Source organism: Quercus robur, chromosome 7 (assembly GCF_932294415.1).
Source record: "Quercus robur chromosome 7, dhQueRobu3.1, whole genome shotgun sequence".
Taxonomy (NCBI): domain Eukaryota; kingdom Viridiplantae; phylum Streptophyta; class Magnoliopsida; order Fagales; family Fagaceae; genus Quercus; species Quercus robur.
Genome location: NC_065540.1, coordinates 18,620,437 through 18,671,454, shown reverse-complemented (window position 1 = coordinate 18,671,454; position 51,018 = coordinate 18,620,437). Strand labels below are relative to the sequence as shown.

General features: G+C 36.4%; 2 protein-coding genes across 2 annotated transcripts; one reads left to right on the top strand and one right to left on the bottom strand.

Annotated features, from left to right (window-relative positions):
- Positions 1–30,224: 30,224 nt before the first annotated feature.
- LOC126692626 (ethanolamine-phosphate cytidylyltransferase) lies at positions 30,225–42,261 on the top strand. The gene is made up of 9 exons (XM_050388295.1): positions 30,225–30,870; positions 30,956–31,191; positions 31,782–31,963; positions 35,049–35,120; positions 36,086–36,153; positions 38,043–38,163; positions 41,251–41,316; positions 41,461–41,583; positions 41,876–42,261. Exons 1-9 carry the CDS (start codon positions 30,539–30,541, stop codon positions 41,945–41,947), a joined length of 1,272 nt encoding a protein of 423 aa, XP_050244252.1. The 5' UTR covers positions 30,225–30,538; the 3' UTR covers positions 41,948–42,261.
- Positions 42,262–43,021: 760 nt separating this feature from the next.
- Positions 43,022–44,648, bottom strand: LOC126692627 (protein LURP-one-related 5-like). The gene is made up of 2 exons (XM_050388296.1): positions 44,083–44,648; positions 43,022–43,869 (listed from the first exon to the last, which is right to left on the bottom strand). Exons 1-2 carry the CDS (start codon positions 44,389–44,391, stop codon positions 43,411–43,413), a joined length of 768 nt encoding a protein of 255 aa, XP_050244253.1. The 5' UTR covers positions 44,392–44,648; the 3' UTR covers positions 43,022–43,410.
- Positions 44,649–51,018: the final 6,370 nt, after the last annotated feature.

The window sequence follows — 51,018 nt, the reverse complement described above, 5'->3', positions numbered from 1 at the left end:
CAGCTGGGCTGCAAACCATCAGAGATAAGTGACTTTGCTTCCACATCTTTAAATTTACATCATTAAGTACATAATTACTTTACTTCTAAACAAATACTATATTTCAACTACTATTACAATTACTAATCAAAGCTATCATATCAAACGCATATTACATATTTATTCGACCATTATCGCGATTCTTGGACTTTGATTTTAATGATTTTATAGGCTTAAAAAATACACCGGTAACCGTTGGACCATGTGGCCTAATGTTGAGTTCTGGACGCAACTCCCCAAATAGAACCCAGGCCTAGTAAGGTCATTCCTCCAACGGACCACACGTGGCTGGGCATCTGAAAAAGGCCCCCAAATAATAGGTATTCTTTAAGTTGCTAAAATGCCAAAGCACACTCCTCAATCCACTCAAATCTCTTCCATTTATTCATCAATAGGAAGAAAGGTTTGCATCTATTTGCGAACCAAGAAATAAACTAATTTAGAGCAGTAGTCATTCTGGTTAGTTTCTAAACTTCTTTGGGATTCCAAGGTGGTTGTAAATTGTTTATCGCCTTAACCTAATCGGGATTAACTTTAATTCTTCGGTGGGTCACCATATAACCTAGGAATTTTCCTAATCCCACACCAAAAGAACATTTGGAGGCATTAAGGCACAGCTTGTATTCTTTCAGTATTTCAAAAATATTTCTGAGGTCTCCCACATGCTCGGACACCACCTTACTCTTCACTACCATGTCATCTATATAGAATTCAATATTCTTGCCCAATTGAGGTTAAAACTTCTTAGTCATCATCCTTTGATAGGTGGATCCTGCATTTTTCAAGCTGAAGGACATTACTTGTAATGGTAGTTTCCAGTGGGAGTAATAAAAGTTGTCTTTTTCTGGTCATCTAGTGCTAGCGGTATTTTATGGTATCCTTAAAAGGCATCTAAAAAACTCATCCGAGGATGGCCTACGGTAGCATCTACCAGTTGGTCTATCCAAAGCATAGGAAAGGGATATTTTGGATAAGCCCTATTTAAAATTGTGAAATCCACACACACTCGCCATTTTCCGTTCTTTTTCCTTACTACCACAGTATTGGCCAGCCATTCAAAATAGAAAACCTCTTTGATAGCCCCCGCCTGCTTAAGTTTTGTCACCTCATCTTTGACAGCATCAGAATGTTCTCTAGATGAGTGCCAAAGAGGTTGTTTTTTTTAGGGTAATAGATGGATTGACATTCAAATGGTGACAAATGAAACTTCGGTCCACCCCCGAGGCTTCATAAGCATTCCAAGCGAATACATCTACGTTTTTTCTCAAGAATTCGATTAGCTTTTTTCTCTCTTGGGGAGGTAGCTGGGAGTTGACCTGAAAGAATTTCTCCAGATCATCACCAACAGCAACCTTTTCTAGATCCTCGCATTTTACTTCCTCAGTTGATCCATTATCGGGTAATACCGGAGTTCTTGATTGCTATAAGTTCCTTTCAGCAAAGGCCAGGGACTCCGCATTAGGCCTATGTAAGATGGCAGCCACCATGCATTGCCTAGCCATGGACTGATTCCCTACAATCTCTTTAACCTGGCCGTTGGACAAATACTTCACCTTTTGATGCAGAGTAGAAAAAACAGCTTCTAAGGCATGAAGCCAAGGTCTAGTCACGATAGCCGTATAAAGTGATTAGGCATCTACCACAATGAAGTCCATTTCCACAACATCTGAATCTATCTGTATAGGCAGTCTAATTTGACCTTTTGGAGTAACTGTTTTCCCTTCGAAATTTAGTAGTAGGGAATCGTACGCCGTTAGGTACTCGGGTTTCAAATTCAACCCCTTGTACAAGTCGGGGTACATTATTTAAACAACACTTCCTTGATCTACCAATGTAAGGTTGAATTTATTCAACCATCTAATTGGCTTTATTCCGTGCCAAATTTGCTTGTAATTCAGCATTTAGTAACCCTGTATTTAGGTGGGATTGTTGTAAGGGTAGTGAGTGAGATAGTGTGAAGATTGCTCAAGAGTGTGCAAGAAAACAGAGTGTCGCGGCTGGGACTCGCGACTGGACTCGCGGCTTCAACCCGCCAGAATCTGCACACGTGCCAAGCATGCTGGAAGATGAACAGTCATGCTAGCTGGAGCACTACAGGACAAAACAGGACAACTGGCCATACGGTTAACTCGCGACTGGAACTCGCGACTTAGTCAAGCCGCGAGGTCAAGCCGCGAGCCACCCCTGTTTTGGAAAAACCTGACGTTTCGCATTCCACTCCTCTTCAGTATAAATACCCTTTTAACCCACGATTGAAAGAGAGCTTCCAGAGAGAATTTTGAGAGAGAAACCCTAAAGAAAAACCAGATTGTTTTACCCACAATCTCTACCTTAGAGTCTCATCAAAATCCCTCACTCTCTTCCTCTCCATTGTCAAATCCTTGAGAGGCCATTATACCAAACCTGGTTCTCACCATTATCATCTCTGTGAGACAGACGTTTGGAGTTCTGGGAAGCAGTTAGGAAGGAGCCAATCTTTATTGGTTGATGCTACGGTGGAGTAGCGGAATCCGGAAAGCTAGAAAAGAAAAAGATTCGGCGCAACCTCGTTGGAGCAAGAAGCTTGGAGGGCTTAGGTGCATTGGGTAGATTAGGCTTGGAGGGTCTATTGCTGTCCTTGTATCCCAACTGTATTTTCTAGTGGATTGATTACCGCTTGGAGGGCGGCGGAGAGGTTTTTCGCCGAGGTCTTCGGTTTCCTCTTCGATAACATATCTGGTGTTATCGCTGTGTTTGCATCTTCCTTCCTCTCTATCTCTGCCTTTACATTAATCTGCTGTGGTTTATTTTTGATGTGGCTTAGATAGTTGTTTAATCAATTCCATGTTATAGCATATGTTAAGTTTCTGCACACTAGTTGTTTAACATATTGCATGTGTTGATTAAATTGGTTTTTGGGGGTCTAAACGTTCAAAAGTGTTTTTGTACACGTTTTTGAACTTTCAATTGGTATCAGAGCGGGTACACATCTGTTTGGTTTCATTACCATTGTGTGATCCTTGACTCCCTTTCTTTTTGAGATGGATAGGTCTCAATCCCTTAATGCACCTCCATATTTTGATGGAAGTAATTATGCATTTTGGAAGGTTCGTATGAGAGCTTTTTTATGCTCTATTGATGAATCCGTGTGGGATGCTGTTGAGATGGGTTGGACCAAACCTGAAGCAGCCAAATCCACATGGGATAAGGCAGCACTTACTGCATCTAATGCTAACAGTAAAGCACTAAATGCTATTTTCTGTGGTGTGTCTCCAGATGAATTTCACAGGATTTCTCACATTATTATTGCCAAAGATGCATGGGAGATTCTGGAAACAACTTATGAAGGCACGAAGAAGGTGAAAGATACCAAGTTACAAATGCTGACCACTCGGTTTGAGGAGCTCAAGATGAGTGAGGATGAGTCTTTCGACTCGTTCTATGGGAAGTTAAATGAAGTGGTTGTCAGCAAGTTTAACTTGGGGGAGAAGATGGAGGATTCTAAGATTGTAAGGAAGATCCTTCGATCATTGCCGGAAAGCTTCCGTGCCAAAGTAACAGCCATTGAAGAGAGCAAGGATCTTGACGACATCAAGGTTCAGGAGCTGGTTGGTTCTCTACAAACCTATGAAATGTCGCTGCCAAATCAACGGAAGGGTAAATCCATTGCTCTAAAGACTGCTAATGAGAAGGTGGAAGATCAAGGCTCTTCGGGAGAAGATATGGTGGACAAGGATGTAGCCTATCTTGTTAAAAATTTCAAGAAGTTTTTGAAATTTAAAAACAATGGAAAATTTGATGATAAGAGAAAATTCCAAAATTCTGGAAGGGAGAAGAGGGATTTCCAAAGGAAAGATGGAAAAGAATCCCAATCCACACAAGGTGTTACTTGTTTTGAATGCAACGGGCATGGACACTTCAAGAGGGAATGTCCTAACTATTTGAAATCAAAAGGCAAGGTGTATGCCACGACCTTGAGTGATTCAGACTCGTCCGACTCAGAATCTGAAGAGAGCTGTGATGGAGAAGGGAACTACTCAGCTTTCATGACTATTGCTCATGTTGAGTCTTCGGATGAATTGAATTTGCTTGTTCAAGACCTTGGAGAACATAGTGAGGATGACTCACTAGGAATTGTTGAAGAATCGGAAGCTGAAGAAGAAGAATGCACTGCAACTCTTCAAGAAAATTACAACTCACTTTTGGAGAAATCTGGTGAATACACAAGGGTAGCCAAGGCTGCTGTGAGAAAGATGAAGAAGGCTGAGGAGGACTACAAAAGTCTCCTAATCCGGTATAGGGAGGCCAAATGCGAGATTGAAACTCTTAATGGTGAGCTGTCCGAAGCCTACACTAAAGTGAGATTCCTTGAGAATGAGGTTGTTCAAGCAAATGCAAAAATAGAGAGGGTCACCACCAAGAAGCTTGATGATGTTATATCATCTCAAAAGAGCTTCTCAGACAAATCCGGACTGGGATATACCGGAGGAAGTAGCTCAACTGGAAATGTCACTAAAGAAGTGAAGTTTGTGAAGTCCAAAGATCCAGTTGTAGCTGACTCTACTAGTGTGAACCTCGAGGTGGAGGAGAAGAAGAATGTGGTGGACCAACGGATGCTGAATCATCATAATCAGTATGTGGGCAGGTCTGAGTCTCGTGCCAAGTCACGTCCTCGACCACAAAGAGGTCCTAGAGGAATGTATGTGTGCCATTACTGTGGACTTCAAGGGCACACTCGACCAAATTGCCAAAAGCTGAGAGCAAAGAACAGTGCTACTCCTCAAAGGTCAGGAGGACCAAGAGTTGATAGGAGAACGTGGGCAGGGGATCAACCTAGAGAGCAAAACGGAGATCCCGGAATGATGAACGTGATGAAGATGATTGGTGCATTCACCAACTGCTTGGAAAGCTTCTCACGAAGGTTTGAAAGCCCTAACTCCCGTACCCAATCCTCTAAGGAAATCACCCCAAACGCAAGTGTCGTGTGGGTGAAAAGGGGTACTCATGCATAAGCATTACAACATGTCCATGCATTAATACTTCCTATGCTTTGTGACTATGTTTGTTTGGTATGCTTGTTGGTTTTGATTTCGTTTGTTTGTCTGTCTTCTTGTGAATATCTCTTAATTGTGTTTTTTCAATCTTTTTGTTTCTTGAGTCAAAATCCAAAAATTACATAAACATTTGAAAATCAAAAAGCTTGATTGACTTTGTTGAGTTTTGTCTTAAAACTCGTTTTGCCGTGTACCTTTGTGCTAATGGCTTTGTGCATTCTCGAGCATTGCTTGTTTTCATGCACTCATATCACTTTGGGAAAAATCTTGAAATCTATGTGATTGTTGTAAATAGATCTTCAAACTTGTCATGAATGATTAGTGAATGGTTATGTTGATCTTGAAACTTGCATAGACTTGTGTCTATATCTCTTCCCATTTTTTATTTTTTTTCTAAAAAGAGCTCACTAAATGTAAATCTCCAAATGAAAAGAGATATTGAGCTGCAAAAGCCTGTCGCACATTCTAGTATTTGACTAGGAAAAAGGGTAAGCGACTTTATATTAAAAGAGAAATTTCTTTCAAAAAGGGCCAAAGGCCTATTCTTCAAAGAAAAATGTTATATATCCCTCTCACAATGAGAGATGATTGCCTCAAAAGATCAAATGTTATGGCTGAAAGTGGAGTCAAATGAAAGGCTCCAAGTTATGTTATCAAGTTGTGTGGGAAGTCATATATTCATATTTCTATAATTGAGATTGGTCACATGATCTAGTGCTAATTGTGTATGCCTTGGTTGAATTGATCATTGAAGCTTCACATTAGTCAAAGGACTATTTCATTGTTGTTACCCACACACAACACACAAGTTTGTGTTCGATAAATGCCATATTCATTTGTGTGATTGTACTTGATAAAATGTGTTTTCACATGCTCAATCTTTGTTAATTCGAGCACAAAAAGATTTTTGAGTGTTTTAGGTGTTTTTGGAAAGTATTTTGCTGGAAAAATCTGAAAATTTCAAAAAATACAGTTTTGCCCTGTTTTGGCGGCTCAGTCGCGGGTATGTCAAGTCGCGAGCCTCAGTCGCATCTTCGCTGGTCAGTTTTGGCCACTTGTTCGCGAGTGGAAGGTCCAGTCGCGAGATTCACTCAGAGATTTTCGCGGCTCAGCTCGCGACTCACTCGCGGGTAGACCTTCCAGTCGCGAAAAACACTTAGAAAAATTTTTCAAAATTTTCCTCTTGAGTGCTTTGGCGGCTTGAGCTGGCGACTGTGTGGCGACTTGAACCAGTCGCGAAAATCGCGTGTTTTGCAGAAACAGGAGCAGTTTTTAAACTTTTTCAGTTTTTCCCTCGAATTTTTGTGACTGTTCATCTTCTCTCTAAACACTCTCCCTCCCAAACACTCCGTGCTCCCTTTTCCAATTTCTTGTGTTGCATCCTTACAGCCCAAAATCGTCGAGTTCCAGGTATGGGTTTTCTGATTTTCACTCTTTTCTACTTGATTTTGTGCTTTTACCCTTGATTTTTCGCATTTGATTGTGTTTTTGAAATGGGTTTGTGGTTCGGTCTCTGCTCTTTGTTCTTGCTTAGCTTGTGGATTCTGTTGTTATAGGTTGTGTTAATGATAGTCATTGTCCTATTGCTCTTGTGCTTAGCTAAGTATTCCTTTCATTTCAATCTGAACTTTGAGCTGTTGAGATGTTACTATTGGTTCTGTTTGAGGTTGTGAGTTTTCCTTTGCAAGATGTGCATGTCTTAGATTGATAATCTGTGGGAAGACTCTGTTAGGTTCAATATATTGTTTGTTTGTCATATCATTTTTTAAATCTGCCTCAATGTTCTTCATCTGCCTTCAGGATAGCTTCACCATGTTGTTCATGTGTTTCCTATCCTAGGCTTGGTTTATCCATATGTTTGAACTAAATTGCTTGCTGTTTAAGTGTTTGAAGTTCACTTGTTTGATTGATATCTCTCTCTGTTAACTACATGGTACTGACTGGTTATGCGCATATATTGTTACATGTTGTTGTGGCCTTTTCTGATTGTTCACAGATGGCTCCTTCACCTCAGAAGAAGAAATCTACTGCGAAGAAGGCTGACAAAAGACTTAAGATGGATCCTAGATTGTTTAGGTCAGTTCATCATTTTGAGAGATACAAGGATAACTTCTTGAATGCAGGAATCATTCAAGAGAGATTTGTGGATTTGGATGATTTAAGGCAAACTTTTATTCCCAGTTGTTTTGAAGGAAGAGGATGGGACAAACTTTTAAGTGATTTCCCTTTGGTATGTGAACCTCTGATTAGAGAATTTTATTCAAATGCTGTGATAAAGGAGAATGAGTTAAATTGCTGGGTTAGAGGGAAAGAATTCATCTTGGATGCACATGTCATAGATGATGTACTAGGGCTTGAGGGTTTGGATGATGAGGAGTTTGTCAATTTCAAGGATAGGAGTGTCTCTATTGAAACAGTTCAACAGAGAATAGGTGGGCAGAGAGAAGGGAAGTGTTTGAATACCACTGCCTTTCCAGTGGACATGAGGGTTCTAACCATAATCATGATGTTTAACCTTTATCCTATTAGGAAGTTGACCACAATCAATTGTGCTAGAGCAATTTTTCTGATGGATCTCAAAGAGAAGAACTTCATAGATATAAGTTCCCACATCTTTGACATCATTGTGGATGAGACAAGAACAACATCTAGACCAAAACTGATCTTTCCCAGTCTCCTAATGAGGATATTTCGAAGGAAGGGTGTTCAAATTCCTCAAGACATCAGTCACATGTCCACACCCTCTGCAATCAACAAACTTACCTGCAAAAGGATCAGTGTTAGGCTTCCAGGAGAAGAAGATGAAGGTGATGAAGGAGAGGAAGTCCCAATGGAGACTGATGCAGAGGCAGCAGGGCATGCATCCACCTCAACACCAAGGAGGAGTGGCAAGAGGTCCAGAGCTTCAACTTTTGCAGATGCACCTCCAGATGCTTTCCAGATCATTCTGGAAAGGCTTGATGGGATCAGGGCAGTCCAGACTGAGCATTCTGACAGAATGAGAGCCATGCAAGACCAGATTGATGTCTTGGCTGCTACACTTGACAGCTTCACAACTCAGCATGACCAGTGACCCTTTGGCCATTCCATGTCAAAAAGGGGGAGAAAGTTCATTGATAATTGAAGCAGAAAAGCAGCTCTTGAGGGGGAGTAATTAGTGTTTTTATGGTTTTTATGTTTTTAATACACTGGGTTTTGGTGTATAACTGTTTCTAACTCTTTTCATATACTCTTGGATAAACTTTTATATATGTTTGATGATGTTATTCAGGTATTTGTTAGTTTGTACCCATATGCTTTTGTAAGCTTTGAGGGTTTATGGTTTATGCATAGTTTGTAGGCCTTGTGGTATGTACCATGCTTAAGTGCAGCCTTTATGCTATGTGAAATCAGTATTTTAAATCTAAATGTTCTGCATTGTGGTTTATGTACTGTCACTCTTGTGCCCTTGTAGGATTGTTCCTAGATGCATATGCCATGTGTGCTATGCATTGGTTGAGTGTTGAGCATACAAGTGTCTTGCCTTGTGCTTGTTAACTTGTATGTCTTTGTGTTCATTCCAAGTGTGAATGAACACTGTGATCACTACTTTGTGGTGTTCACTTGGTTGATCAAGCCATGGTTTGTTCATTAACTCCATCTTATGCTTGATCTCTTTTTGCCTGTTTCATATGCATTAATAATTTTCTGCTTACAATGATCATGGTGTATTGTTGTGTTTCAGGAGTTTATGTTCATATGATTCAAGTGCTTCACAGCTTCTAGAATTAGGTGTGAGTGAGTTTTGATCAACTGTTCCCAACTCACATGTTAAGTCTAGAGTCTGTTTTAGGGTTTTGTCACGGAATAGCCAAAGGGGGAGATTGTAAGGTTGAATTTATTCAACCATCTAATTGGCTTTATTCCGTGCCAAATTTGCTTGTAATTCAGCATTTAGTAACCCTGTATTTAGGTGGGATTGTTGTAAGGGTAGTGAGTGAGATAGTGTGAAGATTGCTCAAGAGTGTGCAAGAAAACAGAGTGTCGCGGCTGGGACTCGCGGCTTCAACCCGCCAGAATCTGCACACGTGCCAAGCATGCTGGAAGATGAACAGTCATGCTAGCTGGAGCACTACAGGACAAAACAGGACAACTGGCCATACGGTTAACTCGCGACTGGAACTCGCGACTTAGTCAAGCCGCGAGGTCAAGCCGCGAGCCACCCCTGTTTTGGAAAAACCTGACGTTTCGCATTCCACTCCTCTTCAGTATAAATACCCTTTTAACCCACGATTGAAAGAGAGCTTCCAGAGAGAATTTTGAGAGAGAAACCCTAAAGAAAAACCAGATTGTTTTACCCACAATCTCTACCTTAGAGTCTCATCAAAATCCCTCACTCTCTTCCTCTCCATTGTCAAATCCTTGAGAGGCCATTATACCAAACCTGGTTCTCACCATTATCATCTCTGTGAGACAGACGTTTGGAGTTCTGGGAAGCAGTTAAGAAGGAGCCAATCTTTATTGGTTGATGCTACGGTGGAGTAGCGGAATCCGGAAAGCTAGAAAAGAAAAAGGTTCGGCGCAACCTCGTTGGAGCAAGAAGCTTGGAGGGCTTAGGTGCATTGGGTAGATTAGGCTTGGAGGGTCTATTGCTGTCCTTGTATCCCAACTGTATTTTCTAGTGGATTGATTACCGCTTGGAGGGCGGCGGAGAGGTTTTTCGCCGAGGTCTTCGGTTTCCTCTTCGATAACATATCTGGTGTTATCGCTGTGTTTGCATCTTCCTTCCTCTCTATCTCTGCCTTTACATTAATCTGCTGTGGTTTATTTTTGATGTGGCTTAGATAGTTGTTTAATCAATTCCATGTTATAGCATATGTTAAGTTTCCGCACACTAGTTGTTTAACATATTGCATGTGTTGATTAAATTGGTTTTTGGGGGTCTAAACGTTCAAAAGTGTTTTTGTACACGTTTTTGAACTTTCAACCAACATTCTTTTCACATCATACCCCCTACCTTGACTGTGACCATTAAAGCATCGTCATGGGGTTAGATAATTCCGATCTTATCGTTGGTCGAGAAGCCCAAAACTAGTGGAGCCTCTATTCTGGCTCTTTTTGGCTCTGAATTGCTATCTTCGGTTGATAGCTAAGCCACAAACATCACTCTGGAGGGACAGGAACCGGTCCTACTGGGGGCAGCGAAGATGACATTGATCGTTCCTAGAGGAGGTCTTGAAGAAGCATCCCTCCGAGAATCCAAACCTGTTTGCCCTGCTTAGCCGCTAGAACAGTGCAACAGCTACTTCAACTTCCCTTTTTGGACCAATTGATCCAAATGGTCCCACAAATTCCTGTAGTTTTCTGTAGTGTGCCCCTGGTCCTGATGATATTGGCAATAAAAGCTCTGATTGCGTCTCATGGGGTTTCCAGTCATCTTGTTTGGCCATTTGAAGAATAGCTCGTTCTTAATCTTCTCTAGAACCTGATGCACTGGTTCTCGAAATACTGCATTAATGGTCTGGGTATTAGTAGACCCTAACTGTCTAGCAAAATCTCTCCAAGGTCGGTTGTTATTGAATCGGTCCGACCTGAAATCCCTTCTCTCTTGAGGGATAACCTTAGCCTTTCCTTTACCAAGTTGTTGGTCTTCCTCAACCATTTTATACTTGTTAATCCAATCCATGAGCTAGCACAAGCTGGTGACTGGTTTTCCTGTTAGGGACTTAAACCATGCTCGATTGGGAGGCCACTCTTGAAGGTACTGATGGCAATGTCCTCAAAGTTACCATCTATCTCATTATACATCTCCCAATACCTGTTCGAGTATATTTTCAGGGTCTCCCCTTCTCGCATGGACAAAGACAATAGGGAGTCTAAGGGTTGAGGGACCTTGGTACATGTGATAAAATGGAGCCAAACACCCGAGTGAGCTCCTTGAAGGAATTTATTGAACCTGTCCTCAAGCCGTCAAACCATCGCATCACCACAGGTCCTAAACTAGATGGGAGCACTTTGCACATCAAGGCTTCGTCCTTAGAATAGACAACCATTCTTTGATTGAAATGGCTCACATGCTCCACCGAGTCTGTTTGCCCATTCTTGATGGTGAATGTTGGCTGATGGAAACGCCAAGGAGGAGCTGCCCTTTCGATCCTATGCATGAAGGGCGACTTGGCAATTTGGTTCAAAGCTTTGCTCATCGCATCATTTCCCAATCCTCTGTGAATGGGGCTCTTGCATCGGCGTTCACTATGGTGCTCCTCTTCATATGAGAGAGATTCGCTGGGAGGAGTCCTTGATCTACATTGATAACCGCTATCCTTCTCATCGTCGGAAGAGGAATCAGATGGGGTAGAAGTTCATTTTCATTGCGCATGGCGTAACTTCTTCTTAAGCTGGTCGATTTCCCTTTGCATGGCTTTATTGTGTTGTTCTTGAGAGATGTGACTCCCAACTTGAGAGTGGTTTTTGCTTGTATGCGTTACGTGCACATTGCCCTCTTGATCTCTCCTATGCTCAAGGTTGGCGAAAGGATTTTCACGTTGAGATGCTATGGATTATGCCTGATGTGAGCTTAAATTTGCCATAGTTGACCGTTGTTTTCACTATCACACAAGTTTTTCCCACAGACGGAGAAATTGTAGGGTCTCGATTTACAGTCCAAGCCCAAAACATATGGGGTGTTAGCCCAATGAGCCCAAAACAATAAATTTGTAGTGAGTGGGTTGAAGAACTAGGCCCTAATGAATTGAACAACAGATAGATTTAATTTGAACGACTGTAAAACACAAACAAGAGACTTGATCTTAATATATTTTCAGTTTGAGGAGGTCCTCCTTCTATAAATTAATCACAATTGGATACCAAGATCATTTAGATTGCTATAGTCTTTTCTTTCCTCTTTTTTCCGATTCCCCCCTTCATGAAGAGTCTTTTACATTATATATCTTCCTTTAGACCATCTTCATCTTACACCTGTTGATTATTCGAGCCCCTTTCTTCTCCACATAAATGCTGCTAGAAAAGTAGCTGCAATGCATTTAATGTGGTGGTGGCAGCTTTCCCTTGGATATTTTTAGGTTTCCTTCATTCTTGTATGTTCATGAGGCATGTCCCTATCAATGGAGTTTCTTGGAGGATCACTCTAATTGATGGAGTACATACTTTGAACTATATTTATCATATCTGAGGAGGAGTTCCTCCTCGTACAATCCTTTTACTTGTAAGACTTTAATTGGGAACATCTAATAATTATTTACTCCTCCTCGGACCTATCAATGTCCTCGGACAAAGCCCAAGGCCCAATATACAATCTTGGACCCTTACCCCTACAAGTGGTATCATAAGATTCATAATTGATAAAATGTCACTTTTCTCTTGGACACACCACACTTCACCCTACTTGAATAATCTGATTTGCAACAGCTTGCAAACATACATATAGATTGTGGACAAAGGGTCCTATAATCTCCGTATTTCTCTTACAAATTATGAAAAGTAGTTGTTAGTTATATAAAGTAAGATTTGCTTTCGGAAAATTTTGTAATTTCGCATGATGATGAATGAAAATTAATTATAATATTAACATAATTGCCAAATACAAGGGATAACTATGGTATAATTGCCCCTAAATCAATCCAAAAAAGTAATATTTGCCTTTGAGCATGCGTGTGCTTAGAAGCTCTTCTATTTTTTTTTTTAAAGGTTAATAATTTTCATTCATTGTAATTCGAGATTACTACATTTTCCCATCACAAAAATACCTATGGGTTCCTAGAGTCGTTATAATTTATTCCCTTGGATCTTATTTTTCTCTTCTCTTTAAGAAAAACCCATTAATTTCATGGCCTTTCCTTTACCAATGATTGCCTCCATCACCATCTTGGTCTTCATGACTTTCCCACTTTCACACTCCATACATAGTACTTCATGGTAATTTTTTTTCTATATGTTTCTTTTTAATCATAGTTTTTGTGTGTGTGTGTGTGTGTGTTGAATATGTGTTTATATTTGGTTATTATTGGATTTTCAGTTTCTTCTTTATCTTCTTTTTTGTGTTTGTTTCTTCTTTTGGGTGTTTAATTTTTATTATATAGTGTTGAGGTAAGAAATTGAGTAGGTCTTCATTTTATTTGATCATTTAGGGGGTTGATAATGTAAGAAATTTAGTATTTGTGATTTGCTAAGGAAAAGGAGAAGAAAATGGCAAGAGGGTAAGTACTGATTTCATAATAATGGTATCATGAATGATAAAATTTTAATAAAGAGAGTGAGTACTGATTGTAGAGCGATATCATAAGATTCATAACTGATAAAATGTCATTTTTCTCTTGGAGACACCACACTACACCCTACTTGAATAATCTGATTTGCAATAGCTTGCAAACATACATATAGATTGTAGACAAAGGGTCCCATTATCTCCATATTTCTCTTACAATTTATGAAAAGTAGTTGTTAGTTATGTAAAGTAAGATTTTCTTTCGGAAAATTTAGTAATTTCGAATGATGATAAATGAAAATTGATTATAATATTAACAGAATTGCCAAATACAAGTGACAATTACAAAATAATAGCCTTTGAATCAATCCAAAAAAAAAAAAAACTAGCCTTTAAGCACGTGCGTGTTCAGAAACTCTTTTATTTTTTATTTTTGAAAAGGTTAATAGTTTTTATTTATTATAATTTGGGATTACTATATTTTCCTATCACAAAAACACTTAGGGGTATGAAGAAATATTATATGAAAAACTTATTTCACCCACAAATGCATAACACTCATCACACTCCTAGGTATTTTTGTGATTGAAAAATGTAGTAATCCCAAATTATAATGATGAAAATTATTAACATTTTCCCCAAAAAATAGAAGAGTTTCTGAGTATGTGTGTGAGCGTGTGCTCAGAGGCTAGTTTTAGATTTTAAGGTGTTAGTTTGATTTATTTTGGTACTCTTAAGACTTAATTTTGATGAAATTTTAATATTATGTGGTATTCTTTTTAAATTGAGTCCTCTTTGCCTTAAGGCATATATTTCGATGTTAATTATGTCATGTCTCCGATTGATTGATTTTCCACATGCAACTATTGCATCTATTTTAGGTTTTTTTCTATTGTATAGAGTGCTACAAAGCATGCCAAGACATCTAGTTCTAGAATTGAAGTTGAATATTGCCAACTTACCCCCATTGTGACTAAATTCTTTTTACTCTTTCAACTTTTCCAAGAATCTCTGTATTTTTCTCCCAGAACCTCAATTAATTTGGTGTGATAGTATTAGCTTTATTTTGCTCCAATCCATTTTTTCATGCTTATATGAAGAATCTCATAGTTGATTATTACCATTCTGTGAAAATGTATTACATAAGGAGCTTCATGTATGTTATATTCACACTCTTTGATGAAATTGTTAATATGTTTTTGAATGGACTTAAAAATACTCAATTCCAACTACTTTAAGACACACTCATGGTTTGTGATCAGTCGGTCCAATAGCTTATGGGGGAGGTGTATTGGCTAAAATTGAGGAATCTAGGTTGGTCATTGTTAGGTTCTAAAGTTTAGGACTTTATTATTTAGAACTCTAATTTGTATTGTTGGCAAACCATGATCAAAACAATGTGTTTAGAAGTGTTTAAAGCTAGCTCAAAGTTGTAAGTCAATGTAAAGTTGGAATCGAGTGTAAAACAGAAAGCAGTGTGGCTTTCGGCCTGGCTCGATCGATCGAAGCTTAGGCTCGACCGATCGAACGTCGGGCAGATTGCTTTTCTGCAGATTCGTCCAACTCAGCCCTATTTGTTTTAAAACGTTTTTAGGGTTTCTTATTTGTCCTAAGTATAAAAGGCAAACCCTAGCCACATTTTAGTGTTGCTCATATTGCAGTTTGTGTAAATCTCTTGTGAGATCTAGAGGAGCTTTCCTTTACACAAACTTAGGGTTTTCAAGGAGAAGATATTCTTTACACCTTGATGATCAAAACAGTTGCTAACATTAAAGTTTAAAGAATACACAAGCGGGGGTGCTTGTAGCTGGTAGGAATCCAAAGAAAGAAGGAGTCCGTGGATTCAGAGCTTGCACGTGGTCGTGTCAGTAAGTTCTACTGGTTGATAGCATTAGGAAGTCGAGTGGGGGTACTTGTAAGTCCTTTTGTATGAACTTCGATTCTTTCTGATAGTGGATTCAAGTTAATCTTGAGGATAGCTAGGTTAAATCCTCCCCAGGTTTTTACCGGTTTGGTTTCCTGGGTGATCATATCATTGTCTTATTTATTTTCCGCTGCTATGCATGATATGATATATTTGTGATAACCTAGACTTGTTTAATTGGACTAAGTAACAACTTGGCTAATTAGCTAGGTTTAATCAATTGTTTAAGGGGTCTAAAAACTGTCAAGTGGTATCAGAGCAGGTAGCTCTTTTGTTTTTGATCCTTTGATCTTTGAGCTGATCCTTGACCCCTGTTGTCATAGAACACGGACACTCTCTAGTTATTCCTCCTCACTTTGATGTGAATAATTATGCTTACTGGAAAGTAAGGTTAAAAGCCTTCCTGAAATCCATTGATGAGAGGGTGTGGAACTCCGTTGAATACGGATGGGAGAAGCCCACTACTCCTGTTAGTGAGTGGCAAACTTCTCAGAAAGAAGCAGCTTCGTTTAATAGCAAGGATATGAATGCGATTTTTAATGCTGTTTCTATGGAGGAATTTAAGAGAATCTCGAATGTTGAGATCGCTCATACTGCTTGGAATATCCTCTAGACTGTGCATGAAGGCACAAAGGCTGTCAAAATAAATAAATTGCAGCAATTGACTTCTAAATTTGAATGCATTAGGATGTCTGATGATGAATCTTTTGATGAATTCTATGTAAAACTGAATGATATTGTTAATTCTGCTTTTAACTTGGGTGAAATCTATGATCAACCTAAAATTGTTAGGAAGATTCTTAGATCTTTGACTGAAGACTTTAGACCCAAGGTGACTGCCATTACTGAAAGTAAGGATGTGGACTCCATCCCTGTTGATGAGCTTGTAGGATCTCTTCAATCCTATGAGTTGGATCTACCCAAAACTTCCAAATCCAAATCAATGGCTCTTAAGTCAGTTGATGATGTTGATAGTGGTGGATTTGATGATGAGCTCTCTGCTACAGAGATTGCCTATTTTGCCAAGAATTTTAGAAATTTTCTCAGGAATAACAATAGAAAGGCAAGAGGCACAAACACTACTGAACCTAGAAATTTTAGGAAGTATGATCCCACTAAGGTTAATAACAAGGATAAACCGAGAGAGAGAGTAGGTCAATCTTCCAATAATTCTTTGGGCTCTCAAGGTTTTGGATGTCAAGGGTATGGACAGTTGAAATCTAAATGTCCAACCTATTTGAAGTCTATGGGTAAGGCTATGGCTGTAACCCTTAGTGATGGTGAAGTTTCTGATCATGATTTTGATTGTGATAAGGATAGAAACTTCATTGCTTTCACTGCTACTGCTGTAGTTGATGAGAGCATATCTGTTGAAGAGAACCCTTCTGATGGGGAACTCTCTGAAGATGCAGATCTTCAAGAGGCCTATAACAAACTTTGCAAAGTTGCTGCAAAGGATGCTATGAATGTTGAACTTGGCCTAAAGAAAATTGAATCTCTTGAGCTTGAAAAGAAAAATTTGCTTGTTAAATTATTTGATGCTAATGACCTTTTGAACAATGTAAAAACTGAAAACATGCTTTTGCTTGATAAAGTTAAATCTTTAGAACTTGATTTATCTGTTGCTAAATCTGCTGGTTCTAAACTTGATCAAATGCTGAGTGTTCAAAAGTCATCTTCTGACAAAACTGGTTTAGGTTATGTTGATAGCATATGTGTGTCCGCTCCCCATTCCACTAAGTTTGTTCCTTCATCTTCTTTCTCTGAACCTTCTGCGAGTGAGATAGTGAGTGAAACTGTCAAACCCCCTGTGAGTGAGGTTGCTAAACCCTTAGAAGGTTCATCATCTAGGAAGATTAGGGTTGATCTGAAAGAATCTAAGCCTAAGAAGCCTACCCTTTCTAATGACAAGACACATGATAAACCTGCATGGGTTTGTCATTTTTGTGGAAAGACTGGACACATACGTCCAAATTGCTACAAGCTACAAGCTGCAAAGAGAGCAAACAAACCAAAAGTACCTGTGCCTCAAGCACTTGATCCTATGGTACTTATTGGTGATTTGGTAAAGGCTTTAAACCTTTATTCTAATCTTGGAGTTGGAAATCATTCTCAAGTGAATAAGAACTCCAATGCTCGTGGTGCATCTAAAAAGTTTTGGATGCAAAAGACTCGACCTAACTGAGTCTTTCTAACATGGTCCTTGTGCTTCATTGCTCTACCCTTTGTGACCATTGTTCTTTGTTTTTTTTGTCTCTAGGATATGCATTGCATAACATTCATGCATTTCATTCTAGGTTTTTGAGAACAAGGTTGGTCAATTTATTTTCACATAACATGTTTTTTGTACCTTGTTTAGCTTTGATGAGCTTATTTATTGCACTCTACTAGTTGAAGATTTGTAGTGCATGTTGTGTGGGAAAGATGTTTATGGTTTTTGATTACTATGTCTTAATCTTGAAGTCACATGTTTTTAAATGTTGGACTTGAACTTTTAGAGAAAGGCATAAATAATCATCTCACCACTGTTCACTAGCCAATCATGAACACCTTAGTACATATCATAAGATTTTGTGCTCGAGAAAGTGTAACACATGCATAAAAATAATATAAGGTGAAGCCTTGGTAAAAGTGCTGAATTCTTAAAATCTAATTGGTGTGTACTATTAGACTTGATGCCAAACTCACATAAACTTAAAATTGGAATGTATATTATGAGGCATAAATACAAGAAACTTACATGATTGCAAGCTTATGATCTAGGAGATGTGGGAGTTATATGATGTAACTCTTTAGGTGATAGTCTCTTTTAAATTCTTTGTGATGAATTTTGTAGACTTTGTGATTGGTTGCTATTCACATATCACCTCACATGTATCTCATGTCTTTGCTAGTCGCACACACTACACGAGTTACTCGTTGCTAAACATTGTACATGTTATTGTGTGTGTTTATGGTCTGACCAGCCAAGTTTTTGCAATCACTTTGAATTATGTGCAAACTAAATTTGTTGCTTGAAAATTTGTGGAGAATGCAAAATTTTGTTTTTGGGAATATTGGGCTTAAAATTCTTGTTTGGAAAATCATATCATCTCATACTCATGCATTTTTGTTCTTAAATTTCAATGCTTTGAGTTAAATCTTTTTGTTTTTCAAAAATTGTGTTTTTCCAGAAAAATTTGGTGAGCCTCTACCTGATTTGATCGGTCCATTCTGTTTTTCGACCGATTGAAATTTTTAAAATTTTAAATTTATTAAGAGAGGGAGTCTCTGTTTGTTTCGATCGGTCGAGGCTGATTTTCGATCGATCGAAACTCGTGTTTCTGGTTTATCGAAACTCGTGTAGTCGCACACACTACACGAGTTACTCGTTGCTAAATATTGTACATGTTATTGTGTGTGTTTATGGTCTGACCAGCCAAGTTTTTGCAATCACTTTGAATTATGTGCAAACTAAATTTGTTGCTTGAAAATTTGTGGAGAATGCAAAATTTTGTTTTTGGGAATATTGGGCTTAAAATTCTTGTTTGGAAAATCATATCATCTCATACTCATGCATTTTTGTTCTTAAATTTCAATGCTTTGAGTTAAATCTTTTTGTTTTTCAAAAATATTGTTTTTCCAGAAAAATTTGGTGAGCCTCTACCTGATTCGATCGGTCCATTCTGTTTTTTGACCGATCGAAATTTTTAAAATTTTAAATTTATTGAAAGAGGGAGTCTCTGTCTGTTTCGACCGGTCGAGGCTGATTTTCGACCGATCGAAACTCGTGTTTCTGGTTTTTTAAAAAGGCAGAATAGGACTTTTTCAAAGTCACTATTCAAACTTTTTCAAGTTTCTCTCTCTCTCCGCGTTGGCTCTTGGCTCCACCATCAATTTTTGTCGTTTTCCTTCAAGTTTTTTGCAAGGTTTTTGTCCTTAGAAGCCGGTAAGACCCTTTTGCCCTTCTTTTTCAAGTTTATTTCTTGTTTTCATGCATTCTCATGGGTATTTTCACCATCTTCAAAATTTTTGGGGTTTTTGATGATTCAAGCCAATTCTTGTGTAATTGATCAATGGGTTTTTGTGCCATGATGTTATATTGATGTTCCCTATAGTTTAATTTGATCAATTTGGTGGTTTTTGAAAAATTGAAAATTCTAGGGTTTTGAATTTGATCCGAATTGGGGATTTTGTCAAATTGGCTTAAATTGATGAAATTGGCTTCTCCAATTGATGTAATTGGTCATTATTATTGTTATTCTATCATGTGCAATGATCAATTCGTCAATTTTTTAAAAAAAAATTGATCAAGTGGTTTCTTTATTTTGGGGTTTTTGTGTTAAAAACCTTTATGTGCAAGCCAATTTTGTAATTTGAATCTTTTTGACTCAATTCACTGCACTAGCACATGCATCATGACATTTAAATTTGTTCATGCATCATATAGATTTTGTTTCTATTTTTGTTGTGCTAACTTGCAGTCTACCCTTGGTTTTGGTTTTGTGGTTTTGTTCTTTCGCTTTGTGTTTTGATCCTTATCTTAGCACCATGCCTAGGAAAACTAGAGCTAATAAAACCACTTCCACTTCCTCTGAGTCTCCACCTAGGGTAGAGCTGTTTAAGAATGATAAGTGTAAAGAAGCCTATGACACCTTGAACTGTAGGCGTAAGATCTGGTCTGAGTGAGCTGTTGTGTTAGATGCGCTTGATCCGGCCATTAGGGCCAATTTTGAGTCTAGGGGTTGGTTGCCTCTCGTATGGATAGATTATCCACCTTCGACCGCCTTGATTAGAGAGTTCTATTCGAACCTCTCTTGCCACATCTATGATTCCAACACTCTTGTTAGGAGTTGGATACGAGGTGTAGAGTTCACCATTACCCCTCGGGTGGTGGCTGAGGCTCTTGGGGTGTCGGTTGTTCGGGATGCTGTCTATCCCTATGATGAGTAACCCTCTTTAGATGTAGTCATGTCTTACATCATTGGGTCATCTATCCAGTGGGATTCTGATCCTCGGATCACGTCCGCTGAGCTTACCGAGACTGCCTATCTTTTCTTTAGGATTGCGTGTCATTCCTTGTGGCCTATCTCTCACTTCCACACCATCCCTTTAGAGCGATGTGTGTTTTTGTACGCCTTTACTTCTGGAGCGTCCATCAGTTTTCCTCACTTGTTCCTTCGTTCTTTGAACGAGGTTCATAGGAGTTCTGCCGTAAGGCATGCGCTGATTCATCCTATTTTCATTCATAGGATTCTGCTCTATTTAGGTCTAAATGGTTTTCTGTCAGGTGAGCCTGTTCATGTGATAGCTCCCATAGGTGCCACCTTTCTTCGTCAGAGGGCTGCTCAGTTGAGGGTTTCTCCTTCTCGTCCTAGAGGTGCGTCATTTAGTAATGTTCCCCCTTCTCTCTCTTCTACAAGTACAGCTGCTGCTGAGCCTTCAGGTGCTGTTGCTGATGTTGATGCTGCTGTTCCTCCACCGACTGCTACAGATGATTCTGACATTCGTCGCACGTTGGATTATGTCTTGACTGTTCAGGCGGCTCAAGGACAGATTTTGGTGGACGTGCTTGATGAGATCCATGCCTTGTGTGCGGAGTTGGCGCAGTTTAGACCACCTCCCTTTTGATGATGGATATCTTGTTTGCCCCTTGGCATTCCGTCACAAAAAGGGGGAGTACTTGTAGAGTTTTTGCTTTCAGGGGGAGACTTTTTGTTTTTGGTTGGAGCTTGTGGAGTTTTAGATTGTATCTAGGTGCTTCACTATGTACTTAACATTTTTAGCTCTTACCTTGTTTTTGATGGGATATTCATGTTAAGGGGAGTTTTATGTTTTTATTGGTACTTTATTTGTTTCTTGTTTCAAACTGCTTATTGATTTATATTTATGAGTTATTCATTGATATATGTCTTTATTTGTGTGTTGTTTGAAATCAAGAAGTTATTTTGTTTACTTGTATTTTTTCCACACATGCGGTTATGCATTTTGTTTAGTGTTTCAGGAAATATACAGGTTGATTCAATTGAGCTGCTGTCTACACTTGCAAGTGATGGATAGTAGTTAGGATTGAATTTTTGTTTATGAGTATTATTTTGTAAAGGGCTTTTCATTTTGTAAACTTTGATCTTATATGTTGTGTTTTGTCACGGATTGCCAAAGGGGGAGTTTGTTAGGTTCTAAAGTTTAGGACTTTATTATTTAGAACTCTAATTTGTATTGTTGGCAAACCATAATCAAAACAATGTGTTTAGAAGTGTTTAAAGCTAGCTCAAAGTTGTAAGTCAATGTAAAGTTGGAATCGAGTGTAAAGCAGAAAGCAGTGTGGCTTTCGGCCTGGCTCGATCAATCGAAGCTTAGGCTCGACCGATCGAACGTCGGGCAGATTGCTTTTCTACAGATTCGTCCAACTCAGCCCTATTTGTTTTAAAACGTTTTTAGGGTTTCTTATTTGTCCTAAGTATAAAAGGCAAATCCTAGCCACGTTTTAGTGTTGCTCATATTGCGATTTGTGTAAATCTCTTGTGAGATCTAAAGGAGCTTTCCTTTACACAAACTTAGGGTTTTCAAGGAGGAGATATTCTCTACACCTTGATGATCAAAACAGTTGCTGCCATTAAAGCTTAAAGAATACACAAGCAGGGGTGCTTGTAGCTGGTGGGAATCCAAAAAAAGAAGGAGTCCGTGGATTCGGAGCTTGCACGTGGTCGTGTCAGTAAGTTCTACTGGTTGGTAGCATTAGGAAGTCGAGCAGGGGTGCTTGTAAGTCCTTTTGTATGAACTTCGATTCTTTCTGATAGTGGATTCAAGTTTACCTTGAGGATAACTAGGTTAAATCCTCCCCAGGTTTTTACCGGTTTGGTTTCCTGGGTGATCATATCATTGTCTTATTTATTTTCCGCTGCTATGCATGATATGATATATTTGTGATAACCTAGACTTGTTTAATTGGACTAAGTAATAACTTGGCTAATTACCTAGGTTTAATCAATTGTTTAAGGGGTCTAAAAACTGTCAGTCATGAGTACTCATATCATATGTTAGCATTACTACTGGGGTATTCTAAGGAAGCAATCACAATATCCTTAAATAAATTACTCAAATGTTACCAAAATTTGTCCTTGTTAGCCACCATTACTATAGTAGATCTTTAAGGAAGCAATCGTAGAAAATTATCAAATAATCAGCCTTTGTATAATTGTTTTTGAAATTTGGAAATCTTATGGTATAGAGATTATGATGTGTCATAAAAGATGGTATAACATTATTATGCTTGAATGAAAATACATAGCTTTTATTCTCAAAATATTTTTATCTGTTGCTTGGTTTATTTCAATGGAATTGTTGCAGTCTGGGCTATAGGTTATTATGATGTGAGAAATGGGAGTACGTTGTATAACTAGAAATAAGGGTATTCATTTTTGTTGTTTATTTATAGATAGTTACAATATGCTTCTAACTTCGCAGTTTGAACCATTTTCCCTTATATTTCAAACACTCTGTGCATGAAAAAGTTCTAATTAAACTATAAAACTCTTGACTTTGTTGTTATTTTGGTGAATGAGAAGACATGGAAAATTGTTGGTGATTAAACGTTAGAGCTTAAGATCATAATTGTACAACAAAGTCTTAAAAAATATCAAAGAATCTTAAAAGAAAAATAACCTTAATAATGTTGAAATTTTAATAGACTACCATCACTTAACACTCAATATATGTTGTTGTTGGTGTTGTTGTTTTTATTTATTTATTTTTAATTTCAGAAAAATCAATATATGTACTTACCACATCCATTTTGTCATTTAAATTTTAAGAAGGGAAACAACTTTTTATAGCAAGTTATGAGCATGATTGGTGTCGGGGGCGAAAAAGTTTCCTTCCCAACAAATAAGATTTATGTTGGGTCGGGGGGTCTAAACCAAAACTCGACAATGGGCTTGATGCACAGCCCAAAGGCTATCGATGAAAATCCACGAAATCCACTATATTTTATGCCTTGGACTTAGATTGGAACTGACGAGAGTGGCCCATGAATAATCCTTACAGCGAACACGTCATCATGGTTGAAAAACATACTGCAAGAAATAACCCAGCAGTAAAGCCTTTCTGCAGAAAGTAGCCCAACAGTGAAATGTTTCCGCAGAAAACGACCCAGCGATAAGGTGTCCCTGCAGAAAATAGCCCAACAGTAAAGTAAAATAAAATAAGATAGGTCTCCAGCTGTTAGTTACTTTACAGTCTAAGGGAAATATCTATGTTTTCAGACTCATCATCAATTAGCTTTGGAGATGAGTCCTCTAATACAACAATATGAGGGAAAAACTCTATAATAACAGTTACATCATAACCATTGATAGTAAATGAATAAGTAAATATCATGGGTTCCATAACAACAAATAATGGAGAAGACTTAGTGTGAGATGAAGAGAGAGAGAGAGATCCTAGCTAGCGCAGCAAGATCATTACGGTGTCATGGCATGCTCATGAATATGATATATGTAGTGAGTAGAGAGAATCATTTGTGAAAAGTATGAGTAATGAGTGAGAGTGTATAATAGTACTGTTGGAATGTTCTATTGGGGCAAATAAGTGTTTAAGAGTAGAGCTATGAGAAATTATTTGTGAGTTAGAAGCTGAGGGACTTAGTTTCTATGCTTGAAACTAAGTACTTAGAGGCTTTTTCAAAGCTTAGAGAAAACTTAAGCAGAGAGGTTCAGACAGAATCTTTTCTGGTGTATGTCTTAGTATGTTGTTGGTTATTCTAAGCATTAATGGAGGGTTCCATTTATATCAAGGTTTTCAGGGGGTGTTTAGCAAATAATCTTTGCTAAATCTTCCTCAATCTCCAGAAAATCCTTAGAGAATTGTTCTTAAGATTTTTAGCTAAGAGTAGTAAGCTTCACTTTAGGAGGTTCTTGTTATTTTGGGTAACAACAGCTAACTTTCTGGTTTTAGCATTAAATGCTGATTAGCCTTGACTAATGGATTAGAGCATGCTTTAGGCTAATGATCTTGGATATGTTGCAACTAGAATTAGAGTTCCCTAGGGCAGATTGGACCACCCCAAGTCAGGTGTCAACCTTGAAGCCCTTGCTGAGAACTCTGTTGGGATCCCCTTTGGTGCCCTCCAAACCACATTTCCCTAAGTTTCTCCATTTGGGGTTCATGTATTTGGTTCATGAACCAGAGAATACATATTTTTAGTATGAAAATGAGCTGATATTGTGTCGTTTCAGGAGCTTCATTGGTTTGGTCATGGCAACTTTGGCTTCTTGACTGAATGAGTTAAAGGAGAAAGAAGTAACAGCTGGCTAAAGCTTTCCCAACTTTTTGTCACATCACCTTCAGTTTTATGTCACTTGAGAGATGATGGGATTTCATCTTGTGGAAGAAGGATTCATCCCTTGGTGGACACATGTCTATTTTCTTATCTGATTAGACAAGTGGGGACCTGATGGGAAGGGGCTCCAGTTGTTTAATTATTACTAAAATTTGGCTGACCAGTTCACATGTTCTTCAATTGTTGAGATTTGTGTGTGGGCTGGCTTTACCCAGCTGGGCTTTGTTGATAAGCTTGCTTGGGCTTGGTTAACCCTATAAGATGAGTAGTTTTGCCATGGGTGATATTCATGGGCTTTATTCATGGGCTTTACAGTTAGTTGATTATGGAAATAAAGACATAGTTCCCATAAAATTTTGTGAAAGAGATATTCTTTTGAGAGATGAGTAATTTGTATTTCCCATGAGTTGGGGATTTAACAAATGTTGAAATAATATTTGAATTTAGTAAATATGTGCTAAAGTAGTATTTGGGCTTCATGAAATAGTTGCCAAAAGATTATTTGGGCTTTGCAAAATAAGTGCCAAATTAACATTTGGGCTTTGAGTATAAAGTAATTATTTTTGCCAAAATGTTATTTTGGGCTTTGTAAGATAATTGCTAAAATGGTTTTGGGCTTTGTAAAATGGATGCCAAATTAGCATTTGGGCTTTTATAAAAATAGTGTAAAGATAATTGCCAAATTAGTACTTGAGCTTTATGAAAGAGTTGCCAAAATAATATTTGAGCTTTATAAAATAGTGTCAAATTAGTATTTTGGGCTTTGTAAAATAGTGCCAAATTAGAATTTAAGCTTTGTAAAAATATTTAAGAATTTGGGCTTTGTAAAATAGTGCCAAATTAGTATTTGGACTTTGTGAAAATAGATACCAAATAAGTATTTAGGTTTTGTGAAAATGATTTTCAGATTTTGTAAAGTATTGCCGTGTAGCAACAGGCTTTAAGGTGCCGTATAGTAACGAAAACTTTGTAAATAGTGCCGCATCGTAGCGGGCTTTGAATTTGCCACATCGTAGTGGGACATTTGGAATTAGCCACATCGTAGTGGGACTTTGGAATTAGTCACATCGTAGTGGGACTTTGGAATTAGTCACATCGTAGTGGGACTTTGGAATTAGCCACATCGTAGTGGGACTTTTGGAATTAGCCACATCGTAGTGGGACTTTTGGAATTTGGGCTTTCTTTGAGTTTTGCCCACAAGCCGAATGATGTTGGGCTTTGTGTGGGGATAGTGTAATTTTGCGGCTCAATCTTGGTAGTGATATGATGAGCATATTTTGTGGAGAATTAAATTTGGATGCCATGTGGGATATAATAGGTGATATTTGTGAGAGGGCCCATGGCAATTTATGGGCTTAGGTACGGAGTATTTGTGAAAGCCCCATAACATGGAGAATATTTAGATAATATATATGGGAAGTATTTATGTGGGTTTTAAATAATGTGTGGGCTCATGTGGGTATTTTGTGAGTGGGCCAATAAAATCAAGGCCCGAAAATTTGTACCTCAATAATTGGCACAAATCACTTTCTCATGAGTTTATATTAAAACAATTTTTATTACAAAGAAATTACAACGTATTACCTTAATTGTTGTGTGTAAAAAATTGTGAAATTTTTTTGTTACTAAACTTAGTGTTAATCTTTATCTCATACTTTCTTTATTATCAGTGTTAATCTCTTTTATCTAAATAATGATTGCTCTCTATCTCTCATCCAATGATTTCCCATATATTATTTACATAGCTAGTTTTTATCTCCTATGTTTAAATTTCTTATTATTCTTCAAAAAAAAAAAAAAAAAAAAATTCTTGGACAACTGAAAGCTCCCTTAGTGTATAAAACACTTGTGAATGTTTAGACTCCCAAATTCAAATATTCCAAAACAAGCTTATATTCAAATAATGTATGTGCAGAATGGTAAATATAAGCTATATCCAAATATGCAAACTACTCTAAGCCAACACAACATTAATTAAAAGTAAAGAGTAAGAGATAAAGAAATGCAAACACAAGATAACACTGGCACGTTTTATAGAGGAGGAAACTGAAGAATTCGGTGAAAAACCTCTTCATCACCCTCCAAGCGGTAAAATGGTCCACTAGAAAATCAGTTGGGATACATGAATAGTAATAGACACTTCAAGCCTAATTTACTTGATGCACCTAAGCCCTCTAAACTTCTTTCTCCAACAGGGTTACGCCTAACCTTATCTTCTCTAGTTTATCCCGGATTCTGCAATTAGCCCATTGCATCAACTAAAATGAATTGATTCTCTCTTGAACTGCTTCCTAAATACCAAGGACCTTCTTATTGCTCTGAATATGGTGAGGTAAGGATTTGGCCTAAGATCCTCTCATGGGCATGACAATGGAGAGGGTGAGAGTAGAGGAATTTTGAGAGTTAAATGTATAAGATTGTGGATGAATCAATCTTGTTGTTCTCTGGGGTTTCTCTCTCAAAATTCTCTTTGGAAGCTTTCTACATTTCGTGGGTTTAAGGGTATTTATAATAGAGTATGAGAAGGAATGTGAAAAGTCATTTTTTAGCAAAACAGGGTGCATTGGTGAGTCACTTGCGATTGGGATGAGTCACGAGTTCTAGTTGTTAGATAACAGAAAGGCCAATTTGTAATTTTTGTCCTGTAGTAATCCGACTGTACTGACCTTTTAACTTCCTGCATGCTTCACATGTGTGACAAATTCTCGCGAGTCATCACTCGCAAGTCAATCGCGAATTGCCTCTTGATCGCACACACTTGATCAATTCTTCACAATTTCTCACATACAACCTTTACATTATTCCCACATAAATACAAGGTTTCTAAATGCTGAATTACAAGTAAATTTGACACGGAATAAAGCGAACACATAGTTGAATAAATTCAATCTTACAACAACAAATTTATTTTGGTTGATTGTAACCATATTACATCTATTTTTATATACTTAAAAAAAAAAAAAAAAAAGCTTCTCTTATTGCGGATTGCCAAAGTTGTTGATTGGGTTGGTGGCTTAAATTGTCTGAATAATACTCATATTTCTCTTATTGCGGATTGCAATGCACGTACCTTCTTAATTAGCTACCATAAGTAAGGGTGTAGCCATTGGGGGACCGGTGGGGGTGGGGGACCTGCCCCCTAACTCCTCTTGAAAAACCATTTATAGTTCTTTGTCTCTCCTAACGTTATAATTAAAAAATAAAGAAATATTTTCTCATTCTTACTATAAACATACTGTATCCCTGGCATGGAAAAAATAAAATAAAAAAACACATCTCCTACTTAAGAAAGTCTAGAGATAATAAAATTTCACAATATTTTTGCAACACTATTATTTTTCACCTCCATCCCTTATTTTTTTCATAGTTTCTAAATTTGAGTTTTTACCATAAATCTAATTTTAATTAATTAGAAGAATTGATAAAAAAAAGTTGAAAATTTATTTTCTCAATTTATTTTATGGAATCAAATTAGATGTTTAAACTTTGTGTATATGGATTAATCTCTTACTTTGATCGTTTGTATCTATGAATTGGTTGTTTTACAATTGTTTATTTATTTTATAGTTGTTTAAATTTTAATAGATTTTGTATGACAATTATTGTAGTTTATAATTTTATTATTAGTATTGATAACATTTTGAGGTTATTTTATTTTATTTTTTTATTATTGTCTTTTGATATTGCCCCACTGAATTGAAATTATGGCTTTGCCACTGACCACAGGTGAAGATCAAACACCACTTTATTGAAGTAAATCAATGTGCTGATGCATTTCGTTAGGCATGAAGCTACCTATTAGAAGACTATGTTGTTTTTGACTTCCTTAAGGAGGAGATTTTTTTATAGCTTTTGTATGATAATTTAGGGTTTTTTTATGAGAGGCTTCGGCCTAACTTTGATTTATTTATGTAATTTTAATTTGTTTCTTTTGAGGGATTGATTTAGGGCCTGATTGGTATGAGGATTTTTGTTTTTGTTTTCAAAACAATACAAAAACAATTTTCAAAAAGTTGAACTTGAAATTAGTTTTCAGATAATAATTTTTATATTTTACGTGTTTGGCTCTTATTTTTAAGAACAATTTTCAAAATACTAAAAAAAAAAAAAAAGTGTTTGGGAGACCATTTCTATTTTTGAGTTTTTAAAAAAATATATAGAAAAAGTGTGTAGAATTTGTAGATTACCTTTTTTTTTTCTTTTTTTTTTTGTGAATAATTACAAGGGAATATAGCTCATCATGTATTTCTTTTATTTATTATAATGATAAGTTTTAAATTTGAAGGGTGAGAATTCTTTTTGTGATAAAGATAAACTCTTAATTTAAGAGATAAAAGAGTTTGGATAAATATGTGGGATTTATTGTTTTCAATTTATTTATAACTATGTGTGGGCCAGAGAATTTGTGGTCCCGACCTATTTTCCATTAGGGCCCAAGGCTCGCGCCGAGGAGAGTCGTTGCCGAGGACATGCAGCGAAAGTCCAAACGGCCTAGAGATGCAACCGAGGATGACCTTGTCCTCGGCATCCCAAGGCCTAGAAGGGAAGAACGACACGTCATCAAAGGCAGCCCTCAAAGCGCTCCCAGAAGAAAAAGCGAGTAGAATGGGACTCGCACGGGGGTACAGTGTGGGAGTGGTTCAAGGAAAAGACGTCACCTTCGTATTGAATGCGCCAACAAATGTCCTAGCCACATTGATGGGAAAAGACCCTGAACAGTGTGGTTTCGGTTATTGCAACTAACAGAAAGTGGGGGGAAGCGGCTGATGGAACAGACACTCGATTGGTTACCTGCCTGATCAACAGATGGAAGGTCAGGATCAACTGAAAGGGGCTATATAATGTAAGAATTCATACACCAAAAGGGGCTGGAAGAATGGGAACCAAAAGTGAAAGGAATAATAAGAACATTAAGTCTATCGGACGAGGGTCTAGTACTACAGCCTCCCAGGATGTGCCGAGGAGAAAATCTTCTTGGGCAAGTACGGTTTACCCTTGTGCGATTACCACGAACACCATGATTAACCACTGTCCGGTGACCAAAACCTAGCCTTTTATCCCATTCTCTACAAATTTATTGTTTGGATCTTTAAGATTCGAACCCAATAAACCAATTTTGGGTCGCTACAAATTGAGTCCTTACACTATGTTATTAAAAACATTTTATATACCCTGAAAACATCCTTTAGCCATTTTTAAAATCCTGTTCTAAACCAAGAAAATATGATACAATTTTTTGAAAACTGTATTTATAAAATATTAGACAAATAATAAATTCAAGTGTGAGACCCACCATTTTATGGATTGCAAAACAAAAAATTATATTTAAATATTCTTGGCCAAACAATGCTTATATATCTAATTAAATGCATCTTTTATAAATATGAGTTCCAATTAATTTAATTGGTAGAATTTTTGATGATTGAATAAAAGATTTGTGATTTAATTTCTACGTACATAAAAAATCAATTGATACCTTAGTATAATACAAAAGTGCTATTCTCACCCAAAAAAAAGAAAAAAAGAAAAAAAAAGGCATCGCTTCACGCTTGCCCACATCCCGTTATGTAGTGAATTATTAAAAAAAAAAAAAAACAAAAAAGCGTGTGAGTAGAGTGAAATAAAGTGCGGTGCTGGTAGAAGCGGTTGAGAGTATCGTGGCGAATCATGTCCATAAACAAAAATAAAAATGAAATGAAAGAGGGCGCGAGTGAGTGGCACGGCAGGATGGGGTGCCCAAAATCGTAATTGCAAAATTCTTTAACCTAAGCATTGGAGGGACCGGCAAGGCAGAGGCAGAGGCAGAGGTAGTAGCAGTAAAGTAAAAGAGCGAGCGAGGCAAACAAAAACAAATGCGGTAGAATATATAGAACCCAATCTTGGAATAGAATATATCATATAGGCTACAAAAAGGAGATGCAAAGATGATATAAAGGGTAATAGGAGTAGGAGAGAGTGAAGAAGAAGTGATTCATTTGGTGTTAGTGTTGTGTTGGCGTGCAAAGAAAGTAGCAGTGATATGGGGGTTTCGGATGAGGAAAAGATACGGAGTACGGCGAGGTTTCTGGCTACGATCTTAATCGGAGGTGTGGTTTTAGGGGTGTCGCTATTGGGTCTATCATCGAAGCTTCATTTTCCTTTTCCTTCAAGTCTGTGTAGCTTTAATGATAAGAAAAAGAAGAAAGGGTGCGTTAGGGTGTACATGGATGGTTGTTTCGACATGATGCACTATGGCCACTGCAATGCCCTCCGTCAGGCTCGTGCCCTTGGCGATCAATTGGTCGTTGGTGTTGTCAGTGACCCCGAAATCATTGCCAACAAAGGCCCTCCTGTTACCCCTCTTAATGAAAGGTGGAGTACTTACTATTACACTAATCCATTTCTCTCTCTCTTTATCTTTATCTTCAATTTCTTTGTTTTTTTTTTTATATTTTAGGATGATTATGGTTAACGGCGTGAAGTGGGTTGACGAGGTTATCCCTGATGCCCCTTATGCCATCACTGAAGATTTCATGAAGAAGCTGTTTGACGAGTACAACATTGATTTTATCATTCATGGGGACGACCCTTGTGTCCTTCCTGATGGTACTGATGCTTATGCTCTTGCCAAGAAGGCTGGTCGCTACAAGCAAATTAAGCGCACTGAAGGAGTCTCCAGCACCGACATTGTTGGTTAGTTTGTTAGATTATATTCCCCATTCTTTCTCTAACAGGGCAGGTTTTGTATCACTACTGAATATCAAATTTATAGATTTAATAAAACAGATACAAATGGCCTAATTAACTACAATTGGTCTGTACTCCCAAACCAAAAAATGCTACTTACTTGGCATCAGCTCCCACTTAGGCCCTTTAGAGCTAACAATGCTAGGCAGTCTCTTTGGTTAGAAGTGGTGGTAGCAGCAATGCGGTGATCAGAGAGTGTTAGTGTGCTGTACATTCTTTATTTAATCTTCTGGTCTCTTGCCTGTTACTATTTTATTTTCTGGTTAGAAGTTTCCTTTTGTTGTTTTACTTTTTATATCTAAATGCTTTGCGAATTTTATTTGCTCTGTTGTTATACCCAAAAAAAAAAAAAAAAAAAATCTTTTATTGATTCATGCTCACTAAAGGAGCATTTCTTGATATAGATGTCTCATCCAATTTCCGCATAAAATATGTGTTTTAAATTTTTGTTTCAAATGATTGACTGCTTTGCCCTATGCTTGATACTGTTGGATTTATTACTTCTAAAATTTGTTATCTGATAACTTTGTTTACAGGTCGTATGCTTCTCTGTGTACGAGAGAGACCCATTAGTGACAGTAACAATCATTCTTCCTTGCAAAGACAGTTCAGCCATGGTCACAGCCAGAAATTTGAAGATGGTGGATCTGGAAGTGGAACTCGTGTGTCTCATTTTCTGCCAACATCTCGCAGAATTGTTCAATTTTCAAATGGGAAGGTATGTTCTGTGTTTGTGTGTGTGGTGAATATTTGGTCTTTATGATGGGCATATGGGTTTACTACCTTCGGACCTATTCACTTACATGATTTCAGCTTGTTTACTTTCAACAAATTAAGTTTGCATCTTGGTGCTTGCTTCTCTGGAGCAGTTGGAGGATTGGGGTTTTGAACATGAAGAATCTACTCTTGTTAAGCCATTTTCTAAATTGTGATAGGTTCTTCTCTGATTCTTGAGAGCCCAGTTTGGCTGTTCAAGTTGGGTGCTACCCATGAAAGTAATCAGCTTCTCACTAATGAAAACTTTAAGCACCACATTGATGTTATTATTATTTTTTATTGTTAAGTTAAACTCTCATATGGTTGGTCTTGAACTCACCCTCCATATTGCTCTTACAAGGGAAGGAGGTATCATTTGAGTTAGAGCTCATTGGCAGCGCTTTGATGTTATTATTAACTCAAGCTGCCCACGGAGTCCAAGTACTCCGTTATGGATAAACTTCTTACTGGTTGACAGGCTTAGGATCTAATGGTTTTGGTCTTGGGCTCAAATCAAGTTTAGTGTTCGAAGAAACAAAAACTGTAATGAAAATGGACCTGATTGAATCTTAACTTGTACAAAACATGCCTAACTGAGATGATCTCTAAAGAAGATATTGTAATGCTATTTGGAATACTTTTCCCTTATGCATAATGTGGTGCATTTGGAACAAGAGAAATGCTCAGAGTTTTGAAGGTTGCAAGGATTTGGTATTGGAATTTATGTTTCTGTTTTTACTTTCTCTTTAGGAATGGATGGCTGCCACAAATTGTTTCCTCTTTCTCAAACTTGTTGGAGTTTATAGATCTTTTAAATTATAGAAACTAGTGTTTCTTTTTTAAATGTTTCTCTTGTATGTATATATGTTGCACCTATTTTTTTGTGCTACTTTTAATATATATACTTAAGTCATTAAAAAAGACTTCTTGTGGGGGCCAGATAGGTCAAGAATATAAATTTCATTTGTTTTATTGGAATTTAATTTGTTTCCCATTTTGTCATAGGGCCTGGGCGCAAGAAAATCAACTACATTTAACCAGTACTGTTGGACAATGGTTGTGGAGATTTAGTGAAATGTGGGGTGGGTAGACCGTAGACCTTAGAACTGGTTAGGAGGCTTAATGGGCATAATCTTTGAAGAAGTATTAGGACTAGGTGGGAGAGTTGTTCAGGTTACTTGAGGTTTGTGGTAGGTGATGGAGGATTGGTGCAATTTTGGCATGATGTATAGTGCAGACATTATCCTTAAATAGTTAATAATTTAAGTTTGCTGACAACAAAGGCACATATGCTTATTCTTGTTTGGTATTCTTGAGAATGGGAGTAATCATACTTGTAGTCTTAGATTTGGTCACGATTCCATGATTTAGAACTTGAGTTTGTGGATCCTTTTGATAAGCTTTATTCTAGTATGCCAAAAAATAAAGGGGCTAATAGACTAATTGGAAGATAAACTGTGGTGGTCAAATTTGATATTTATCCTTTTATTAGGCCTTAAGAGGCTTTAATGGTACACATTTTTCTTAGATAAGTATTGAAATAGTAAAGTTCATCAAAAGGTTCACCCCCCCCCCCCCCCCCTTTCCCCCTGTTGGTATGAACAGCGGCCTTGGGAATTAAGTTTATTAAATAAAACATAATCTTGGTGGATTGGCTTTGTATTGTTTGTGTAAATGGATTGGCAACAGTATTGATCACTTGCTTTTTCATGGTATAGTTGCTAATGACCTTTGGTCCTTTCCTTTTTTGATGTTTGGTGTGAAATGGGTGAGACCTCTGAGGGTGATTGATGTATATTTCAGTTGGCAACAACTGTTTAGATGACGTAGATACAGTTTGATTTGGAAAACAACCCTCTTTGCCTGAATGGCTTGGGAAGAGAGAAATAACTGCACCTTTAATGATGTTGAGCTGTCTAGTCGTTAGCTGAAATTCTTATTTCTATGAACTTTGTATGAGTGGTCTAATTTGTTTGGTAGTATCTCTTCTTCATCTCTTTTTTCTTGATTGATTTTATTCTATATTTGTTGAGAAAAGATACTATCTACACACTTAGATTTCACCTTTTATTTTAATTAAATATTCATGTCACTTATCCACAAAAAAAAATTGAAGTTTTCGCTGGTAAATTCATATCAAGACGGTAATTGGGGGTAAGGTTGCCTATAAACCATCTCTCCCATAATTTGCAGAATTGGGAGCCTTGTGCATTGGGTTTGATCTTTATAGTAACTGAATTCATTGAAATCACAGTGGCAAAAGGTTCTCTAATTGGGTAGAGACTGTCATCTGTTTTAGCTTTGATGGTGGATTTCAAGTTCAATTAAAATATTTCTTGAATGTTTATAATAAATAGGATGTGAAAAGGTTGTTAAAATAATGCGTGTCTGGCTTACAGCATGAGGTTATGCCTCTCAGCCAACCTTATGGCTCCTGCTTAGTTGAGGCACGTGGATCAGATGATGTGGCACTATTGTTCTCATAGCCATTTAAGTTTTAATTTGCATGCATCCTTGGCATCTGTAAATGGGAGAAAGTACTTGGGAGCTGAATCCCTGAAAGTAATATAGGAGCATTACCAAATATCTTGTCTTCCTTCTCTCAACCTAGGGATTTAGATTTATTGTCTTCATCATCTTGACAGAAACTGTGACTCTAGAAAGTTGGATTAGGCCTTGATGAGTTCAACCGAAATTGAATAGATGCCTAGTGAGATCATCCTCTACTCATAGTATTAGAAAACTTGTTTATTTTTTTAGGTTAACTTCTGCTTTTGGCTACATTCTCTTGTTAGCTAATGAGGGAAATATGCTATAAATTTGCAGTTGGATGATTATGCTGTACAGATCAATGGCCCTCCCTACTTCTTATTGTTTCATTTTTTTCCCCACCGATTATGATAAGGAACCTTATTATCTTTTCCTTCTTGCTTTTACTAGAGTTCTCACCCTCTTTGATTTCTTTGAAAATGCATTTTCTTCGAAGTATTGTCTGTGAAGTCTACCTTGTTAAATTTTTTATTAACTTTTCATGCCTGTTGTTTCAGGGGCCAAGACCGGATGCTCGCATAATTTATATAGATGGTGCATTTGATCTTTTTCATGCTGGACATGTTGAGGTGCTATTTGGACTTCTTCTTCTTCTTCTTCTTCTTCTTCTTCTTCTTCTTCTTCTTCTCTCACATGAATAAGTTAACAAAGTCATGGCTAGATGGATGAATGCATTGATTGTATGAGTGACGAAGTTTATGGTCTAGAGGGATGGATGGATTTTCTCCCTTGTGATTTTCAGTCTTTAAACTCCATTGGAAGTCATAGGACAACACAGCTTACTTTATCTGATACAACAACCTGCTATAATTACATAAGACCCAACTAATATATCAGTAATGTTATATCAATGAATTTTCTTGTAACACAATATGGTGTCTTCACTCTGCACATCTTATTCTCCAGACACCACCAGGCTCTAATTTGAAATAAAGTCAGTACAGCTACAGGTTTAGTATCCAACAACCATCCTCTGGGAATTTTTACTTTGAGTCATGTCTCCATTCTTCTGACCATTTCATCATAATTCCATCCCCTCACAAAAAGAAAAAGAAAAAGAAAAAGAAAAAAAAAAGGAAGTAAAAGGAATAAAGCTCATTGTCCCTAATCACAACTGATTCCAAAGCTGCAGTTTTGAGAGGAATCTCTGTCACTTGCAGTATCCTTGTTTGCTTTCCTTGTTGATACTTCTTGTGGAGTGTCATTCTCTTTATTTTCTGTGGTAGTTCATTACAATTATTTTTATGACTATCATTAACTACTTTTTATTTTATAAGCCTTACTACCATTAACTCCTGCAGATGGATTTGCCCTTCTTGCTTTTTCTTCATTGTTTCTTTCACATATTGTCTATTAAAAAAAAAAAAAAAAAAAATCTAAACAAGTTTACATTTGTAGATGCTTTACTTTGGAAGCTTTTTTTTCTTCCAACTTTCAAAAACGTTCTGTCTTAATTTAGATAATGACAACCAATTTCTGCAGGTCAAGAAGAGAGATTTTATACATTTTGTTGTTGACCATTTGTTTTGTATAGATCTTGAGGGTTGCTAGGGAGCTTGGAGATTTTCTACTTGTTGGGATACACAATGATCAGACAGTCAGGTTGCAACCTTCTTTTCTTACTCCCCCCTTTGTCCATAAGTCAACATTGTGGTTATGCGCGACTTTTTATTTGTTCTTTATCATTTTTTTTCCCTCTTTCTAATATTCCTGTACTCAAAACCCTGATTTGGGTGGAACTTTACTTGTATGTTTTAAGGGGTATCGCAGAAGAGGATATTAAGTCAACTTGGATAAATCATTAATATCTTTAAATATGGAATTTTAATACAAAATTTTGGGACAAGTTAAGGGAATGAATTGAAAAAAGAAATTGAAATTTGTATAAAATTATCTAGCTAAGGAGCTCTCCCCCTCCCCCCCACCCACCAAAAAAAAAAAGAAAGAAAAGAAGAAGATTCAAGTGAACATGAGGAATTGTAATTTATGACATTCTTTCATTAACGCTATTTTTTTTTTTCTGCGGAAAGAGTGATTTGATTCGGACGAAAAAAGTTAGGAAGGCCTAAAATAACATTTGCGGAATTTTTTTTTGGGGATAATGTAGGGAACTTTTCTTAAGAAGAATCCTTTTAACTCTTGCCTCTAGCTAGTAAAACCTACAGGCAATTGATCCCACCAGAACTGGTTAACATAGAAGGTAGCAAAGAATTTGATTTTGGATACAATAGAATAACGGAGAAGAATATGTGGTCAATTCCAATTACTTTGTTAAGGATCCATGGTCAACCCCAAAAGTTATGGGACTAAGGCTCCTATTGTTGTTGTTGTTTAGCCAGAAAATAATCCTGGGAATATTTTTTCTGGGTGGCCCACAAAGGAATGAAAGTGGAAAACATTTTTTTGCCTCCTTTGGGTTATTTTCCGTGGACCAATATCTTTCACCACGTTGAACACCGGAAAGTGCAGAAAACATTTTCTAGAATCTGTTGAACAAACGTAGCATAAAAACTCATAACACTAGTCCACTCAATTTAATTGCTGTGGGAAAAGAATTATGGATTGAAAATACATGAGGAATTAATTTTTTGGGAAGATAGTGAACTGCAATTGGCTGTTGTTTTTATAAAAATAATAACTTTCGCAGCTTGCAGGTATTTTTGTATACCAAAATTCAGAATTTAGGTGCTTCAGTCTTTCAAATCCAGAGTTGACTTTTTGGCCATTTTTTAGAGTTCCTCTTGCATGTGTGTTTTTGTTGGGTATCTAAGCCTATGTAGAGCATGTCTGCCACAGTCAATTTCTGTACTAGTTTGGATTATAGTATATGCATTTATAAGCTATTTCATATATCCACACCAATTATCCAATATATATATATATATATATATATCCACACTTCAGACTGTAAGTTGAAAGTATGCTTCAGACTGAAACTTTACAATTATACTACAGTTTTATTCCCGTGTCAAGTCAAGCCTTTTGATTAATGGGATGTGGATTATATTTCCTAAACCTAAGTGTTTGGAGATATGAGTATTTTTGTGGAGGTAGGTGATTATTTGTGTCTCTTTTGGTGTCAGGTATCCTTGTGAGTTTTGTAAAATTCTAATTAACAGATCACAATTGCCTTTTTCTTCAATGATTGTTGTTCGAAAACTGCATAATCTGTCTCTAACTTATATTCTTTCTTACAATTACATCTGTTTGTATTATTTTATAGAATTGCAGTTTGGCCGTAACAGTTCAATAGCTCATAGAAACTTCCTTCAAATGCATGATTACTTTTTGGTGTAGCCTTTTGATTGTGAATTTGTTTTCTGTAGAGCTTGAACAATTTTTATTTTTGGTTTTAGGTTTAATTCAACATCTTCTACATGTAAAGAAACTTTGAGATGTTCTATACATGTTCACACGCACGTGTACACAAAAAAAAGTCTAAATATCTTTAAATCTTAAATATCTGCATTTGTTGTACAATGGCTCTGCAGTGCTACTAGGGGAGCACATCGCCCTATAATGAATCTTCATGAAAGAAGTTTAAGCGTTCTTGCCTGCCGCTATGTGGATGAGGTGATAATTGGTGCTCCATGGGAGGTGTCAAAAGACATGGTTAGTTTTTCTCTATAATTTAATGTTGTGCAGTTTATGTCTTTCATTCTTTTGCTTTTATAAATTTCTTTATCGTGGTTTTAGTTGATTTCTTATTCTGATTAGAGCCCCTTTCTTGAAAAATATTTTCAGTGAAAATGATTTATTTTCTGCTGTATGGTTGGAAAACTGATCTGAAAACTGTGGGGCATGCACTAGAACACCGTATATATCTCTTTACTTTCTTATAGTTAATGATAAATTTATGAAAACTGTGATTACCAGAATAAATTATTTATAAATCCCCCCTTCCCCCCCCCCCAAAAAAAAAAATTTAACCTTAGAGCTTTTTTTTTTTTTTAATTATAATTTTTTATGTAATAAAACTTATTGAAAAAAAAAAGTTATGTTGCAAGAGCCTTGTAGCTCAACTGGTTAGCACCCCTTAGTGTTTCCAATGGAGATATCCAGGGTTCAAATCCCCCTGCCCCAACTCTTGAATAATCGGAAAAAAAAAAAAAAAAAAAAGGTTACATCAAGCTTACAATAATGAACATAACAGTACAAAAAATATCCAAGGGGAAGCACGATGATGAACATAACAGTACAAAAAATATCTAAAGAGTGCTTCCCCAAACCAATTCCTCAACCTAGCCAGAAGATCCACCACCCTCCTTGGTAACACCCAATGAATCCCAAATGTTTTGAAAATCAAACTTCATTAGTCATAAGCAATATCACAATGGATCAACAAGTGATCTACCGTCTCTCCCTTAAACTTGCACATACAACACCACCCAAGGAAAAGCCTCACTTGATAAGATTATAAGAATAACAAGTAGGGATCTTCGCCTAGGCTGCTGTCCAGACAAAGGAGATCCTTTTAAGCCCCATTTGGTTGGGGTGATTTTAGGAGGGATGGAAAAGGTGGAGAGAAAAGTGAGAAAGAATTTTTTTTTGTGTTCTTGGTTGGAGGAATTTTAGGAGGGCAAATTGGTGGGGCTTGGGCGTTTTCTCCCCAAATTGGGGAGGGGAGAAAACTAGGTTGATTTTGTGGAATGTTGCTTCAGCCCGTGCTTTTGTGTTTTTACCCCTTGTTAAAATAGTAACTATGCCCAACTAACCACACATCTTCTTTCTTATAGTTTTTCTCTTTCCACTACATTCCACAGCTGTCTCTCTAGAGTCTCTACCCAACCAAATCTTCCTTATTTTGTTTTTTGTAATGTGTCCATTTTTTTTTATATACAAAAAATATATAATATATTATAATAACAAGTAAAAGTAAAAGTAATATAATATGTATGATGTATAAATTTTTATTAAGTGTTATTTTATTAATTTTAATTGATAATAAGTAATATTTTTATTATTTAATGAGTATAAAAAAATTATTTCTTATATATTATGTAATAAGGGCATAAGAGTAAATTTATACAAACTACCTTTTCCATTCTCTCACTTTTCTCTTTAGCCAAATAAAAGAGTTTTCCATCTCTCCACTTTTTCACCCCCAAACCAAACACACACAGAGAAAACTAAAATATCTTCTATCTCCCTACTTTTTTATCCCCTTCCCATTTTCTGTCTCACTTTTCCATCATTCCAACCAAAGGACCCTTAAGGGCCTCAGTACACCAAACACTCTTCCAGGGAAAAAGTTGGATGGTGGACCTAGGATAGCCTCACACATGCGGACAGAAATAAAGTACATTTCATTTAAACTTAAACTTTCAAAAAGTTACATTTAAACCTCAATTTTTTTTAAAGAAGTTTCATTTAAACCTTATAGTTTCAAATAATTTTTTTTAAACCTTAGAGTCTTGGAGTCTTGGGTGAGTTTCATTTAAACCTCAAATTTTGAAATAAAATTCATACAAAGCAGTTAGCCATGTGATGTCTAATGGGATTAACAGAAAAAATGTGATAGAAGGTTTAAATAAAACATTTTTAGAAACTTTGAGATTTAAATGAAACATTTTGAAAGTGTAAGTTTCAAAGGAAGCATTCAAGAATACCTAAAACTCTTAAGGTTTAAAAGTTAATTTACACCCAAAAAAAAAAAAAAAAAAAAAAAAAAAAAAAGAGAAAAGAAGAAAAGTCCGTGAACACTTACAGTTACATGCAATAAGTACAAGCAAGTGTCAACATTTGTAGCTATCCTCGCATATTTCAAGCCCACCGTCCGCTTCATTTGAAGCCACCCAGCACAAATTTACTAACCACCAATATGCACCAACCTATTGCTCCCAAAAAACACTCTTGCATCCATATTACCATACCAGTACATGTTATATTTTCTCTCTTAGAACAACCCTATAAAGCAATAACACTCCTATCTGCTATTGCAAGCAGTACTGGCATCCTGTTATGCATTACTTTCCAGCGCATTCATTACTTCTTGTGGTCATTATCACAGATACTAAGCAGACCTTAGTTTTAAGTTAATTGCTATTCAGCTCACAGATTTCCAAATGCATTTTTTTTTAATGAAGATAGAGGCTTTTTTCTAATTTCTATGGCTGTTGTAGGACCATGATGGCTATAAACTGCCCTTTTCCCCCTCCATCCCATCAGTTGCATTGGCTATGGATTTCTCGCAACATTGCATGGTCATACTGTTCTGAGAAAATTGCTGTGCTGGTATTAGAGTGCCAGGTGTTAATGTCTTTAAAATGTCCTGGGAAGATAAGCTCAAATTGGTGTGATAAAGTTGCAAAATGAGTCTTTCAAATGCTCAGATTATTCTGATTTTTGCATGATTCAAGTGGATCGAGTTTTCCCTTTGGTTTAAGTCATTAGGTACTTGAGATCTAAATTCATTTTGTAATTGTCTTAATAATCTGTTGCTGATAGCCTTGTAGCTCAACACACACCTCCTAGTGTTTGTTTTTGATGGCAACATCTAGGGTTCAAAAGTTCAAATCCCCCCTCTTCCAACTATCAAATTATCAAAAAAGAAAATATTTTCTTAATATTCTGTTTTTCTTTCTGGTCTGATTGTGGTTTTGTTAATTGTTCATTGGGTTTGTGGATTTTCCAAGATGTGGTCAGGGCATTCTTTATGTTATTTTCAAAGGTGGAACTTAGTGGAATTTTTTGGTGCAGATCATTACCTTCAACATCTCGCTAGTTGTCCATGGAACAGTAGCAGAGAATCATGATTTTCAGAAGGTAAATTTTAAAATATGTTTCTAGTGGTGATACTATTGATCGAAGTAGCAGTTTTCATAATGTTTGATTCATCCTGTATGTAATTCTTCCGAAATTATAAAATTTTATATTTTAGCTGTTGACTGACATTATTTTTACTTACAGGAAACATCCAACCCATATGATGTTCCGATCAGTATGGGTATCTTTAAAATTTTGGAAAGTCCCCTGGATGTCACAACTACCACAATAATTAGGAGGATCGTATCAAACCATGAAGCATACCAGGTTCTCCTATTCTCAACTACACACTTTTTGGTACTTTTGATCAGAAATTCAATCCTACTATTTTCATCAAATAATGTAGAGATTGAAAAGGTTTTAAAACTTCTATGAAAAAGACAAAACAAAATTTTATAGGGATGAGAAGCATTGCATTTAGGATGTCTGCTTAAAGAAATAACAGTATGTCCTAGAGTCAAAAGAGATTTGGAATGTTATTCAACTTTTCATTGTTTTGCCTGCTTTTGATGCCTTTCTGGTTGAAATATAAGATTAAATTTTTTTTACTCCACTGCAGAAGCGTAATGAGAAGAAGGCGGCAAGTGAGAAAAGGTATTATGAGGACAAGACTTATGTGTCTGGTGACTGAGTGATGTTGGACCATCTGGGGCACATATATGGCCAGGCGTTTGGCCCGTATTTTCTTTGATTATTGTTAACAAGGTTAATGGATTTTTCATAGTACTAACATCACAGATGAGCCACTAGGGTTGGTGATAGCATGTTGTCCTTCATCCATTAGTATAAAGATCTCATGTAATTGCCAAGTTAGTCGTGGCATGGATTTATTTGTATCTGACTATCTGTATTGTTTTGACCGCTTATACTGAGTTTGGGTACAAGATGGTAGTATAAAATTGTGGAAAGAGGTGCTGCTGGTGCCAGAGCACTTTTTTGGCGTTAGTTGTAAAAGATGCAATCATACCTATCAAAAAGAAAAAGAAAAAGAAAAGAAATTGTTATAACCACAAATTGCTACTTGTGCTTTATTTCTTTAGTAGTGTATACTGTATAGCAATGCATTGCATGATTCATGCCACCTCTCGACCTGAACTGAAGGAGGGCCTTGTGATTTTGATTTCTGAATCCCTTTCGACTGTCGGGGAGAGTTGGGGATAGACTGTGCTATCTGTGTATGCCATAAATCTCTAGTGGAATGTGTAAGTGGAGGTTCTAATTCTCTTCTAAAATTATATTTACAACTAAAAGATTAGTTATGATTGGGAGAGAGGTATCCCTTAATTAGGCAAGAAGCTGCAGGTGGGATGTCTGGCTTAGTATATGGATTTATATTAATATTAGTGTGAGTAGTGAATTAGCTAGGATTGCCAAGAACGAGTCTAATACAGAGGCCAAGGCCTACCAAAATCACGCATGGAAGGACTGTATGGTGGATTACCAAATTAAATAGATTAGATTAATTCATAAAAATTAATAACTTTAAGGATTGATTTGAAAATTCAAGTAAATTAAGGTCAAGATACTAACATAACATCTAGATTAAAATGCCAGTCCATAACCATAATTGTCCAGCATACAGGCGTGAGTTCGTACTTAGTTCCTAGTAGCCACTGAAGAAGAGGAGTTGGATCATCATCTTGACTCATCTCTAGTCTCAACCAATAAACATGACATATCAAAGAGATTCTAAAGTGCAAGTATATAGATGTAAAAAGCATCAATTCAATTCATTAAGGCCTGTTTGGATGGAGGGGGGAAGAAGGGGGAGTGGAGGGGAGTAGAGTAGAATTGGTTAAAAATAAGCTAATTTTGTGTTAAATCTACTTTACTCTACTCTACTCTACTCCTCCTTCCTCTCTCTCAACCCAAACGGAACATGAATGTTATTCAAAATACATGTATGCTTGGAATTAAGTTCGATTATATTAAAAAAAAAAAAAAATCCCCGGCCGAGATGACTTTTTTCCTGAAGAAGGACTGAACAGTGAACACAGAACGCATGAGATTTTATGTATGGTGTATCGTGTTTTATCGGACAGTATTTGGTGTGTAGAAATGAATATACATATACACTAGAATTTTATTTTTTAATTAGGAACACAAGACCGGGGCAAATGGCTTACTGCAAATGCGGTCCAAGATAATTACAAAGGCCATAATAAGCTGAGGGTCGAAGCCAGGTTGTACTGCTAGGCTGAAAACGTCATCTCCAAGCAATATCCTCCTGTTGTTCACTCTCTTCCTAGCAATCCTTGCCACCATTTCTCCACTGCTACACTTTATTATTTTGCAATTTCGCCTCCTAAAACATCCCTCGATCCTGAAATCTGGTGTCTTATGATGATGATCAGTATTAATATCATTAGTACTAGGTCCTGATGATGATGATGATGATGATCCCATCATCATCACTATTGCCTCGTCTTTGCTACTGTGGAAAAGCGTTGATCCACTTCTCATCGAGAATACCTTTGAAGTAGTACTAGTCACCCTTTTTCCCATTTTATCTTCTCCTCTATATGCATTCCACTGGTATTGCATGCTAAATACCTGTTCATGTACGACGCAATACATTTATATATATTTTATATGATATGATTTTATATATATAGCAGAGCTTACACACATATAGTAGTGGTGATTATATATGATCTATCATCATGATATAATATCTATAACAGTAACAGTCAAGTATAGGAGTAGTTGAGCAGGGTATATACAAATACAACACACGAGAGATCCATTGATCGATGTATAATATACCTGGGGTTTGAGAGTTAGCAAAGCATTTCCAGCTCCGTCCATGAGGATGAGTCCTCCTCCTTTAATAATATTGCAAGAGCTTTTCCTGGAATAGTTGTCAACTCGAAAAGCCAGCCTTCCATGGTGGTCAAAAACGGTGAATCCGTCAGTCCCCTGGAAAGTCATGCTAGATCGCTTCCACACGGTGAGCACAGAAGGACGTACTAGACGTTGTAGCTGAAGCTGATCAGTATCTTCTTCGCTCCTTTCCTCCAAAGTTAACGTATCATCATGGCTTCTATTCTGACAAGCAGGATGAATTCTTGACATGGTTCTTTCTTTCTATAGCTACTAGAAGAGAGAGAGAGAGAGAGAGAATATGATTATTGAAGATGGGTTAATGTGGAGAATGAGAGTGACAATGCATTGGATTCTTAAAACTTAATTCCAAAACCACGTTCGCTCTCGTTGCTAGGAAGGTGAATTTTGGACATTAAAATTGTCCTTATTAGTGGAAATTTGGTTGGTCTGAAGTACGTGGAAAGAGAGAGCTTTTCACCTTAGTCTCCGACGTTTGTCTTGCTTAGTGGCTAACACTAATACTAATTACGTAGGTCCCTTCCCCCCTAGCTTTATTCCACCATCCATGACGTACGTCTGCTGCTTCTTTTCTCCATCTACTCTATTTTCGTACTACCTTAATTTATAGTATACCTCATCAAGCTCGTTTTTTATTATTATATTAGATACAACATTTTCAAAACAACTAAGTTAATTATTATGTTGATCATAAAAAAAACAGTTAATTAATATGTTGTTATTGATTCTCAACATCACCAATTTATTTATTAAACACGGTTAGTGCCATAGTAGTATTCGCTAACAAGTATATTACAGTAGCAGTATAGCTTATTAAATTTGTGTTTAATTAATTTGTCAAAGTTGTTGCACCCCTTTATCTCGTATGATTATAATGTCCTATCTTGGCGGCACACATAAAAAGTGCACGGTTGAAGAATTAAGCAGAATCATCATTTTACTTTTTCATCATTGTGAGTACATTAGAGAACATCGATGATTAATAAAATCTTGTTTTTACGGTGTGGGCCGAACTGTCGCGCGCGTGTGCTGCTTTTTACAAATGATGATTATCCGGCCATAACATCTTTATAATTAGCTAGGACTAGGATCATCATTTTACCGTTTGCCTCCTTAATAATACCATCAATTCTTTTGAAAGTAATGTTTAGTCACAAACATTTTTATAATGTTTATACAAACTATTGTGGTAACAAATTCTTATTGGTTTGTACACTTGCATCATTTTTTACTTATCAATATCTACTCACCACCTAGCAATTTGTAAAATTTTTGCAGTTTTAGCATTTTTCACCTTTTAAAGGATATAAAAAATTAATAGATTAAATCTAAAACAAAATATATAAGTCCAAAAAAATTAGCCCAATAACAAAAATCACTAATAATAAAACTAAAAAAGTTAAGCCCAATCAATCTATTTTACCCAAATCAAGCAACTTGGTCATTTAAAAAATTTTAAACAAAAATTCTTAGTAGCAAAATAGTAGACTCAAAGACCAAAGCCACCGCACATAGCTAGCAGCAGGGTCACCCCCCTAACTCCTAGTCTTAGCTTCATCCCTAACTAGGATATATTAATTAGGAAGTATCTGAAATGGATTTCGGGTAGACTCATTGTTTGATTAGTGATTTCAAGCAATCAGCAGGCTAGCTAGCTAGTAAAGTTGCTCTTATTCAAACACCATGTGACACATTTGTCTCCATACTGAAAATTTGGTTCTCTCTTTACTTGTTTCTATATTTCTAGTGGAGATATTCTATACCAACTTAATTCAAATTGCTCTCGACGTGTAGTGCGTAGTATTCAAAGCGGGGCAGATCTATATGTGGGGTTTTGGCTGGAGCCAAGGTGATTTCTTGTTTTCTTGCTGCCAGTCAAGATTCTGAAATCCAATTAATATTCCTCAACACAAAAACAATAAGAAATGCCTATAGCTCGAGTACAATAAGGGGTGATAAAGATTGGAATGACAGATAGATTTAGTCAACTGGAGGATGGTTTATGCTTATATTAACAATCTGCACACTAATTTAGTACCAATACAATATTGGCGTAACAATTAGTTAATTAAGCAACTTGGTTTAGTGCACCTAGATTTGAGTCATGAAAGCACTTACGAATCACTTGTTTAAAACTTAAATGCGGAATTTATTTTCTTCAAGAAAAGAATACCGCCCTTCCAGGTCATCATCCTATATCCCTATGGGATAAACTAAGGTATTTTTCCAGTCACAGCCAGGTAAATAAATTCTTAAAGAAAACTACTATAGGTGATAAACTTCTTTCTATTTGTGTTCTAACATATGATAATAGTCTTCACTAATAGTGGCTTTCTTATCTTCTCCTTCTCCTTCTTCTTCTTCTTCTTCTTTTTTTTTTTTTTGGGGGGGGGGATTAATTCTTTATACCACACACTTTGGATAAGCAGAATTAGACAGTTTCACATCCAAACTTTTTTCTTTTTAATATTTCCAAAGATGAGGAGTAGAACACGTTTATAACTAATTTACTACAAATTAAGCTAAGTTGTCTTTGACTAAAAAGCACTATATATCCTATAATAATCTATTGCTGGACAACGTCTGCGAACAATCTAACGTCATGAAAAACCGAAAGGCAAAAAAACATGCCTAGACAGTGTGACTGAAAAAGAACACTGTTTAATTTGTACGCACTATCTTGTGATAGTGAGTAGCTTACGAGACTTGGTTACTTTCCAATCAGTTCTTGAATTTTCCATTAGACACGCCAGATGTACCTAGCGTGACAGAGAAAAAGCTGCTTCAAAGCTTATGTACCTTCTTGTAGACAAACAATTTTCTTGGCAAATAAAGGATGTTACTTATAAACTATAAAGCAATTTACTCGTCCCAATTACATAAAAGTAATTTTTTGATTTCAGTAATAGTAATTTTTATGATGGAACTATTAATAATAGATTTCATCAATTAAATTCATGATGAAATTCACTATTTATTTGAGAGGATGAAACATTGCTTTCAGGGTACATACCTTCATTGTGATCAAGGGGGATAATAGGGTATTTATATGATAGAGAATTGGTGATCCTGAAATTGCAGGCAAATACTAGAACATGTTTAATCACTTTTAATACAATTGATATGAGATAAATGCACTTATGATTGACATGCACTCCCCTTAAAAGAGGGTTGTTCATATCGACCGACTTTGAGATAAATATTTATAGGTTTATAGTTATGTCATCAATAAAGAAGTCAACTGTTGTGGTTAATTTGGGTCCATTAATAAAGGAAGCTACATGTGTTAAGCCTCGGTCGAGAGGGCTAAGGGTGCTTCTTTAACAGGTCAGGCTACACAAACCACAAGCTGTAATTTCCCCAATCACAATGGACCAAAATGACTAAATTGAACCAAATTAGATCGAATTGGACCGAAATAGCCCAAATATTGAACCATAATTAGTAAACATAACATTAAAAAAAAAAAAGAAAAAAAAAAAGAATACAAATATATATAGCATGTTTTATTTGTGACTGGCTTCTACTCTCAAAATACATTTAATTAGAAAACAAGAGTTTGCCTCATAATATTGCACGAGATGCAAACATATATATCTTGCAAGTGAACTGTAGTTACATAGTATAACAAAAAATACAATACCATGGGAATTGCTATAGAGCATAAAGCTATATGTCAATTGATCTATAAAGTAATGGGAACAACTTATTCAAACTCCAAAGGTCTAATAGTGATTTTAGTAAACAGTTTAAACACATAAATAGAAAGGAAAGATGACAATGTAATAGATGATCGTGCGCATGACAGGCAGACAGCAAACTAGTATTCATCTTCGTTCTTATTTATTATAGAAATTAATACAGTACAAGTATACCAGCTGGGGCGATGATATTTAGCAATAGCACCTTAAAATATTGTAGTTGTACAGTGAGTACTCTTTAAAATAGTTTGTCTGTGTCGGCACTTACATATATAGAAGATGTAAATGCAAAAGAGAGGGAGAATTTATTTTTAATTTGGTTCGACTGAAGACGTACGAAAAGGTTTAATTACAAGGGTTACAGTCACATTTCTTTGGTACAAAAGCACAAGTTCCGAAAGGCTTGCCGGGAAGGTTGCATTTGATGCCATAGCAGCAAGGCTTGGTGGTGCAGGTCTGGTTGTTAGGACCACTACAGCAGGTGCATTGGCTACACGTCTGAAAGGGTGCTGGTGCTAGCCTCCGACGTAGAGCATCTGCATTAGATTGAGAGTCTGCAACAGCCTCGAACGTCGTTAGGTACTTAATTGGACCTATGGGCCACAGTGTTTCGGTTGATGTCTCAACTGGCATCAGCTCGGAATGGGATCCTGCAGCAGTAGCCACGTAAATATTTAATAATAATTCACGTTAATTTACTCTGTGTGTGTGGTTAATTTTATTTTATAATTTACAATGACAAGGTACTCAACTCAAGAGAGATTGAATTGGAGACTCGCTCGATCAGATATTACACAACTAATTAACATGCAAGAGAGAGATATTGAATTGGAGCCTTGCTAGCTAAGATATCACAACTAAATTAAACTTACCTAGAGTAATGACGATGATGAACTGAACGAAGAATAATAGTGACACTAATAACTTCTTGTTAATTGTGATGCTGTCCATGGCTTATAGATGAACACACAGGCATGCACACACGTTTACTCGTGGACATACAAAGAGAGAGAGAGATGAGTGTTTATATAGAATAGGATAAGTGGAGAAGAGGTTTAATAGGGAAGTGGGGAAATAAATGGATATTTTTGCCTCCTTCGTTTTAAGGAATTTTTGTAATTAATTGATTCATTTAACCTTCAACCTAAGTAATTACCTTCCATTTAAGAAAAGATTTTATTGGATTAATTCATTTATTTTAACCTGCCACCTATACAAAGATTTTAGTAAGTTAATTATTTAGTTCTTATTATTATTTATATTCAACAATAAATAGTGAGTTCCAATTAACTTAATTAGTGAAGCCCCGATTGGTGTCTTGGTTTAATGATATAGAGCACAATCATCGAAAGCGGATATCATAGGTTGAAACTCTAATAATAATAATAATAATTTTATTTCGTTAACATTAATTAATTTTTATTTTGTATGAGAACATGAGACTCTATCATGTGATATATTCTTTGAAAATTCTTTCATTTTATCTTCCACCTCATCTTTTAATTAGAACCACATGCCACTCTTTTTGAAAGGTTTTAATGTATTGATTCATTTAACCTTCCACTTAAGTAAAGGTTTTAATGAATTAGTTGATTCATATAACCTTCCAGCTAATTATTTAAACAATTAACCTTCCACTCAAACAAACTCTTTAATGAATTATTTAATTTTTATTATTTATTTGCGTTCAAAAATATTTTTTTCACCTCCTTAGTATCTAACATTTAATAAAAATATTTGGCAACCACTTGGGAGGATATATATATTAGAAAACTTGGAGTTCCTCTTATCAATCCTCTAGGGCCCAAATTACTCAATTTTCTCCCATGTACTATTTGTGTTAATTGATTAGTTTGATTTAAAACTTGAGATGGTGGGTGTATAATCCAAAAAACTATTCATAGCTGGTCGTTAATGAATTTGAAGTTACCAAATTTTGAGGAGTTGATATCAATTTATGCCTAATTGCTCCGCTTATAGTTCCCCTAATCATATTTTCTAAATAAATCAAAGCCACTCCGAATTGATCTTGTAATTGATCCAACACCGAAGACTACATTTATTTTTCAAATGATATATATTGTAGAAAATTTTCAAAATAAATAATGGTATTGTGCACAATAAATGCCTTATATTTGTGTAAATACAAAGTATGTAAACTAACGAATGGGATAATAAATCTTCAAAATAAAAGGTGTCTCTAATAGATGTTATTGCAAGTTCTTAACTAATAATTTAGTTCCACACATTTTATTCCAAACAGCAATAATCTAAGGTTTTTCCATGTTACCTATTTCTAGAGAAGAAAATATAATACTTTTCATTTAGCCTTCTACCACATCGAAAATTTTAATTATTATTTAGTATTCTTTTTCTATTTGGCAAAAAATAATAGTGTTTTCTTTTATGGAAAAATATTAATCTATTGTCATGTGTTAAATGAGGTGCATGCATTCATTTCTAAGGTTTTTTAAATAAAAAAAAGAGATGGTGCACTAATTATTAATATCAATAGCGAATCTATATGGTCTTTATTGCATAAGTTGGGAGAGAAGATTTGAATTTAGATTCTTAGAGACAACAAGTCACTTACATTGCATTAATGATTAATGGATAATACATATCCACTATAATTAAATAGCATTTCTCCATTATCCAAAATATTAGAAATCCAAAAAAATGTTATAAATAAATACAAAAGAGATCACTCTTATCACAAGGTAAATGAATACATGTTATGAGCAAGGCATAGGCTAGTAATAATAATAATCATGATAATGACTACAAGGATATGACCCAAACTTTTTTAGCATATACCTGCAACTGATGTAGTTGAAAAATGAAATCAATGTATCTCATGAATTGAAACTTAAATGATGGTGTTTGTTACAAGAACAAAACACATAGTATCCATAGCCTATATGCTATAATGAAATAGAAGAGGATGCTACTTTGTGTATTGCTCTACAACATCACACATTAGTAATCTATTCAATAGTTACACAAATGAGCCCTCGCTCCTTTATATAGACAACCAAAGGGTACAAAACCAAGACATGTACTTTTTTGGCAAAGGGCACAACATTTTGGCAGTTGGTTGAATTAGGCCCACTTTTATTTGGGTTTGGTCTTGCACAATATTTCTAAGTTCTAACAT

Bases quoted from the DNA above. Each gene is read 5' to 3' on its own strand.
- LOC126692626 (XM_050388295.1), top strand. From the start codon at position 30,539: ATGGGGGTTTCGGATGAGGAAAAGATACGGAGTACGGCGAGGTTTCTG. The intron at 31,192-31,781 runs GTTAGTTTGTTA...CTTTGTTTACAG, and splicing joins CTCCAGCACCGACATTGTTG to GTCGTATGCTTCTCTGTGTA. The intron at 31,964-35,048 runs GTATGTTCTGTG...CTGTTGTTTCAG, and splicing joins TTCAATTTTCAAATGGGAAG to GGGCCAAGACCGGATGCTCG.
- LOC126692627 (XM_050388296.1), bottom strand. From the start codon at position 44,391: ATGTCAAGAATTCATCCTGCTTGTCAGAATAGAAGCCATGATGATACG. The intron at 43,870-44,082 runs GTATATTATACA...GTACATGAACAG, and splicing joins TGCTAACTCTCAAACCCCAG to GTATTTAGCATGCAATACCA.